At 32.4% G+C, this 72,089-nt stretch overlaps 4 protein-coding genes, 1 long non-coding RNA gene and 2 pseudogenes across 6 annotated transcripts; 3 read left to right on the top strand and 4 right to left on the bottom strand.

Moving 5' to 3' along the window:
• The window catches only part of LOC100252660 (kinesin-like protein KIN-10B), a 15,089-nt pseudogene extending 5,228 nt beyond the window's left edge, over positions 1–9,861 (top strand).
• A 21,678-nt stretch (positions 9,862–31,539) lies between these two features.
• LOC132253566 (uncharacterized) lies at positions 31,540–40,653 on the top strand. Its single transcript, XR_009465418.1, has 2 exons — positions 31,540–31,593; positions 40,515–40,653. It is a non-coding gene; the product is annotated as an uncharacterized LOC132253566 (long non-coding RNA).
• Positions 36,446–39,559, top strand: LOC100855361 (auxin response factor 12). 2 transcript variants are annotated; one of them, XM_019218138.2, is made up of 5 exons: positions 36,446–36,551; positions 36,639–36,794; positions 36,892–36,976; positions 37,890–37,919; positions 39,197–39,559. In XM_019218138.2, exons 1-5 carry the CDS (start codon positions 36,528–36,530, stop codon positions 39,259–39,261), a joined length of 360 nt encoding a protein of 119 aa, XP_019073683.1. In that variant the 5' UTR covers positions 36,446–36,527; the 3' UTR covers positions 39,262–39,559. The 2 variants fall into 2 exon arrangements, with proteins under 2 accessions (XP_019073683.1, XP_019073684.1); XM_019218139.2 differs by lacking the exon at positions 37,890–37,919.
• Positions 40,654–42,928: 2,275 nt separating the features above from the next.
• LOC104878889 (wall-associated receptor kinase-like 1) lies at positions 42,929–45,848 on the bottom strand. Its single transcript, XM_010649799.1, has 3 exons — positions 44,996–45,848; positions 43,966–44,073; positions 42,929–42,945 (listed from the first exon to the last, which is right to left on the bottom strand). Exons 1-3 carry the CDS (start codon positions 45,846–45,848, stop codon positions 42,929–42,931), a joined length of 978 nt encoding a protein of 325 aa, XP_010648101.1.
• A 1,335-nt stretch (positions 45,849–47,183) lies between these two features.
• LOC100241899 (L-type lectin-domain containing receptor kinase IX.1) lies at positions 47,184–49,322 on the bottom strand. The gene is given in 1 exon segment (XM_059735515.1): positions 47,184–49,322. A coding segment is annotated over 1 exon segment (2,139 nt).
• Positions 49,323–52,112: 2,790 nt separating this feature from the next.
• On the bottom strand, positions 52,113–54,251 carry LOC100264188 (L-type lectin-domain containing receptor kinase IX.1-like; annotated as a pseudogene).
• Positions 54,252–56,679: 2,428 nt separating this feature from the next.
• Positions 56,680–59,009, bottom strand: LOC100259008 (L-type lectin-domain containing receptor kinase IX.1). The gene has a single exon (XM_002262712.4). The coding sequence runs from the start codon at positions 58,919–58,921 to the stop codon at positions 56,855–56,857; it is 2,067 nt and encodes a 688-aa protein (XP_002262748.2). The 5' UTR covers positions 58,922–59,009; the 3' UTR covers positions 56,680–56,854.
• Positions 59,010–72,089: the final 13,080 nt, after the last annotated feature.

Here is a 72,089-nt window from a genome sequence, read left to right as displayed (position 1 = left end):
TCCATGCAAAGTTTGGGTGGTTCCTCCAGCTAGAGTTGTACGTGTTGCCATAGGGAGCATTTGAATTTGGCTTCCATTGGCCAATCAAGTTAGCTTGTTCCCCAAACATTTCTCTTACTGCCGGAATGGTGGGACATTCTTCCACCATATGTTCAAACGACTGACATATGGAGCAAGGATTGGCTGGTTGTTGAGGTTCTGAAATAGCTTGGACTTCGTGAACTTTTCTCAACTCCATTTCCTCTATTTTCTAGCCATGGCAGCTACCTTGGCTTTCATCTCCATGTCTTCACTCAGATTGTACATCCCCCCTTTTGACATTTGCTGAACTGGTCTCTTCCCTATTTCCCTGTTAGTGGGCTCATCCCATCCACGGGAAACCTCTGAGACGTAACTTAGGAAATCCATAGCCTCCTCAGGGTTCTTGCTCATGAAATCGCCCCCACACATTGTCTCCAATATCTGCTTCATTGAAGATGACATGCCATCATAAAAATAACCCACCAAAAGCCATGTATCAAAGCCGTGGTGAGGGCATGCATTGATGGCTTCCATGTACCTCTCCCAGCATTCATAAAATTTTTCATTCTCACGTGCTGAGAAGTTGGAGATTTGTCTCTTCAATCCATTTGTTCTGTGAGTAGGGAAAAACTTCTTCAAAAAATCAGCTTGAAGTTCTGTCCATGTTCTTATGCTTCTCGGCCTCAAGGAATTGAGCCATATCTTGGCTTTGTCCTTTAATGTGAATGGAAAGAGCTTCAACCTCATAAGCTCAATAGCTGTTCCCCCTTCTTGAAAAGTATTGCACACATCTTCGAATTCCTTTATGTGTGCATATGGATTTTCACTTTCCATCCCATGGAAAGTAGGAAGCAGAGGCACGATGTGTGGCCTGATAATCAATTGCTCTGTAGGAGGAATGATGCAAGATGGTGCACTCATCCTCGGAGGGTGCATCCTGTCCCTCATGGACCTATACAAGTTCGGATCATTCCCCTGCCCGTGTTGTGAATGTTGATCCTCTGGCTGATTCTCCATGACTTCTAAAATAATCTCCAATTCAATAGCTCGTGGAGTCTCTATCCGCACTAACCTTCCCTCTTGGTCTCTAATCCAATAGGGCATGCACGGATTCAGATGGAACAAAGTAAACAAACAAAACAAAGAGAAAGAAGAAAAAACAGAGCACGCGGAAGGAAAAACAGAGTATGAAAAATAAACTAAAAATGAAAGTTAAAAGCTAAAAGAAACTTATCTAAACTAAGTTAAAAATGTTCTAAAACTAAAATAAAAGGTTAATAAATGAAAAATGAGATAGAATTCACCTTACTCATGAGAAGTCTCACAAGTTACCTCCGGCTGATATATTCATAGTGAAGTAGCACCTTCCCCGGCAACGGCGCCATTTGATAACCCTGGCTCTTGGTAGCTTGGCATGTAAGGGTATCAACAAAATTTATACCTAACGTCCTTACACTAAAGTAGCAAAGCTACTATAGCATAGTGGCTCTAGGATCGAACACTGGGAAGGGTTTTTACTTTAACTGATGAAGTTCGGAGGATGGAGTGAACTTTTCTTAATAAAGATTAGGTTAAGATGAAAACATAAAAAGATGAAGGTGTTGTAAACTAAACTAACATGCAAATAGGTTAAAAGATGGAAAAAGAAGTTTCTCAAAGCTTTGGATAGCCATGCTTAACTCACTGTGTAAAAATGGAGATTTTGGAACTTTTCACCTCGAGTTGGGGAAGCAACTAAGGTGATGCTTACTTCCCGAACCGGTATGTGTTTAACAACTGAGTTTTAGTCCTTCAAAACTTACAAAAAGGGTAGCTGAACCTCATAAATGCTCTTTTAATGATATAGGTCATCTCCTCGACTTGCAATACAATGGCTCGTAGGAGATAACTAATGAACGTCAGTGGATCTAACAATAAGAATCCACTGAGACCAAAAGGTTATCAAGTATTGGCCGTTCAAAGCAAGTCAGAGGGATTAAAAGCTTTACTTTGAATGAAAACATTTATGACGCTCAGCTACTTACATTCATGGCTTGGAAATCTCCATCCTGACACGGGAGCTTCACATGGCATCCATTACTTCAAGAAACAAAAAGGTTTTAGCCTCTCATCCTTGGGGATTTCATCCTCCAAGGATGTTTGGCTACTAAGAAAATAGAAAATAGTAGAGAGAAAAAGAAAGCAAAAGATATTTTCTATTTCACTAAGTGTAAAATTTACATAAGTTTTTTTTTCCGGAGAAAGTTCCCCGACGTTTTTAAAGTGAAAATTACAAAACAATACATATCAGGTTGTTTACCCCTGCATCCTTGCTCAACAACTAAGGAATCATCTAATTGGTGGATTACAAGGAGAGAATTGGCATTTAGACAACAAATATCTGAGGCAAAATAACAAAAAACGATGGTCGCAAATATCTGGAAGCACTCGGGAGAATTTCGCAGGCGCACAAAATGGCTGCGAAATTTCGCAGATGAACAAGATGGCTGCGAAATCATTTCGCAGCCGAAGGCTGATTTCGCAGCCCTGCGAAATTGGCCTTCAGCTTGGAGTGATCTGCTTCCATTGGCTCTAACTTCTTCATTTCAACTCCGATTTGCGAACCGTTTCAAGCATTGGATTGTTGACTTCCCGATCTTCGAAACGACATAAAGTATGCATAAATTGGACTTCAGGAAGTACTCCAAAAGTGGCTGAAATGACTGTCATCAAGAATGCTTCAAGGTGGATTCTCTCTTTACTTCTCCTCCTTGCAATCCGGATTGGTTATGGCAAAGGACTTTAAGGCTTCAAATCTCTGATTCTTCATGTTCCTGAGCTTTCTATTGCTTTACCATGGATTCCAAATAACTCTCCTCCATCTTGGATTGCTTTGGTGATCAAATTACTAACAAAAACACCAAAACTTACACAAAGTGATTAGAAGTGATTGCAAAGGTCCTTAATATGTTAATTGGGTTAAAGGGCAATAATTACTACTCAAAAGTGTTTAAAAGAGTTAATTACAAGCTATCAAATAGCCCTTTTTGAGTAGTAATCAGAGCACCAACTGGACATGAATCAGCTGAGACACCAAGTGGGCACGAATCAGAGGTACCACTTCCTCTCTATTCTTCAATCGCTTTTGTCACATTGAAGACAATGTTTAGCTTGGTTGGGGGGAGAGTTGAGAAAGGAAGTTTTGTTATTAATGCTAAGTTATTTTGGTAATTTAGTTGCTTTTTGCTTAATTTTAAAAAATTTTAAAGTTTTTATTCTACTCTCCATGGTTATTAAGGAAAAATTCACAAAATGAAAAGGGAGAAATTGAATTTTTGTCTTTTTACTTGACTTGAGTTTGTATTATGCTTACTAAAGTTCATGAATTGTTGAAACTTCTATTGAATTCAACCTTAGTTCTTCCACTTTAAGCTATTCACACACTGTGCACAATAGGTTCCGATTATAAGATGAAAAACTATTTCCCTCTTGACTTAGGAAAATTTTAGACTTGGTACCTTTGACCTCATTTAATAGTGTTGGGACACCTTGTAAAAGGCCAATGAGTCTTTGAAAAAGAAAGAAAGAAAGACAGAAAGAAAAAATGTTTTACTTGCCTTGAAACCCGAGCAAGGTCTGAGGGGTATATGGGGAAAATCTTTAAAACCTGGTGCCCTAAGCCTTCATTGGTTGGGAGTCACCGACCTCAATGCTCGTTACAAGGGTGAATAGGTGGAGTTTAACATACTGTAGGTGCTTGGGTATTAAAATTTCATTCTCAAAAGTCCGGGGTAAAATCCGAGGTAAAATCCGAGGAGTTAGTGGTTGAAAGATCCTTAAAACTTGATGCCCTAAACCTTAATTAGTTGGGAGTCATCGATGGACCCCCGTTACATGGACAATTTAGAAAAGAATACCTTTAGCCTTGTACTCTTACAATGAAAAGAATAAAAAATTGTGAAAAAAGAGGTGCATTCTTAGTCTATTGGAGGTTGATCAGTTTGCTAAGCTTTGAAAAAGAACTAGGTTGAGGGGAAAGATTAGTTCAACATACTATATTCGGAAGCTAATAAATAACACTTAGATTTTTGTGGAAGAGTAAGGTTTGACCCTTTGGGAGTGGAAACTCTTTTAAAAGCTTAAATTTGCATAATGCCTTATCTTTAAGAATTGTGATTAGACAAGTTATTTGATAACTCTTGTTGAAGTTTGAGTTTTATTTCTTTAATGTTCCATGTGAGAGTTAGATCATCATCCCACTTGAAAATTGTTTTTTGATCAGCATGATGTTGTAAATTATAGTACTGTTTATTTTCATTTTTCTCTCCTTCATTGCTAAGGGACTAGCAATATGTCGGTTGGGGGGAGTGATTACTACTCAAAAAGTGCTATTTGATAGCTTGTAATTAAATCTTTTAAACACTTTTGAGTAGTAGTTATTACCTTTTAACTCATTTGGCATGTTAAGGACCCTTGCAATCAATTTTAATAAAATTGTGTTAAGTTTTGGTGTTTTGATAGCTTTTTTATCACCAAAGCAATCCGAGATTGAGGAGAGTTATTTGGAATCCATGGCAAAGCAATAGAAAGCTCAGAAACATGAAGAACCAAAGCTTTAAAGTCCTTTGCCATAAGCAAATCCGGAATGCAAGGAGGGGAAGCAAAGAGAAATCTGCCATGAAGCATTCTTGATGACAGTCATCTCAGCCACTTTTGGAGCACTTCCTGGAGTCCAATTTATGCATGCTATATGTCTTTTCTAAGCTCAGGAAGTTAACAATCCAATGCTTTAAACGGTGCACGATTCAGAGTTGAAATGAAGGGGTTACAGCCATTGGAAGCCGATCACTCCAAGTTGAAGGCAGAATGTTGCACGACTGCGAAATCAACCTTTGGCTACGAAAATGTTGTCCTTTTGCTGCGAAAATTTCACAGCCATTTTGCACAGTGCCACGGTGTTCTCCTAAAGCTTCCCGACCGACATTTTGAGATATTTTTCTTTAGATATTTGATGTCTAAATCCCCAAACTCTCCTTGTGACCCACCTATCATAGGATTCCTTAGTCTTTAAGTAAGAACAAAGGGTGAATAACCTCTTATATATAGTTTGTAATTTTCTTTATATAATCGACTGGGGGAGCTTGTTCTCAAAGACGCATCCTTTGTACAGTTTTGCAAGGAAGTAAAATATAGAGTCTTTGCTCTGCCTTACCTTCTCGTTTTGATTATATTGTATATTATTTACTTTTTATTTCTAGCCAATCAAACTGTGAGGATTTTTCCTCAAAGGATGAGGGGCTAGGCTCTTCGTCTCTTGGAGTGAAGAAAGCCGGGTAAGTTTCCTCATGCATAAATTGGAAGTTTTGTTGTTTTAGTTTTTAATGAAGAGAAAGTGTGACCCGTTAATGGTTTTTATCTTTATAGTTAACTTAAAACGCCTTTAAATCACCTGGGCCATACTTGGTAAGGCAAGTGATCTCCGTCCATTGAGATGCACTAGTTTACCTCTTGCGAGCCTTTGGGAGGTGGTTTAAAGATAGGATTTTCTAGAATAGCCAACACTTGGTAAGATTTTGGACTCTAAGGAGACATCCATTAGTTATCTCTTGTGAGCTTTTGACGGGTAATCCAAGGTTAAGGATCACCTTGAATGGCAAATGCTAGGTGAGAGGCACGAGCCATTGCAAGATGCATTAGTGAGAGGGATTTAGTGTTTGAACTCATTAAGGGGAAGCATTTGTACCACACCGGTTAGAGAATTAACTATATGTTAATTCTCTAATGCAAGGAAAAGAAACAAGTGACCGGAATTTCCTTTTTGTATGAGGAACCTGAGCCTAGTGATCTGAAACTCCAAGAAACACTTTTCTTTGTAAGTAAAATCAGTTACTATTTTTGGTTAGTTTAAAACCAAACCTTTTTGTAGACCCTCCATTTTGTCCCTTTAGCACATGTCTTTAAAATTCGTTTTCAATGCTCCACAATAGTTCCTTAGTGGCCTATAGCTACTCATACCACTTACCTTTTTTTGAGTCACCTCGGAGACTTTGGTTGAGGGATTATTTGATCCCTTATTGTGACCCTTGGCAGCCCTAATTTATACTTAGGCTTTTCTTGTTTTTTTTTAGGATAGCTTTTAGATACACTTGGCCCTTTAGGCACCACCTTAGGCCCACTTAGTCTCACCTTAGGCCCGTTTAGGTACTAGGTCTATTAAGATTTTTTTTAGCGTGACTTATATGACTTGCGTGTTTGCATGGCTCGTAGGGCCCATTTTTTTTTTGTTAATTTGTTTGTTTTTATTTTATTTTATTTTATTTTCCTCTTTATATTATTTTCCTTAACTTATTTATTTATTTATTATTTTTACCATTTTCTAATTTATTTACTTATTTATCTATTCATGCAATTATTTAACTTCTAAAATTTCATGTTTTTGCAAGGAAACTTACCATTGGAGTTTAAGGAAAGTGGGACTCTCCTTGGAAGGTTTTGGAGGAGAATTTGAAATTGAGAAGATTGCTTTTGATTGGAAGATTTAAAAAAAAAAAAAGATAAGAAGAAAGGAAATAGGAAAATTCTCCTTTTTGGAAACAAATTTAGGTCTTGAGGGATGATATATATAGGTGAGAAAAGGAAAAGAAGAGGAGGGGGGCAGCACGCATTGGAGTCTGAGAGTGAGAAGAAGAGAGAGAGCAAAAAAAGGATTTTTCTTGAGGGAAAAGACACGCATGAGAGGAAGGAGAGGAAGATAAGAGTATATTTTTGAAGATTTTTGGAGATCGTCTTGAGGGGAAGTACTGAGAGAGGGACTGACAGCACGCATCCTTCTCGTTTGAAGCTGAGCAATTCTCCTCAAAGATTGGCTCTTCCAGGTATGGTCACGTGAAATTCGCATTCTCTCATCTCTATATGATCCTAAATATTATTTTTCAAGTCCCGATGTCATCTTATTGATTGTTGTGGAGAATTAGGACTGATTTTTCTCTTCGAATATATTTAAGCGTGAGCATGCTCTGTTTTGGTTTTTGATTTTTAGTCTTTTTAATCTCTATTGTTAATGGTTGATGTATGGGATTATCATTGATATTGATATTCAAGAACCATTCTCTTTTCCTCTGATATCCTCACCTGTTCTTTTTTTTAGCCCATTGACAAAACAATGGAATGTGGCTTTTCTTGATGGCTTACTCTATGCCTACCTTTCCTCTGTTTTGTTTTGTTTCTTTGTTTCTTTTCGCATCTTTTTCTATTTCTTTGTCACCCATCCCTTGCCGCACGATAGTTTGCACACCTACTGGGTATTCCCCCGGGTCAGTTGTGATTGGTCCTTGGATAGCAAAGAAAGCCAAGTTCTTAGTAACTTCAGAGAATTTGAGAATCAGAAATAAATTCAGAGAAGAGAGTTTGAGTCTGCTTCTGTGGCTACAGTCAGAAAGTTCTCAGACACGATAAGGGATGATTCTGAGTCCTGTGTTTTTACCTCCATCTCCAAGGTCAGGGTCATCGTGAGGGTGCGCCCCTTTCTTCCCCATGAAATCGCCGCTGCCAAAAAACGGTAACCCGATTTCGTGCACCTCGATCCTTGATCAAGACTGTGAATCCGGCGAAGAAGTTATTGTTCATCTTAATGATCAAGAAACCAGTCGCAGAGAGTGATACAAGTTGGACTCGTTTCTTGGCCCACATGACAACAATGTGAGTCTGATTTTTTTACAGAGAGGTAAGCCCTTTGATTCCAGGTATCTTTCATGGCTGCAATGCCACTGTCTTCGCTTATGAGGCAACTGGCAGTGGGAAAACCTACACCATGCAAGGCACTGATGAACTTCCAGGTCTAATGCCACTTACCATGTTAGCAGTTCTAACTATGTGTTGGAGCACAACCAGCACTGCAGAGATGTCATATTATGAGGTCTATATGGACGGATGTTATGATCTGTTGGAAGTCAAAGCAAAGGAAATTGCAATATTGGATGACAAAGGTGGGCAGATTCATCTAAAGGGCTTATCTCGTGTCCCAATAAGTTCCATGTCTGAATTTTATGAGGTCTTCTCTTGTGGAATTCAACGCAGAAAAGTTGCACACACAGGGCTTAATGATGTCTCTAGCAGAAGCCATGGAGTCCTTGTGATATCTGTTTCCACTCCTTGTGATGATGGCTCCAGTGCTGTTGTTACTTGGAAGTTGAACCTCATCGATTTAGCAGGTAATGAAGACAACAGAAGAACCTGCAATAAAGGGATACGTCTCCAAGAGAGTGCTAAGATCAACCAGTCCTTATTTGTCTTATCAAATGTGATTTATGCCTTTAACAATAACAGGCCCCGAGTACCATACAGAGAAAACAAACTGACCCGGATACTGCAAGATTCCCTTGGAGGAACCAGCCGTGCATTGATGGTTGCTTGTCTAAATCCAGGAGAGTACCAAGAACCTGTTCATACGGTCAGCTTGGCTGCACGGTCGCGCCACATATCTAACTCTGTTCCATCAGCTCAAAAACAAGATACTCCAAATGTTAAAGTTGACATGGAGGCGAAATTGCGTGCCTGGCTTGAATCAAAAGGAAAGACAAAGAGTGCACAAAGAATGAAGGCATTTGGTTCACCTCTTATGAGCAAAGCTTCTAGTTCTTTGAGCTCTTTGAAGAAGCCCTGTCCATGTCACAGCTCCACAAAAGCAAAGGCTATTACAAACCAAGGTGCTTCTAATGCTAAGGAAAGGGTTCTTTCTGTGCAGCACAGAAATTTATTCTACAATGGAGATTCAGTTGATTCTGGCACAGAGCGTTTCAACTTTGCTGCTGAGAACAATACCAATAATACAGAAGAAGAGTTCAAGGCTGGTGGGGATGGGAGTGCCTCAGAAACAAATACAATTTTACCTGATGATGCATTGGCAAATGACAAGAAGATTCTGAAGTTGTATACTTGGAAGGTTTAGTTTTTTAAGGCTCTGTTTCATTTCATATACTGGGATCCATTACCTAGCATAGAAGAGTTCTTCTACTTTGAGAGGCTTAGTATCTGCTCAACAGATTGGTACAGTCCAGGTAGGTTCAGGCAGCTATGCGAGTCTAATCTCCGTGAAGATGATGCTGTAAATATTGTAGCAACTACCTTAGCTTGTGATCAGAATAGTACCACTGTTCCCAGCTAAAAGTTGGATATCACAGATTTGTTGAAATCTTTGAAAAATAAGAGCTGAAGCTCCTTCACAATCCATTGTAGTCACAAGGCAGTGCACATGAGGGACTAAATGCAGAACAGCTTGCTCGGGGTCTCAAGTCTTTTGAGTTGAAGACAACATTTGAGGATGCTTTGCTTGGGCATACAAGCGACAGAGATTGCAAAAGACATTCGCTCTGATCCTATTCAAGATTGGACTCTTGTGGTCAAATCACCACTGTCAATAACCAATTTCCTTCTCATGGCAGCAGAATTTTCTGTTTTTGAAATGCAAGCAAGTGGACATTATATTGCATGCTCCAGATGAATATTTGGCCCGAAAAAAAAACTGTAAGAGTTTATGATGCTGACATTAGAAATCCCTTGTACTTTTCACTGTTTCCACAAAGAGGATGGCTGCCAATACATGAAGTCGTTCTTATATCCCATCCTAGCAGAGCTCCAAGTAAAACGATGCGCTTAAGAAGTTCAATTTCTAGAAGGATTGTTCAAATCATTATAGAACAAAACCATGAAAAAGAGCAATCGCTTCTAGAGGAAATCATTAGAGTGTACGCTCCTTATTGGTTCGCGATTGCTAGGTGTCCCCCACTCACGTTGAGGCTTTTAGATATAACAGGGAGAAGACAAGCATGGAAGAGTTCTCTCCCGTTTCACTCAAAAAGAATAATGAAGTGATTTTTGAAGAAATAAGTGAAGAGGAGAAAGTAGGGATCTCTATGAAGCTTTGCAAGAGCTGTACGGGCAGCTTCTCGATGAATTAAGGGTTCACATAAGCGCCAAACCCACACCAGAAACTGGAGAGAAAATTTAGCTACAGCAGCTTCAAGAAACACTCTGCGCAATCAACACCTTTTTAAACTCCATATTGAAATCCCATTCAAAGGACATATCATTAAATATTGCAAGATCACTCAATAAAGCAGGGGATGCTCTTGATGCTGTTCAAGAATGAGAAAATTTGAATAAAGAAGGTCTAACTAAGGGCTATTAAAGTAAAGTGGGGTAGAGTCTCTATATTGATTTGAATCTTGATACCATGTCCGATGAGCATGTAACTGGGTTGCAGCAAGTATCTTATAGCTGTGGTAGTAAAGCAACTGGAAATGTGGATGAGACCTTTTGTCAGTTTACAAGGAAGAAAAAGGTTAATTCCCCGGATGTCCCAAAGCAACCAGATACGGTACAACTCGGTGGTAATTATAATTTATCAGTTTCATATGTTCTTTTAAATAAACATCACTTTCCTTATCCAGTAGATAATGGAAATCCTTGTGTATCTGATGGTAGCAAGTTGTTTGGGGCTGATATATTAGTTTCACTCCCACATTCAAGTACTCCACCAAGCAGCTCGCCAAAAGCTGAAATCTTAGACAGCTCAAATGTGAAGGCACATACGACTGATCAAATCCATCTCGTACCGAAGATGAATTTTTGTGTTGAGCCTATGCATTTTGGCACTGTATTGTTTGGTAAGCCATGGTGCAGTAAGCAGGCTATATACTCAAAAGGATTTACAAGTTGTGTTAAATTCTTTAGCGTACATGATCCAACACAAGTGCATTACTATATTTAAGAGGTGCTGGATGTAGGGCTCCTTGAACCTCTATTTAAGGTTACTTCAGAAAGGTGCCCAAGTGGGACCTTTGCAAGTGTCTCTCCAGAAAAGTACTGGAAAAGGATGCAAAAGCCCAGAATTTCATTGCTTGCTAACTTCACCAGTGAAGACAAGAGCATTAACAACAATGAGCAACGGGGAGCTTATATGTTCAAGAAAATGGCCCTGAGAAGTCAGATTTGGAGATTCCAGAAATAAGGAGAATTCATAAGGATGCAACAAGCTAAAAATATTGAAAAGGCAGAAAAGGCAACAGCAAGGGTATGTATTCCAGAGGAGCTGCCAAATCAAGCCTTGATGATGAGGAAAATAACACAGAATGTAGGAAATATAACAATGCAGAAAAGTAGGAATTTCAAGCTTCATGTTCAGTGTTTGACCAAGGTTGGAGGGGGGAACCCATTTGAGCTTATGAACTGAGTTATCTTATAAATGGAAATGCTTCTAATCGTTGAATATTTTGGCAACAAATTGGGTCCTTCCATCCCGAATTCCCAAACCCCACTCCATTATGGCTACCTTGCTACACACCTTTTCCTCTACTTGCTTCTTTGATTGGGAATTTACTGTTTTAAATTAAATTTCTGAACCGTCATTCAACTAAACATCCCCAACTTTGAAAAATCTATCTTTAGATCTTTTTAGGCATAAAATCCAGATTCTGACACACTCTTTGTTGCAATTTTCCTTCCGGCACAGGTTTCAACTATTTTCTTTGTTTTCAACCATTTTCTTGATTTTCTTCTATTTTCCCAAGCATGAACAAACTTCATAATTCCAAACAATGGAATTCATTGAATCAATTCGTGCAAAAGTAATATGGACTTTGGTGAGGGGTCTTACATTCTTGATATCTTCTCCGATATTGACTCTAAAGGTGATTGTTTGGTATTTGATTGATTTTAATTCTTCTTGGAGATATGTTTGAATTTGTTTTATATTTATTGTTGAGCTAACCTTGCTTCCCAATAAAGTGCTCAAGTTACTATCCAGGTATGCTCTCCATCACCCTATTTTCAAAATTCCATGAATATCTATGTCCTCGTGTACTATGTCCATGTTAGATGCATGCTTGACTTGCTTGGATAAAATGCATGTTGAGTGTTATACCTCTACACTAACTCTGATGTTTTATGATAGCTCTTGAGAAGCGGTTCGGGTACGCATCCTAACCTTCCTTTATTATGATTTAATCTTGTTTGGCATGCTATTTTTTGGAACCACCTAGCCTACTTAGGTATCCATAATTAACTGACTAATGGCCACACTTCCCTTAACTTTGTCAGTAGAGACCTTTATAGGGCTTAGAGGGGTGCTACCTTCTAAAGGTACCTTCCTAATAGATAACCTGATCCCCGGACTTAGACTCGGGTTTTTCAAAGACATGCTTTTTCCAAAAATTATGGAGTCACATTTTAGGGTTTTTATTTCTTGTTTTATTTTCCCTTCAAAAATAAAATAAAATAAGTGGCGGCTCCAACTTTTTCAAAAAAAATCAATTTTTCACAAATAAAAAGCGAGTCTCGCCGATCGAGTGGGGACGCACGTGAAAAATGCGGGTCCACACTTTTTCACTCAAATATCTTTATGTTTTCTTTTAAAGCTAACCTTGAAATGAAAAAGCACCAATTCATCTTTGAAGTAATATCAATTGTGGAGTGAAAACTCATCCCAGTGAACGACCCTAGAGCCACTATGCTATGCTAGCTAAGGCTATCCTAGTACATGGTGTAATAGGTTATAAATTTTGTTGATTACTCCCTTCTGAGAACCACAATCAAGGGACACCAGCTAGACACAAATCAAATGGCACCACTGTCAGGGACCATTGAGAGGACATGAATCAGCTGAGACACCAATTGGGAACGTATCAGTAGGCTTGTCTACAACATGATCTTAAACACACAGCAAGCTAACATGTATGCATCTCATTGCTTTCAATGGGAAAATAAATTAGTCTAACACTTGATCAATTAAATCTAATCCCTTACCTTTGGTCCATAATTGTCATGCCTAAAGTTGTATTTCATTATCAATTATGTACTTTGAAGGACCAAATAGCCAATAAAAACTACTAAAGTCTACTAAAGATAATTTTTCTAACTTTTGTATTGTTATATTTGCATGTTTGACATACTTGCATACCTAAGTTTTTTAATATGAAACTTAGCTTTAGAGTGGAAGTAGAGGACAAAACACAAAAACTAGCAATCTCATGTGCTATAGTCAAACATTACCCCAAAATTTCCATCAACTTCTAATCAACAACTTCATGGTCCTCTAATGTATCTTGATGCATGGCAGCCATATCAGGTGACCTATTTCGAACAACAAATTATAACTTATAAATTGATCGATATACTTATTTTTATATATAATACACACTTTCTTCCTTTGGTATCCATGCGTTGAACCTACCATATAATTCTAATATACTTTATTTTCTAAGATCATAAAGGAACAAAATATGATCCAATAGATTAGAAAGCATTCTTCAAAGTTAAAAATTGTTTTTAGACCTTACAAAGTATGAAGTTCTAGGTTTTAAAAGCACATCCTCCCCAAATAGAGTTGTTTCCTCGACCATCTTTAATGACTCTTCGCACAATTTCTTCTAAATACATTCCTAAAATAATATTTTAAAAATTTTGAGATAAAGGAAGATTTAGATGTAACAAATGCAAATGTGTTAAAGGAGAGCACTTGAAAAACTAAAGTTCCCATACTTGACCACCAAGATTTGAGATTTCAACATCTAAACAAGTGTCAAACTCGGTAATTGGAAGATGATAAGAATTGAAGTTTCCCCAGTCTATGTTAATAACCTACAAAAATAAGCATACATAAACCATTCTTTAATTGACTAGGCAAACCAACACCCAATAGTTGCCTACCATCTAACAGAATGTTGTTGACCTTCAAATCTTGATGAATAATCCTTAAACAAGAATCACGATAGAGATAAAGAAGTCCTTTAGTAATACCTTGAATAATGTTGAAGTGTTTAACCCAATGAAGTTGTAATCTTTTTGTTGGATCTAGACAATGCAACCATAGGAAAATAAATATTATAATCAATACAAAATGTTAATTCTAGTTCTGACATTTTCTTTTCAAAATATGCCTTTCAATTAGTTTTAAATTTAGAAAGAGTATTACAGGTTCAGAAATATGTCCTTCCCTTCTATATTCAAGTTTAAATATAGGTAGATTGTTGAATTGTTGTAATGTTTCTTGGTTGCTGGGAGTGCTTATCAATAGCCTAAGTGCATCTCCATGGCAAAGAACATATAGCTCCAAATCATATTGCTAGAGCCTCAGAGAAAGTTGGTATTGGTATATGTAACAATACTTAGATAAATGAATTTCTAAATGTGATCCAAATTTAGTGAGACATAGTAGTTCTCAATGAGAGTTATTGATCAAGACAATATAGGTTACTAAGTAGAAAATACAATGTAGAAGTGTGAGGAAAACCAACCAAACAAAAATGTATCCAAGCTCTTGTTAGGCATGTATTCATAAATCAACTTCTCTTTTTCTTCAATACAACAACCTAAGAACCTAACAAGATTCTTATGTTAGAGCTTGGAAATTCATACATTTTCTTTCTTAAACTTTTCTATTCCTCACTCTTAGTTGCTAGAAAGTCTTTTCACTACTATTTCATGTCCGTCTTATAGCTTTCCCTATACATGTTCCATAAATTTAGTAATAAATACATGCGTACTCAGTCATTTGCTCAAACAAGAATAAATTCACCTTAAAAATAGGACTAAATGCTCATTTTCTAAGTTTGTTTGTTAGGCTCAAGTTGTTGGTTGCAACTAGTGTCATCAAAGTAATATCAAGAATTGATTTTTTTGTAAATAAAAAGAAAAGTTATTGGATTTCATTAAAGTAGTATCAAAAGAAAGCAAATTTATCTACGAGCATTGCACTAAGCAAAGTGAAGCTTCATGAACCTTAAATAGTTTTGAATTAAATAAGAACAACCAGAATCTAGAACCATGATGCCATCCAAAGTTTCTTAAAATTTCATCATGCATTCACACAAGTTAAAAAACTCATATAACTCAAAACCTAAAATATGTTAAGGGGAAAAAGAATATAAAATTGAGACATCCAAGTCATCCACAATTAGCTCAATTTCCTTTTCAATGTTAGTCAAGTAAATAATATTTTTTAACATAACATATATAATATAGATAAGAAGAAAACAGAAAACCTCAATAATGAAGAACAAGAAAATAGCGCAAAAACTACCAAGACCATCAGTCGATGAACACTTGGTGAGCAAGTAGAAAATATGTCATGAATTAGATTAAACCTTAATACCAAAACAAAAATCATCCTCAACACTTTGAAATAAATGTTAAAATTAGTATTAATACCCTAAACCCCAAAATTCTTGCCTTAACTCCATTTTAAATTCACTAAACACAAGCAGATAATCAACAAATTTGAAGAAGCAGAAAAAAAATGAAGGATTAAAATTTGAGAAGCGGTTATAGTCTTTCCAAACTTTAAATGAGATTCAATGATCTCAAAACTTTAGAAAAAAAATATAAGAGGTTTCGAGTCAATCTGATACCCTAAGCAAGGAGATGATGGGTGGGAGTGAGGGGTATTGAGAGAGAAAAGTAAGTGTTCATGTTACATTCTCGACTAGATTCTCCTAAACCACACCAACTAGTGAAGCATCAATATAAATAAACACCACAACAAACCTTCCAAAAAAACCATAGATATCATTAGTTCACTCCTTGTTACTTCATGAAGGAGAAGGTCAAACCACTCTTCAATGGTCTCTCATTTCACTTCTAATTTCAAGAACCGATCAGATCTATGAAATTCCATTGCTGATGGGTCTTGATGTTGCTGCTAATGATGATGTGAGCTCATAGAAAACCTAAAAATTGGTCGATAATTAACAATGAGACTGAAGATTTCGGGTTTTCGATGCTCACCATTGGTGTGAGTGTAAGCATATGTTTTTGTGGATGTGAAATCATTTGGAAGGTATGGAAATTTAGGCATATATATTGTTATAGTTATTATTCATTAATATCTAGTAGCTTTATTTAGTTACTATTTTTCTTTCTTATTTAGTCACTATATTAGGATTATTGTAATTACAATTATTTTCTTTCTTTTTTAGGTTTTACTAGGCACATTTGAATCCTAATAGTGTTGTATTTTTTTTCAAAAGAATTCATAAGGAGAAATCCTAGATTTTCTTTTCTCTATATTTTTTCTTTGACTTGTTTTTTTATTTTTTATTTCAACATAGTATCAAAGTAAGATTGATCATTTAATGAGACATTTTTATTTGTATTCTATTTTACGTGAAATTCATTTTTGTCGTGTTTAATTGTGGGATATCGTAGTAGGTGGTTATTGCATCGTTCTTTTCCTATTTAATCCTGGTATTTGATTTTGTATTTGTTTGCTTTTTTTTGTTGGTTATTTGTATTCATTCATCATGGCTAGTGAAAGAGATGATTCCCTTCAATCTATTTGTGTGAGATTGGATAGAAAAAATTATCCATATTGGAGTTATGTAATGAAAAGTTTTCTAAAAGATAAAAAGATGTGGGGTTATATTATTAACACTCTACACAAACTTATGAATGAAAATGATGAAAAATATGCAAAACTATTAGATGTTTGGGAAGTAAGAAATTCTAAAATTATTACTTAGATTAACAACTCTACTGAAACTTCAAAAGGTACGCAGTAGGCAAAATATGAAATTGCCAAGGAAATCTGGAACATTTGGAAAGATTGTATACACAATCCAATTTTGCAAAACAACATTAGTTAAAGATTGATATTCAAGCCCTTGAACAAAAAGAAAAGGGTATTTAAGAGTTTTATTCCATGATGCTTAATTTCTAAGACTAGTTGACTCTCACGAAATCAAAAGAGCTTCGAACCTTTGCACCTTATATTGCCCATAGAAAGGAACAATGTCTTGTTCAATTTTTATGGCCTTTTGTAGTAATTTTGAAGCATTGCGTGGGACAATTTTGTATCACATCCCATTTTCCTCTCATGAATAAGTGGTTGGTGAATTGTTTGCTAAGAAGATATGTCTTAAGTTTCAAGCAAGAAAAGGTATTCTCTCTACATCTCATACATTTATTTTGACAATCCCTTCTAGGCCACTTTCCAACAATTAAAACAAGCCTTACTCAATGGTTGCTATATATCAATGTAGCTACTATAAGCAAAAGGGTTACTGGAAGGCTTAATGTCTGATGATCCCCCAAGAATAGTGCAACACCTGCCTTCTCAATAGTGTCATTAAAGTTAGTTTAATACTAACCAATAACATTTTTATAGGCCTCCACAATCTAATACCGTAGTAGTTGTTCCTTTATTTGACTTGTTTGGATCTGGATCCACATTATCCTCTAATCCCACAGTAGCTTCCCTTGTTGAATAGTTCCAAAAGTTCCTCACCGCAAAACTACAACTATATCTACCTCTTCAAGTTTGCTAGCCACTTGTTCTTCAAGTATGTCTTCCTCTATATGGGTCTTAAACATTGAAGCTTCTCACCATGTCCCTTGATTCCTTATCTTTTGCTTCTTTATCTCCTACATTTTTTATATCTATCCTAACTGTTGATGACACTTCTTTACCCTTAGCTAGTATTAGTTTTGTTATTACACCATATTTGTCTCTTTCTCATGCCTATCATATTCCTAATCTTACATTGAATCTTGTCTCTATTGCTAAATTATGCAACTTTGGTTAGTTTTTTTTTTTTCTTTTATTTCATGTTTTATGCAGGATTTTCTTAGTTTTTGTTCTTTTATTTCATGTTTTAAGCAGGATCCTAAATCTCAGAAGCTGATTGGGACAGCTTATAGGAGAGGGGGGTTATATATTCTAGATGAGCTAAAAGTCCCAATAGTTGCAGTTCCTAGTCTTGATTTGTTTGTTTTTTTTTTCTTTAAGTTCTTCTTTATCTAGTTTTTATTTATGACATTCTCATTTAGGCAATGTTTCGGTTTCTCATTTAAAGTATTTAGTTTCCATAAGAGCATTAAGAAATTTGCAAATACAAGATATTTCTGATTGTAGTGGTTGTAAATTGCAAAAGTTTTTGCCTTATTTTTTAATAAAAGTGTTTCCTCTTCTCTTGCCCCATTTGATTTAGTTCATTCTAATGTGTGGGTACCTTCAAAAGAAGGGTCTCAATATTATGTTTCCTTTATTGATGATTATACTCGTTATTGTTGGGTTTATCTTATGAAACATCATTTTGATTTTTTGAATATTTATAAAGCATTTCAAGCTTATGTCAAAACTTAACATTCTATTGTTATCAAGTGCTTTAGATGTGATTTGGGTGAGAAATATACTTCCAATGCGTTTTTTGAATTACTTGTTTTACATGGTCCCCTTTCCTAGTGTTTCTTATAACCTTGGAGAAGTTTACAGGCTCAAGAAAACTTTATATGGTCTCAAACAAGCACTCATGCTTGGTTTGTGAAGTTCTCTGATGTGCTCACTTCTCTTAGCTTTAACCTTCGTCATCACAATCCTATATTTTTTCTAAAGTGCGCCTCTACTAGCGTATTCTTCTTTCTTTTATATGTTAATGATATGATTATTATAGGTGATGATGTTGATAGGATTGTAGTGTTGAAATTTGATTTGGCTTCCTATTTTGAAATGAAGGATTTAGGTGCTCTATGGTAATTTTTAGGTATTGAGGTAGCCTCTTCTTCGAAAGGTTATCTTCTCTCATGGTCTAAGTACATAGTTGATATTCTCAATCAAGCTTGCCTTACTAATACTAAGACTATTGATACTCCTCTTGAGGTTAATGTTTGATATTCTTCTTTTGATGGTAACCTCTTACAATACCCTACTTTGTATCATACTATTATTGGTAGCTTGATCAATCTCACTATTGCATGTCCGAATATTAGTTATGTTGTTCACATTATTAGTTAATTTATTGCTTCTCCTACTACAGTTCATTGGGTTGTTGTTCTTTGTATTCTACGATATCTTTAAGGCACTATATTTCAAAGTCTTTTTTTTCCATTCACTTTTTCTTTAGAGTTGGGTGCCTATTCTGATGTTGATTAGACCAATTATCCTAAAGATCGCAAGTCTACCACTGGATTTTGTTTATTTTTAGGAGATTTTCTTATTTCTTAGAAAAAACAAGAAACAAACTATTGATTTTTGATCTTCCATAGAAGCTAAGTATCGTGTTATGGCGTCTACCACTAGTAAGATAGTTTGGTTACATTGGTCACTTGTTGATATAGGTGTTTATCTTTTTTGTCCTACTCCGATGTATTGTGACAACAAGAATGATATTCAGATTGCTCACAAATCCATTTTTCATGAAATGACTAAGCATATTGAGATTGATTGTCATCTCACTCATCATCACCTTCATCATAACACTCTTACTTTGTCATTTGTCCCTTTCTTCTCCACATATTGTAAATATGTTTACCAAGTCACACATTTCCTTGTTTTCAGTTTTTAGTTGGCAAACTCTCAATGCTTCGTGCAGCCATATCATGAGTTTGTGGGAGGAGAGAGGTGTTAGAGTTTTTTTATTTAGTAATATCTAGTAGCTTTATTTAGTTGATATTTAGTTTTATTTAGTTACTATTTTTCTTTCTTATTTATTTACTATATTATAATTATTGTATTTAGAGTTTTTTTTTATTAGGTGTATTTAAATCCCATAGCGTTGTATCTTTTTTTCAAAAGAATTCATAAGGAGAAATCCTAGATTTTTTTATTTTTTTTATTTTGTTTTGTGGATTTTAATATATATATCATGTAAGCATATAACACTTTTCAGAAGCATTAATGATGCTTAAAAATAAGCGCTAATGTTTCCAAGCCCATGTTGTTCAATGACAATTTTAAAAGTGCCATAGTAAACAAGCGCCTATGTTTGTTCACATTAAACTAAATCATGATGCTCTTTTGAAAGCACCAAGGAAGTGAGATGATTGGAGCCAAAATATGTGCTCAATGGCACCTATTCGATATAATTTGTGCACCAAAGAACACTCAAATCACCGAACTTGACCTAAATCGATGATAAGGCCCTATCCATGAGTTTAACTTGGATTTTGGAGATTTATCTCAGGTTCAAGGGAAGAAAAAGGGTGCAAGTTTAATTACTTTAGATTTTGAAAGTCCAAGAAAGGGTTAAATGAGGAAATAAGCATGTCAAGATTCATGGACCACGAGGAAAGACAAGATGAGGATATCATGAGTTTGGAAGATGATAAATTACCATTATGGAGTAAGAAAGAAGGCAAGAAAACATGAGAAATGAGACATGAAGCAAGATTCAATTGCATGGAAATTTAGAACTCAAAATCTGGTGACAACATATACTATGACTTTGAGGATAAATTTGGAGCACTTATTGAAGTCCATTTTAGATATGCTATATATATTTTCAAAGCTTGGGAAGTTGGAAGTCCAATACTTCAAATGGTGTGCAAATCAGAGTTGAAATGAAGAAGTTATGGCCATTTGAAGACAACTATGCAAAGTTGAAGGACTATTTCGAAATTCAACTTATGAATTTGAAATCTAACTTATGAATTTGAAATCCAATTTGAAATGACCCCAATTTTGAATTCACTTACTGCCACTTTGATGTTTTACCTCCTCGACCTTGGGAATTGTATATAGGGCACTCCATTTGCCCTAAGTGGACTCCACATGACTAGAAATCACCATTTTATTTTATTTTTTAATCATTTTTAGGTAATTATTTTGTAATATGTGGCCAATGAGAGTGTACCACGTGTTAGATAATTGATGATATTATATAAATTCTCTTAGTTCTAGGGTTTAGATATCTTGGATATTTTTTTGGAGAGTTTGACATTAGAGGTGGAAGAAGACGAGAACTTTGGTTTGTTTTCTTTTCTTCTTTATATAATATATTGTTTTTAGTTTCTTTTGATTCAAATTATGAATTTTTACCCTATATGGATGTTGAATGTGACATCAGCTCCATGAGAGGCTAAGAAGCCAACATAAGGTTTGAAGCATGAAAACCTAAGGGCTAGGAAACCTATGGGGACAATGGGTAATTATTATAACAATGAGATTAATTATTGGTTGGGTGACAATTTATCAATTTTTTTTTTACTATCCTTGTGAGGGTATAGGGAATGATATAGTAGGTTATTACCCGATACTAGTGATTCTTGGTAACTCTTGATCATTAGTTATCCTCATCTTCCCTATTGTTGTTTGCCCCAAAATCAAGCTATAAGAAGTAGGGAAGGTTAAAAAGTCAAATCTTAAACTAGTATTCAATCTCATTCATTTGATGGTTTTAGGAATCTATTTTAAAAAGGAAAAAATAGGCTTTGGATGGAATTTTGAGTTATAGAATTCAAGTTGATCGCGAGCAGCTAAGGATCCCAAAACCCGAAGATCATATTACTTAAAAGACCCTTGTTTTCTCTAATTTCTATACCCTAAGTTGGATGGTGGAAGGCCCCAAACTTGAATCAATCAAATTTAAAATCAATATTCATTTTGTTATTAATTTAATTTTTTTTACTTAGTTTCACATTAGTCACATATTGTTTTCCACTTTAGGATTCAAACAAAAGCAATTCATTTACCCTATTATTGACAAATCCCATAAGATAGTCCTTGAGGATAATACCTAGAATACTACAAAAGTCGTAGTAGCTTTTTCTCTAATCTTTCTTGGCCAAAGCTACTACATATTAGGGTTAAGTATTTTGGTACAACAGAGAAGTTCGGTCATGAGTGTCATTATTTTCACTTTTTATAGTAGTGCATATTGTTCCTTGTTGTAAAAGAATGCAAAGATTTGTTGCAATGATGATTACCAAAAAGCTTTCCACATTTTAAAGAAGCTTTCTTCAACACTAACTATAAGACTAGTACCGAATCAATGACTTTTCAAAAATTGCTCAACCAATTTGTACCTTGTTATAAATGCAAAGAAGATTTATCAAAGACTTTCCAAAAATTGCTCAACCACTTTGTTCTTTGTTTTTAAAGAACGCAGAGATTTGTTTGAATGATAATTGCCAAAAAGTTTTCCACATTTTGAAGGAGAAGCTTTCTTAAACACCAACTATAAGGTCAATACCTAATTGGAGCTTTTCATTTGAATTAATGTGTGATGCAAATGACAATGCATAACATGTTGTTCTACCTAGCTTACTTGTTGGGGTTTTCCATAGTAGTTTTCCCTTATCACTTAAATTAAATATCTACCTAGCAAAAAGGATGCTAAAGATAGGTTGATAAGGTGGATTTTACTTCTTTAAGATTTTATAATTGGCAATTTTGTTATTCATAAACAAAAATACTCCCAAGAAAATGATAGTAGTGGGTTTGAATTTGGCTTTGGTGAACTATTTTAAAGTCGATGACTAGTATTCTCCCAAAAAGAAACTATTGATATAGTGACTCGATTGCATAAAGATTGCAAAAGTGGTTTCTAATGATGCAAAGATTTAAGATAACGAATTTAATTTCCATGCAATTTAACTTAACTTTTGAATTAAAAAAAAAAAAATTGGTGATTCTAAACATTAGATAAATTAATTATAACTAGACATTGATTGACTAATGGTGAAAATCATCCTCAAATGGATTTAATCCAAAGTTCAAATCTCAAGGAAATTAGGATCCACTCTTTCATATTCACTTCTCAAATTATTAAGCACTATACTCATTGCAAATACTAACTAGAAGGTGCTGCCTATAAGAGATCACTAAATAAATCAATCCTTATAAGAAAGCACCCTTATAAGAAAGCATTTACGGTATCTAGTAAGAATCAATCAAACTTTACTCTAGTTTAAAGAGAGTTATCTACCTTTTAAAAATTACGAGAAATCGAATCTTAGAGTAAGGACAAAGATGCTTATCACTTTGAAATAAAACCTTAGGAGATCCACCTTTCTAGATGAAAGAGGTTCTTAGCTACACCTTGTTATTCTAACATAACACATTGAATCAAGGAAAAACAAAAAAGATTGTATTGCATTAATAATCAATAGTAGAATATATATTTGGTTTTCATTCACTCCTACTATAAAAATCTATAAGGTAGGTATTTATATCTTAAACCTAACCCTAAAAACATTAATAAAATATCTAAAATTTCTATTAAAAAAAATATAACCAATAAAATTAAAAGGAGAAAGTCTTAAAAATAAAATAAGAAATCTACAAGTGTCAAGACTCTTGGCACATCAACATTGTGGTACCAAAATTCCAATAGAGACTATCATATCATATTGTTATTAAAATCTAGGGTTGTTTATTGAACTTAGTGTCGAAATCCTTTACTCCTTGTGTCAAACTTTGTTACTTAAAAAACTTCCTCTCTTTTGGTCTTCTCTAATTGTTTTTATGCTTGAACGCACCCAAATAATAAAAATGCTCCCCACAAATAGCCTCTACATGGATTGAAGCTCAAAAATAAAAAATGTGGGTGTTTATGAAAATCTTAAGGCTTCTGTTGAACTAGTGTTAAAGTGATTTGATAAAGAATCTTCAAAAACTAATGCTTCCTATCTTCCTTAATTTGGTATCAAACTTGGGCAAATTAAACCCTTGAGCCAAAAATGGTATTGAATTGAGCTACCTTTCATTTATATCTTGTATTAAGTTTTGCAAGAGGTGTCAAAGTTGTATCGACTATGTTCAACAAATGTTATCAAGACATTATTATATTTCAATACCATGTTTTGCTTATATCAAACTAACTTTAACAATGGGTATCGAGGTGAGAATTTACATTGTTCATTTGCCTAGAAATGTATTGAAATTTCGAACTAGAATTTTGATATCTCCAACTTCTTATATCAAAATACTCTAATCATCTTTCCTTTATCAAAATGGCTATTGAAATCTTCAACTTTTTGTATTGAAATTGCTCTGGCATTTTGACAATGCCTCATTTTCTTACCTTTTCCATATATATTTTTTTTTTCATCTCCAATCTTTCTTTGCCTTTTTTATCTTTGATTTGCCTTAATACTCTCATAATTTATGCCTTTTACCCTTATTTTATTGTATTCTACACTAGATTAACACATTAGTATGCAAATAAGGACCTAACATATACTTAAAGTTAAAAGATAATGATTCATTCAAAATATATGAAAAATCTATCTTTTAAGCATATGAAAATAGTAATTTTGAGAACTAATCAATAGCCAAAAAAGTAAAGAATAAAAAAAAATTCAAAAAAATTATATTAATGTAACTTTATTACCAAATTGAAGAAGAGTGTGTACCAATGCCCAATGCTGCAAATTCAACCTTAGATGATGTTTGTAGGCAATATTAGAGATCAAATTTCAAAGAAATATTTGGTTAAAATGGATTAAATAATCCCCAAATTTTAAATCTAACCTTCCCCATGTTTTTTTTTGGAAAAGTAACCCATTTTTGACATAAATGCCCTTTTCCATTTCTAGTATTTACATGTAGGTTTTAAAAGAAAATGTTATTTTTACAAGAAAATAATGAAGACATTTTTGTCCAAATAAGGACAAAAAGGGTAGGAGGTTAGATTTCAAAAATTGAGTTTTCAAAGACCCTTTTGATCAAATAACCCAATTTCAAAAGTTGTTATCACATGGACATTAATACTAAAAGTAAATAACTCACAAAATGAAACTTCTTTTCATATAAACCTAGGGTAAAATCAATGAATTAAGAGGCCACAAATTTTATTAGTAGAAGTTTCCTATAATATATATATATATATATATGAATTTATTAATATAGTCATGTTAGAATGAACCTAAACATAAACTATATATATGACTATATTAATATAATTCAGAATCATAACATACAAGAACTACCTATTGAAAATATATAACATATGAGAACAATACCTTTGTTCTTCGAAATCAGTAGACATGAAAATATTTCAAAAGTCTTCCTCATACAACCAGATGAAAGAATCATTTTTAGTCCAAGCATCTAATCTCTAAGAAAAATCAATTCTACAAACATTTGAACTCACTTGTATCAAATACAAAGCAAAGTAGGACAACATATTACTCTAAACCAATAATGAAATGGATTTGTGCAAAATTATAATCCATTGTAGAAAAATTTAAAATACATACTAGTGTAATTGAATGCAAATTCTTATATATTTAAGTGTGTTTGATAAGCATGTTAGTTCATCTTCTTGTATATTGAAGATTTAAATGCTACAATTTCAGTACCTAATATATTCAAAACCAAATTTATATTGATAAGAACTTTAATAAAGTTGACAACCATTTAAACTTAGCATATTAGGAATGAAATAACTAGTTAGAACAAACTTAATTACTAATCTTGAGAAGAAAAAAAGAGATTAAAATGAATTACTAGTTAAGAAAAATTAGGATAGGAGGTGCTATATAACCTCTCATGTAATAATATAGGAACTTATATGTATACAAGACAAGAAATAACTTTACGATTAATTCATTAGAAGAAAAAAGAATCATGAAACAATGTTGTCTTTGTAAGAAGAAGAAGTATATGGTACCCATGTAGTTAGTACTGAAGTTTGATTTCTCGTTGTTGGATTTATAGATATAATCATGATTTTCTATTTGAACTTTAAAAATAAATAAATAACTTTTTAATTGTTTCTTCTTGGAGGCTTTTTCTTTCATCAACAAAAAGGGGTTTGAAATGAGGGATTCTCAACTATGACTTTTATGGGTTATGCTTCTTTTGACTTTATTGAGGGAATCATCACCCTTTAGAAGTTGAAGTTTGCAGGTTTTATGTTGCCATGTATTTTTCCCCATGTCAAGCCAATGAGATCATTTAGCATCACTTTTTCGTATTACGGGCATCCAGTGCTCTAGTGTTTTGTCTAGATTTATCCTATTGAAAATGGTATATGAAGATTCAAATCTGGAAACTTTTTGTAGAATGCTAATGTAATTACACTCTTAGGCTTTTGTTTCCATTATGCTAGGTGATTGTAATGCATTTTATTTTTTATGTTGACTTTTCTACATGCATCAGGCATCTCTGCATTATATCCCATTTGATAGCATCCTTTCATAATGGTTTATCCCATTTGATAGCAATGTAAACCTAATTATTAATTGCTATGTGGTTGATTGGATTTTAGAATTATTGATTCACTTGGAGAAAGGTTTTAGCTATATATGAAAAAGAATGTTCTGCTTTTGATCTTTGATTCACTTGGAAGGACAAATAGGAACTGGGATTTTGTCTTCCAAGTTCTTTGTTGTACTCCACTAGTAAAAAGAAAGGACATAATTGGAAACACCAGATACCAGTACTCTTATTTTTCACAGGCAATGGATCAAATGGAACTTAAGGCAAGGCAAGACCCTTCTTTATTCAAGAGTGTAATCCGTATCATTGTACCCCAAAAGTAATTGCAAAGTGAAGTCAGATGAAAAAAAAATTGTGATAAAAATAAATGAAAGCAAAAAAATTCTCCTCAACTCTCTGTTAGTGTATTTAATATACAATGGTTTCAATTATATATATATATATAACCTCTCAATTTCGTTTGTGAAAGTGAAAAGTGAAAAGATGGTATTCATGTTTAAGATTAGGTATTTGCATGTTAATGGAGATGATGCTTGTCATCCGGGTGTCTCGATAGTTGTCAACTTCTGGTTGATGTTTAGTTGCTCCCAAAATTGATACTTTTCTTAATCCTTGATTTAGATTTAACTATTACCGATTTTGCTATTTTGGAGTTTTCCAATTAGTACAAATTTGAATGCACTTGCAGTTTGCTAGTTTAAATGCTTGGGATCAAGGTTTGTGCCTCTTCTATCCATATCTAATACCAAAAGTTATGTGGCCTTATGGTTGTTTACAACAATTCTTGCACTTCAAGTAGGCTCTTATACTTTGTCGTTCTAACTAGTTGCATTTTCAAAAACTGAACTTAATCCCGGTGTTTTACGTTGTTCATGATGGTTAACATTATACTAGTTGTATTTCTAAATTGTTTGTACTTCTGAACTCTTTTGTAAATTTACCTTTGTCTCTCATCCAATATCAACTAATTGGATGGAGAAAATTCACAGTTATACTTTCTTATTTAGAAAAAATGCTTAATTTTTTTGGTTTTTATTTGGATATTACAATAAAGAATTTTTTTAATCAAGGTGAAAGAAATATACCTAGGCTTGAACAAAGAAAAATAAAAAAAACAAAAATCGTACTTGACAATATTTATAAAAGTTATAAACACTTGCCCACAAAATGAATTGCATGTGAAAAAGAAATGCCAAACCACAATTTTCTTGAAGTCAAAAGGCAAGATGAAGTGGTACTATTTCTTCTAATTAAATAAGAAGCATCATACAACAACATTAGGTTCAACTAAAAATCATTCCCATATAAAAAGTATCATCGTACAATACTGCTTTAAAGAAAAATTACACAAAGTAGTAGCTAAAGTAGTCTCATATTTCTACATGAATGCATATATAATATGATAAGAAAAATTATGCTTATAAACTTAAAATGACCTTTGAAACAATAGACGTTAAACATCCGATGAAGAAGATGCATTGGTATTCAAGCAAGAATCTATTGAAGTGGTGGTAACATCTCAAGGCCCAATCAATTCAGTGGTGTTGTATTCAATCTCCTTAGAATTCTCTTGAGCTCTAAAATCTCCTTGACACTTTCTAATTCTTTCCAACTCCATTGCAACTTCCATCATTGTAGGCCTTTTCTTCCCATTCAAGTTTATGCATCGTCTTGCAAGAAAAGCTATCTCATTGATATCTTCTTTCATACCCTCTTTTACAACTCGAGCATCAAGAAGATCTGATAAATGATCTTCTTTCATGGATATTTTGAAATATAAGGCTAAACTTTTCCTTTCTTCCGATCTAGTTGACAAGATTGGCTTTTTCCCAGTTAAAAGCTCAATAAGAACTACTCCAAAACTGTAGACATCACTTTTTTCAGTAAATTGGCTTGATTGGAAGTACTCTGGATCCAAGTATCCAAAAGTACCTTGTACTTGGGTGGTCAAATGCGTTTGATCAATGGAAAAAAATTTTGAAGTTCCAAAGTCTGCCACTTTTGCTCGATATTTATCATCTAAAAGTATGTTAGTTGATTTGATATCTCGATGATAGATTGGTATAGAAGCTGCTGAATGCAAGTAAGAAAGAGCTTTAGCAACTTCAGTAGCAATTTGAAGACGCATTTCCCATGTAATTGGGAATTCTTCATTTTGGCCATGGATATGTTCAGAAAGGGTTCCATTAGGAATGAACTCATAGACCAACAAAGGTACTTCTGTCTCCAAACAACATCCTAATAGCTTAACCACATTTCTGTGATTAATTTGGCATAGAATGACAACCTCATTAATGAATTGTTCAAGTTTGCTATCACTCATTATCTTCAACTTTTTAACTGCAACAATTCTTCCATCCATCAACATTCCTTTGTAAACAGTACCTTGGCCTCCTTGTCCAATGACTCGGTTTTCATTATAACGATCAGTGGCTTTCTCCAACTCTTTGGAAGTGAACAATTTGGTTTTATCAACATTTCCTTTACTTGAAGATAATTGTTGTTCCAAGAGTAAACCACCATTTCTATTAAAGCATTTCTTCTTGTACTTAATTTTCTTTCTCCTTTTTAGTACTTTGTACAACCACCATGCACAAATTACTAGAAGTAATGTTCCAAGCTCTCCTATTGCTATGACTGCACAACTCACAACAAAAGAAAATTGTTACTATCTAGCAAGCTAAAAATATACTAGTTGAATTCAAAATATGCTACTAATTAAACTTTATATCACCCCCTTACCACATTTATGAACCTTAGATTTCCAAGTTGAGAAATGTGGTCTTACTATAGGTTAATTAAAATTTATAGAATAAATTCCTCTTTCCATAGAATATAGTAAACCTATATTCTTATATAAATAGGTTAAGTTTGACTAAACCATGCAAAGTTGGGTCAATTTTCTTTTCTCTTAATTATTTTCTTTTCTTTTGCTTTTGCCACTACAAGAAAAAAGGTCATTGTTGACATGTATTATCCTGACTTAAGGTGATATGTGTCAATATTGCCTATTTAAATGAAGAACTATGACATATACAACTTGTTTAAACCAATGATGACATATATAAAATTTTGTTGAATTCTTTCATGACTTATATAATAGAATCTTGACAGATAATTTATAAGTCAATGTATAGTTAGTATGTTCATATGTCAAGGTACTTATATAATGTGGCTAGCTTGACATAAAATCAAAAGTCAAGGTATGATTTTAAACATATATGCCATTTTAATTCTAGTAAAATGATCTTAAAGGACCTATGGATTATAAGTCAAGATATCATGTTATAATTACCTATCAAGGTTCCCTATGGTATTTACAAAGAATACTCCTCATTTTCTCAAAACCCGATATTCATTTTGAGAGCTTAGGGTTTGAAACTTTTTGCTATAAACCAAGAATAAAAATATCGGTAATTACGAATATATCAGTACTTCGATTTTACAAATATATCAGAAATATTGAAAAAATATCGATGGATATTTTTTCACAAATATTGGTGGAGCGAAAATTATTTAAAATTTATAGGAATGCTTGGAAAAACTCCAAAAAATGATAAAATAAGTAAGAATTCATATTTTAAAGTTATTTTGTAAATATAATTGATATAAATATGATTAAAAAAAAAACATCGGTAGACAGAGAGATATATCAATAAATTTGATATTTGAATTTTAAGATTAATAAATATGAATTTTGGAAGTGTATAAAGTTAGAATTGAGTTAAGAAATATTTGATTTTATTGAATAAAAATAATTTATACATAAATATAATACATATGACATTGCAATAGTCTTAGCATCAAAATGAAGATTGATGTAGTTCTACTATATTGTTAGATGAAGGGAGACCATCTTGTTGAAGATAATATTTATTTTAAAATTTTTAAAATATTTTTATTAAAACACGTTTTATTATATTTTAAATGAAAAATTAAATTAATTTATATAAAATATTTTATTTGAGATTTAATTTCTAAAATTTTATTAAAAATATGTGGTAACAACTTTTTCTATTAATATTAATTTATTTAAATAATTAAGATTATTAATAATTTATTTTATCAAATTAATTTTAATTCATAAAATATCGTCCATAAAAACGGAAATTTCAATGTGATTTAATCAAAATAAAGATGGGTAATTAATAATTATTTATATAGAGAGAGGAAAATTGTTCTCATGATTTGTTTCATTTTTTATTATTGTGTTATTTTTTTTTTATCTCTACTAACTATAAAAATCAAAAGGGCCACTACTTCTCTCACTTGGGGCATCAGGCATCAAGAAGGCCTTTTCTAAAGTTGCTCTCCAGACGAGAGAATTCGCCCTTCTCTACGACTCTCAATCCTAGTAGGTACTAATCTAATCATGTTATTATTGTTTTTTTTTTTTTGCAGCCCCCTGTTTGATTCCCAAGAAAATCCATTCTCCATTCGATTTCTGAGAAAATTCATCATTGTTTGATTTCCAAGAAAATCCATGCAAAACCCCCAAGGAAAACAAAAAAAAATTGTTTTTTTTTTTTTTTTGCTTCTTGTGTTTTCTGTTTGCAAAACCCCCGTTTGATTCCCAAGAAAATCCATTCCCCATTTGATTTTTGGGAAAATTCATCCTCGTTTGATTTCCGAGAAAATCCGTGTAAAACCCCCAAGGAAAACCAAAAAAATTGTTTTTTTTTTTTTGCTCCCTGTGTTTTCTCTTTGCAAAACCCTTGTTTATTCCCAAGAAAATCCATCCCCTATTCGATTTCTAGGGAAATTCATCCTCTTTTGATTTCCGAGAAAATCCATGCAAAACCCCCAAGGAAAACCAAAAAAATTGCTTTTTTTTTTGCTCCCAGTGTTTTCTGGAACTGTTCTAGGGGTTTTTTTTTGCTTTTATGCCATTGGATTTAAATTTCACGAACCCTAAATCCACGATTTTTGAGCCAGACTGAAAAACACAATCTTGGCTTGCAAATCATGATCAGATTACGAAATAGCATCTTATGTTTTTTTATAAAAAAAATTGGACAGATTTTATATCTTGTGCACGGGCTAGAATGGTAGGAAATGTTGGGAAATTTCCCGAAAAATCGGTAAAAATACTGATAAATACCGAAATATCAGCGATATTTTCGATAAATTACCAAAATTTCCGTAAACTGGTAATTGATGACGAATATTGTGTCAAAGTCGGCCGATAAGCGATATTTCTCTGAAATATCACCGAAATTTTTCAACATTTCAATCCTTGATTCCATTGTGAGGTGTATTTGTATATCTATCATGATTGTGCATGGTTTGGAGTCAAACATTTGCTTCTCTATTAATTTTAGAATGAATATGTTAATTAGGCCTTTAATTTACTCCCTTTCAGTAATGTGTATACCTGTTTTTTTAAAGGATATTAAGGCAAGTATAGATCACGCATGGCTGAAGTAAGCCTTGGTGTGCTTATGGATATTATGGATGAGGAATGGATGAGAGACACTCTACCTGTTGATGGTAAATTTTGTCCCTCTTCCAAATTTCACATGGTACACATAGACACAGGAAATAAATTTTCCTATATTCTTTTCATAGTCCACTTGTTTTAAGTTGTCATTCCTTTACCTTCACATATCTTCCATTGCCACCTATATTGGTTGCTCGAACTAAAGATACGGAAGACTCAAGTATGTCTTTACATATAACGCTTTATTAAATTGATGATATTTGGAAAATAGTTGGTTTTTGTTTTTGGATGCATATGTTAATACTCTTTTAATGCTTCATTTGCTATGGGTGTCTTTATCCATCAATAATCGTGATGATCAGATTACCAAATCATGATCAGATTAGATTACCAAATAGCATCTTATGTATTTTTTTAAAAAAAAAAAAAAAAATTGGACATATTTTGTATCTTGTGTGCAAGCTGGACTAGTAGGAAATATTGGGAAATTTCTTGAAAAATCGGTAAAAATACCGATAAACGCATGTTGTTGTGTTTCAAATCAAATGGGTTCTTCTTCCCTAGGCACTTAATTTTGTGGCTTTGAATGGGTCTTTGCCTCTTTCAATCGATTAAATGAAGGTGTGGAAATGGTAATATTTCATTTTTCTATTTGTTCTTGTTAGTTAAATTCTAATAATCTATTTTCCTCTTTTGGTCATGTAGAACATCATTGAATCAAGATTATGTTGATTTTGGTTTCACCTACATCAAACTTGAGATCCAAAACCTCAAAATTTCTACATATTAGATCTTTAATTATTGGGTACATTCTAGTTTGCTTTGTGATTTATTGAAGAAAAAGTGTGGATTGTGTGATGGTTGAAATATTTAGTTATTGGGTTTTTTGATTTTGAGTCTCAAAGGGACTTGTCAAGTTGTAAGCATTTGAAATTCTTTGGTTTCCATTTGAATTCTAGACATGTAAATGTGTTGCTCTGGTTTTTAGAGTTGTTTTGCTTCCCACATTCTTTGGCTTTGGTGAGATTGTTCAGAACAACTTTTTGGTGGTCAACAACATTTCATTGTCCTCAAATTCCAAGCTCCAAATGTGGAAAGACAAGTTCCTCAAATTTTATAAGGATAAGTTCTTTTTGTATGGAAAAATAATTTTAAAAAAATACCTTATATGAGCAGTTTTAGATGAAACCAGGTATAGTTTGCATTTACATAAATTTGGAGTTGTTTTAGTTCTTGCTAAATTTGTTCATTTATTTTTCCTATCCTCATTCAATATGATGTCATATTTATTTTTTTCCTGTACCTTTCTGTAGAGCTTGGTAATTCACTACAAGAAATAGGAGAATTAGCGACGAAGTTTTAATGTGGGGAAAAAAATTTGTCACTAAATGTTATTATTAGTGACAAAATTTAAAAATCGTCTCAAAATTTATTAGGTGCAACAAATTTAGTGACAAAAATGTAATTTTTGTCACAAAAAAATATTAACAATGAGAAAGTCATGCTAGTAAGTTATTCCTGAAATTTTTTTGCGACAAAAATGAATATTTAGTGACAATTATTTTGTCGTAAAATATATTTTTGCACAACAAAATATTTTATTGAAATTTTTGTTCCTAAAGAATATATAAAATTTTAGGGACAAAATTTTTTTGCCGCCTATTGTTATTTTGCAACATGGTATAAAATATTATTTTTAAATTTATTTCATATGATATATTAATAATTAAGATTAGATAATACTGTATAATATTCAAACATATTTTATTTTAATATCTTACAATCTACATATTTATTGAAAATATAAATTTTTTATTTTTATAATTATATATTGATTTAGGTCACACACATATGACTCTTAGTTGTTGGATTACATAAAATGAGTTGAATAATTTGATATAATACTTTTGTTTGTGAAATCCTTTTATATAAATTAGAATCTACATTTTATTACACATTAAATATATTTTTCAAATAATGTTACATTCGAGGATTAAAATGTTGTCAAATATCAAAAGCTTTCAATATTTCGCCATTTTTTCCAACCCCAAAATTCACTCCAAAATTTTGGAGTTGGGGATTCGAACCTCGATAAAAGTTTAAATATTCACCCACCCACCATCAAGATAACTTAATATTTGTTATATAGTATGACACCTATTAAATATAAAGACTTATAAATATAAAAAAATGAAAAATTTACATATGTATTAAAAAGAAATATTTTAATAAATAATTAATAATTATTTTATAATTAAATTAAAATATTCCAACATGAAAATAATCATAATAATTTTCTTTACAAATCTTTTTTTCTACATCATTAATATATTAATTAAATATTAAAAAAATTATATGTAATCATCATTTATTTTGTATTATTAAATACAATTGAATCAAATAAATTTTAATTTAATATTAAATATATTTTTTTCATTCAATTTAAAATTTGAATTCAATTTTTTTTAAATTATATCTTTTTATATTTATATTATTACTTATATTATATTAAATATATATATATATATAAAATATTAATAGGATTAAAAAGGACTAAAAATTTAAAAATTATTAAATATTAAATTAAAAATATTTATATATTTTTTATTAATAATATATAATATATTTTTTGCCATATGACTGCCCCAAAATTTGGGGCCAAATTTTTGGAGTTGAGGGGATTCGAACCCCCAACCAAAAAGTAAAAATGTTCACCCACCCACCATCAAGCTAACTTATCTTTGGATATTAAGAAATGATACCTATTAAGTATAAACACTTATAAACGAAAAAATGAAAAATTTATTTATGTATTAAAAAGAATTATTTTAATAAATAATTAATAATTATTCTATAATTAAATAAAAATATTCCAACATGAAAATAATCATAATAATTTTCTTCCCAAATCTTTTTTTCTAGATCATTAATATATTAATTAAATGTTAAAAAAATTACATATAATCATCATTTTATTTTGTATTATTAAATACAATTGAATCAAATGAATCTTAATTTAATATTAAAAATATTTTTTTAATTCAATTTAAAATTTGAATTCAATTTTTTTTATATTATATATTTTTATATTTATATTATATTAAATATATATTATATTTATAAAATATATAATATATAATATTAATTAATTTAATAGGATTAAAAGGACTAAAAATTTAAAAATTTAAAAATTATTAAATTAAAAATATATATATTAATATTTTGTTAATAATATATAATATAGTTTTCTTGCCAATTTAGAGTTGGGGGGATTCGATCCCCAACCAAAATGTTCATTTATTCACCCACCCATCAACAGGCTATCTTAACTTTTGCTATAAGGTATGACACCTATTAAATCTAAAGACTTATAAACAAAAAAATGAAAAAATTATGTATGAATTAAAAAGAATTATTTTAATAAATAATTAATAATTATTTTATAATTAAATAAAAATATTCCAACATGAAAATAATTATAATAATTTTCTTCACAAATTTTTTTTCTATATCATTAATATATTAATTAAATGTTAAAAATTATATATAATTATTATTTATTTTCTATTATTAAATATAATTGAATCAAATGAATCTTAATTTAATATTAAATATATTTTTTTAATTCAATTTGAAATTTGAATTCAATTTTTTTATATTACATATTTTTATATTTATATTATAGTAAATTTATATTATATGTATAAAATATATAATATTGATTAATTTAATAGGATTAAAAAGGACTAAAAATTTAAAAATGATTAAATATTAAATTTAAAATATTAATAAATTGTTTTTATATATTAATATTTTATATGCATATTTTATTAACAATATATAATATATTTTTTGCCATATGGTTGTCCCAAAATTTGGCTCCAAATTTTTGAAGTTGGGGGATTCGATCCCCCAACCAAAAAGTTTAAATGTTTAAACACCCACTCATCAAGCCAAGTTAACCTTTGTTAGATGATATTACACCTATTAAATATAAAGACTTATAAAATGAATCTTAATTTAATATTAAATATTTTAAAACTAAACATAATATAATCAAATGTAATAATATCGGAAAAAAAAATATTCTAGCACAAATGTTTGGGTTATAAATGTCTAGCTAGTCATATATAAGGTGAAAGATGAAAATAATTTATTACTAATATTATGTAAATCTTCTATCATAATATTCATTATTGATCCACTTTCAGAAAGTTTAATCTATCACTGATAAAATCTCCAACAATGCTACAATGAGACTAAAACAAAAATGGTTATATTATATTTAAAATTAATAAATTATTTTTATATACTATTAACAAAAATGACATATATTCCATGTATTCTCTACCTATACTTTCCTCCACATTAGCACTTGTAATCTTGAAATTTTTTTTCCTTCTCCTAATCCTTCCTAAGACTCGATTCCCTCCCTTAGTAGTATAAATTATTATTCTTAATAATTATTATTAATTAAAATTATATTATTTAATTATTTTATTGTGTAAAAAACTATAAGGTATTTAAAATCAAGGATAAATTTGTAAAACTATTAATAAAAGATAAAGATGTTACATATGAATGACAAATATATTTGTAGACTCTAAAATTTGTCATAATTTTATTTTGTATTGATTTTGAGTCCAATTTTATACTTAGTTTTCAATTTTAAGATTTTTTTATTGTTTTGGCCCACTCATCCTTTTAAATCTGCCAAATTTTATACTTAGTTTTTAATTTTAAGACTTTTAATTATTTTGATCCACTCATCCCTTTAAATTATTATTATTATTATTATTTGTAAACTCCAAAATTTGTCTTAATTTTATTTTGTATTGATTTTGAACTCATTTTTTTTATCTTTGTATTTCAATTTTAAATATATTTGATTTTTTTTTGCCCCCTCGTCCATTTTTAATTTTATTTTTTTGTTATTATTATTATTAGTTATTTTATTTTATTATTATTTTATTTTTCTCATTTTTCTTTATTTTATTATTATTATTTTATTATTTTTTCTCTCTCCTCACTTTCTCCCCCAAAACCCTAAATTCCCGCCGCCCCCCTTTCCCTTCTCTTCTTCCCTCCCTTCTTTCTTCTTTTTCCCTCCATTCTTCTTTTTTCAATTTTGAGACAGATGAAGTATATGCGCAGATGACGTTACAACCATTGAGTCCAGTAAGCTGCTTATTATTGATTCAATTAGATTTCTAATTTTTTGATTTTCAATTCTGCTTCAATTGTTTAAAATGGGCTTTTCTGTAGCAAGAGCAAAAGGATGCGTACCTCCCAGCAGAGTTGGGTGTGCCCAGCAAACAACCATCGAATTATTTCTGTAAAACATTGATAGCTAGTGACACAAGTACACATGGAGGCTTCTCTGTTCCTCGCCGAGCAGCTGAAAAAGTGTTTCCTTCTTTGGTAAATCTTTATTACAACTATATAATTTGATCATCCAGCTTTAGGTCTCTTGATTTTAAATGCCTTGCATTTCTAAGTTCACACTTTTGGCCTGCAGGACTTTTCACAACAGCCTCCAGCCCAAGAGTTAATTGCAAGGGATCTTCATGATAATGAATGGAAATTTAGGCATATATTTCGAGGTTAGTTTATTCGAAGTGTCTTTTTAAAAACTTAGGTTAATTCTCTATAGAATGGTTTATTTATTGTCTTTTTCTAATCTATTCCTATGGGCAGTAGGATAAGAATATCTAAGTTTGAACAACAAAATGAATGTCTCCACGGCATGAATTTGAAAATTTGGTATCATATATGGGTTGCAAGTTTTGGGTTATGTAGATGTCTATTGAATTCTTTGCCTTATTACTTACAAAGAAAATTTTCAGTCCCTCCCAAGTTCTACCTTCACAGCCATGTATCATTATTTCTTCTGGAAGTATTTGAGTTTAATAGATTTGTCCAAGTTTCTAAAACAGTATATGATCTAGCAGTCCTATATCTTCCTTTTTTGTTGCATTTTGGGTTTTTATCATTTGTTAGTTTTGCCTTAGGTTGGAGTGATCTCTTTGCTGCTGCCATCCTACACTTTTCCTCGATCTAGGAAAATCTATAAACGAATAGTAAAATGTAGAGAAGTTATGTAGTTAAGTTCACTACCATCAAATTGAGTGGGAACCCTGGTTGGTCATTAAGGGCTCATAAATTTCCATGTATCATTGGAGGGTAAAAATTTGATCACCCATTTCTTACAGAAGCACTACATATCTTCTAATATTTTTAAAAGAAGTCTTGTTGTCAACTGTGAATTGACCTAAAGAATTTAACTTTTTAAAGAAAATTTTGTTATCAGCTTTTAGAGTTGATGTAACGAATTTGAGTCTAGATGCATGGGTTGCTTGCTTAGATCAATAAAATTGCTTTATAAGGGAGTTGGGCTTCTTGTTTGTTCATAATATGTAGTCAAAGATGGTGCTCTACTTGTATTAAATATAAAATGCAGCAGTTAATTTCAAATCATGAACACTCTTTAGCAATGATGGATTTTTCTTCACACAGGTCAGCCCAAAAGGCATCTTCTTACAACAGGTTAGTGATTAATTTGGATATTATGTATAAATTTTGGGTTGAAATTTGGATAATTTTGGGATGTTATTTTGGATGGTTTAATTAAGTTAGTATATGTTTATTTTGTATTAATTAATTATTGTGTATTGAATTTGTATTTTAATTTTGGATATTAAATTTGGCCTTAATTAGATTTATTTTGATTTATTTCATTTTTTATTAAATATTAAGCTTAGATATTTATATTGGATAGTGGGCTTGGTTATTATTATTATTTCATTTGGGCTTAAATGTTTATATTGGGCTTGGGTTGTTATTATTATTTTATTTGGATTTGGATATTGGACTTAGTATTGTTGTTATTATTTCAGTTGGGCTTTAAGATATGCATTGGTTTGGGCCTTGGATATTTAACTTATTGATTTTGGGCTTTTGGTTATTTTTGGGTATTATTAGTGTTAAATTTGCATTTATTTGATTTGAATATTGTGTAAATTTTGGGTTGTTTTGATAATTGTATTTAGACTTTGGGTTAATTTGGACATTGGGTATATTTGGTTAATTTAAATATTGTGTGTGAATTTTGGGGTTAATTTGAATGTTAATTTGAATACTGTGTTTAAGTTTTTGGTCAATTTGAATATTGTGTGTAAAGGGGTTGGATTTAGATGATTTTGGGGTTTTATTTTGAATGATTTAATTTTAAGTTAACATGTTTTTAATTTGTATTGATTAATTATTGTGTATTGAATTTGTATTTTAATTTGAAATATTAAATTTGGGCCTAATTATTTTCATTTTTTGGATTTGGGCTTTGAATAATTGTATGGACTTTTGGGCTTGGACAGTTTTATTGAATATTGGGTTGAGATATTTATGTTGGATGTTGGGCTTGGATATTGTTATTATTATTTGATTTGGACTTTGGGTATTTATATTGGATAGTGGGTTTGGGTGTTGTTATTATTATTTGATTTGGGCTTGAACATTTGTATTGTATATTGGGCTTGTTGGGTTTGGATATTTATATTGGTTTTTTGGGCTTGGAACTCATTATTATTTCATGTGGGCTTTGGATATTTGTATGGAATTTTGGATTTGGGCTTGAACATTTATATTAGATATTGGGCTTGGGTTATTATTATAGCTTTTGGACTTTGGACATTTGCATTGGGCCTTAGGCATTTAATAAAAATAGGATGAGAGTTAGACATTTAAATTTTATTTGAATGTATTCATGGAACTTTTATTTATTCAATTAATTGTATCTCACACAATTTGACTTTCCTTGTTTGTAGAAAAAGAGTTGGAATTACAAAGGCAAACTAATGCTAGAAAGTGCTCAAGCCTTCATAGAGGTTGAAATATGAAAATAGCTGCGAGACTCAAGATTTGGATATATTAAGAGTCAAAGATCATGAACCTTGATTACCACATCCTTATCAAGATCTAGATGGATTGCATCAAATAAACCTCGAGAGTTTATGTATATTTTAGTTTTTTTACTTGTGTTTTTTTAATTTTATAAAATTTTGCACATGTAAATATTTTTAGTTTGTTATTTTTCTTTTTGTTTTGGAACTTATCATATTTTTCAAATATGGATTGTAATGTTTGGTACCTTTATTTGTATATGTGGATATAACAAATATTCTTTTGTATTGGTGGCAATATCATCAATTATGTATTTGACCTATCTTATCACATAATTTAATTATTAAATCAGGTGTTATAATTTTATAAAACTTAATCAATATAATATTAATTGAATAAGATATGATTTAATTTTAAATTATATATATATATATATATATATATATATATATATATAATTTTAACCATTGGTAACAAAATAAGGTTTTGTATCAAAATCTATTTAGTAACAAAAATATCAATTTTGTTGTTTTTTTTTTTACCAATTGGCGACAACTTAATTTTCACTTAGTATATTTAGCAACAAAGTTTTTCATCATAAAAAATTATTAGACACAATTTTTTTTGCCTCTATATAATTTTCGAGACGAAATATTTAATTCGTTGCTAAAACTTTTCGCGACGAGGAATTGGCGACGTCCATGAAACAAAAGAATTTTCATCGCAAAATCTATTTGGCGACAATATTATTATCTTCTGCGACAAAATTTATTGTCACTAATAATCAATTTTATTGTAGTGATAAACTATAGCTGGTTGTGTTGTCATTTTTTTCTTGGTCTTTCTAAGCAATCAAATGAAGCTATCTTTGACTTGTATAGTCTGATGGAAACCTTGGACATTTCAGGGAAAGTGTTAGGTTAAAAAATCATAATAATGATCTAAATAGTTAAATATCTTGGTTGAGGTTGGATCAAAACAATAACTTCATTAGGTTAAAATGATTTATGTTTTAGGTTTTGCTCCTAGGTTTAGCCTTCATATGTTTTTTCTATATCAATATTTTAATATTTGAGAGTTGGTTTGTTTATCTGTGTTATTAAGAAATAATCTATTATTGTCTAATAAAGGTGTAGTGGCTAGCTTGCTATTAAAATTCTTCATAAAGCTTGATATTTGATTGCTCCTCATTATACATTTTTCTTTTTAATTTGTTAATATGCTCTATATTTTTTGCTACAGATTCGAAGTTTGGGTGTTGGAAATTTAAGGCTTTCCTATAAAGTAATGCTTCAAGATGGAGGCAAGAGACTTGGTTGTAGATATATACATGAGCAACTTAATTTAAGTTTATGTATATTGTCTTATAGTGTGTTTTTAATTTCGTTGTATATCATATGAGTTTCTTCTATATAGAGAAATTGGGGATAACTTTAAACAAGTTCATTGATTTGTGCTTTAATTAATAATTAAATGTATATTAAATATGTTTTGATTATATATAAAATCATGATAATTTGATTTTCATTATCATTCTTAAATAATATCAAATTGATTATACATGGCAACAGGTTCAATTTTTCATATTAAAAAATAATTTTAAAATTTTTCGAGGGGAACCTTCACAGTTTTACTTTTTCCCTACATTGACATATATAAGCCAATTATGATATATATAAAATCTAACCTTGACATATGTATCTAAAAGCCTTGATATATAATACCTAACCTTGATATTCGTTGGACTAATCTTAACAAAAGAGTGAGTTAACATTGACATAAGATTAAGTAATCTTGATATAAGTTGAATCCAACCTTAACATATATGAAATAAACATTGACATATCATATACTAATAAGATTTCATCATTTGTAAAAATAAAGAAATCTTAACATATGTATATGTTAAGTTACCTTTAAACTTTTCTTGTCACTGGTGTAGATAACATATATGAACAATAACCTACCTTCATAGATATACCTTACATTGACAGTGAAAAACTATCAACAAAGGCTTCTTTTCTTGTAGTGTGCCAACATTAATCCTATTAGGAAGTGTCCAAAATTCCTAATTAGTATAGAATTTTTTTTTTTTTGTAAAGAATATTTCTAGGTTGATATATTATTATAATATTAGATTTTCTTATAGAATAAGGAAGGTTGTTGGAAATATCTCCATAAATATTCTAGGTCATGAGGGGAAAAAGTTATGAGATAGATATGGGCTTGTAAAGACTATACGAAGTGGATAGAGATGTGAGGAAGAACGGAAGGTACCCGGTGGAGTGAGAGGGCTTGTGGTAGGGTAGGGATACGAAGAGTGGGGAAACATGGGATGTTTCGGAAACCCAACAATTGTATCTGGTTACGTCCTCTATAATGTTTTGGTTCTATCCTCTATAATGTTCTCTATTGTATAGTGGAATGATCCTTTCTCATTCGTGGACATAAGCATGGTTGGTCAAAGCATATTAAAACCTTGTGTACCGTATGTGTTATTGTTTTATTTTTGTGTTCTTGATTAACGATGTTTGCATGAAAGCTTCCATCATCGTAACAAATCCAAAATTGCTAAAATAGTTGATCTTAGGAGTACTGGCATTTCACTTGTTCCTTTTGTAAAAGAAACACCAATGTTGATACTACAACTATCATTTTTGCTTCTATATTTTTATGGGAATACTACATCTATAGTTCTATGTAGGTTCTCTTTCAAACTTGGTTATTGGATTCTATGTGCTATCATTTATAGAACATAGGATGAGTGCGAACTGGTTGGTCTGAGTTCAAACTTGACTTGAAAATCATAGGCTAATCTAGCCTTTTGACCCAGCTCAAGCTAACCTAGCCAAGGATTGAAAATATTTGATTTGTCAAAATTAGAAACTTGCCAAAAGGAGAATAAAAGGTTATGGTTTAGATTTTGCCAACCTTGGGGTTAAGGTTTAAACTTTGGTTGTGCTTAATTGAGCTTGTGAGCTAAAAGATTGTGGTTGAGATGGTCAATTTGTTAGACATGACTAAAGTTTCAAATCTTTGACTCAACTTATATAAGGAATTTTACAATAGAGCTTTTGTATTGAGAAACTACAAAACATTTGCCACGAGCTTTAAGCTATGTCTCATTCCTAGAAATTTTAAGGAAAAGAAAATATAACATTTTTTATTTTATTCATGTTTCTTGTATTAAAAAGACCTAGATAGAAAATTTAATTGTAGAGGATTGCAATTTGTTTGAACTTTTCTCATTTTTATAAAAATAAGAAGGCAATCTTTTTTAGTACTTTTTCTCTATCAATCATTTCCTTTTTTTTCCTCACTTTTTTTGGGGTAACATTAGATATGAAGAAAAAAAATTATTTTCCTTCCTTTACTACTTTCCATGAATGAAATATATCCTTATAAAAAAAAATATTCTTAATATAATTTTTAACCAAATTTATGAAAGTATAAAGTAATAATTTTATCTATGTTGAGGAGTGTTTTTGAAAGCCCTCACAAAAATTAGTTTTGAAAAACTATCATTGAAAACTGTTTTTTTTAGACTAAAAGTTCTTGAAATTGTCTTCACTTATTTTCTATGTTTTTAAGTACTTTTTTAAAATAACTTTTATATATAGTACTTTACTTTCAATCATTCTCCATATTTTGTATAATTATTTGTTTAAACAGCCTTCAAAAAACAAGTAGGAGTAATTGAAAGTAATTAAAATATATTTTCAAAAAACATTTTGTTTTATGGTTGTCGAAAATGTTTTCCTATTTTTTATGTTTATTTTTGTTATTAAAAGTAGCAAACTATTTTTTTAAATAGCTTCCAAACATACCCTTTAATTATTATTATTTTAAAAAAATAGAAAGCTTGCTATTTTGTGTATGTTAAATAACTCATTAAATAATAATACTCGTCTTCTTTTAATTTTCAATAAGATAGTCAGAGTATTTTAATTTTTATTCCCTTTCAAACTTGTAGACGTATGGTTAAGTTAATCTTAATTTAATTCTCTTTCTAATACATTTCCTCTTTTTTTTTTTTTAACAGAAAAAATAATGATATCTTCTATATAAAATATATAGAAACTCTTATAAAAAAAAGTATGAAATTTAGGTGAAGTTTGTTTTGTTACTTAATTTTAAATAAAACTTAAAATTAAATAGTGTTTGATAGTATTAAGTATTAGATTATTTGTTTTTATAATATTTTATTTCTATTAAGCATTAAAATATAAAGAAAAATCAACACGTTATTTTTTCCATTAAAAAAGAAATAAAATATTTTGACATTTTTTATTCAATAAAAAATTTATAATAAGTTATGTAAAAGTAAAAAAATCAAATAACTTAAAATCTGAAAGCATATTTGCTTTCATAAGAAAAACTAAAAAAATAAGCACCCTCTTAGTTTATGTTTTCAAATAATTATTTAAAATTTTAAAATTTTGAATCATTAATTTTTTAATAAAATACTTCAATAACACCTTAATAATAATAAATAATGAAAAATATGGTTTAAAATTTAATTAATGATTCTAGTCGTACTTATGGCAAAATTTCAAAACTATGGTTCATAGGTATCCTATGATAATAGTATGGATTCTAAAATTTGATTTTGATTTTTATTTTTTCTAATGTGTAGTTTTAAGAGTAGAGGAAAGAGAGAAAAAGATAGAAAAAGATAGAAGATGGAACATACCTGGTAACACCATTATGTGACGTTGTTCGCTTTCATCTAAATAGATAGGATGAGTTGCATTCATTATGGCCCTCGTCCTATTAGCCAATAGCTTATCAAGAGTTTCACCTTCATGTTCAAATTAAGAAATGATTCAACAACCTTAGCTCTTACTCTATCAAGTGATTAAAAAACAATTAAATAGAAAGAACTACTCAGATAAAAATAAAAATAAAAAGGAAAATTATGTTTAAGAGAGCATGGGAGGACTATTTGAAAACAAAAAAAAACTTACTTTTACAAATTTATCAAAATAATATTTTTATATTTCCAAGACTCCTCGTAGGCTCTTTCACTGAAGAATAGGAAGTAAGTCTCAACCTCGGGTAATAACACACGTACGAGAAGAAACACTTTTTATAACATCTACTAAAAAAATGTTATACCCTTTAAATATTCCTTATTGATGTCATAAACTTTGAATATTCCTTATCGTTATGATTTTTGAATACATTGGAAAAATGGGTATGAAAAAAATTATAAAAATTTGATTTTTATTTGTATAGAAATGAAGAACATTGTTTAAAATTAATGAGATTGTAAGTGAAAAAATATTTAGCTTTGAAGGGAGAAGAAAGAACATGAAGGAAAGATTGGCCCTTGATCAACTCCTTTATCCCTCATTTTTTATTTTATTTCATAATATTTAAATTATTTTTATAAATATTAATAATTTTAAAGAGTCTTTGATACATATTTTTTTATTTTTAGGATTTTTATTTTATAATTTTTTTAAAAAATAATTTAACTTTGAAAGTCTTCAAAGTATGAAATTTTATTTATAAAAGAAATATAAAATATTTTCATTGAGGGTAATTTTGGTGTTTTTTTAAAAAAAAAAATTGTAAAGAATCTTATTTTAATAAGATTGTAAAAGTGAGATTTAAAAAAATAAAATAAAATAAAATAAAACTCCCTTGTTCTCCTAAACATAATTTTTCCAAAAAAATAATAAATAAAATAAAATAGCACTCCTCTGTAGATTGTGTACCTTCACATCCTTGGGGAAGATAAGGGTTGCCTTCATATACCGGGGGACAGCTGCAGGTGAGACTTGAGGTTTGAGTGTCAGTTGAACAAATGGTATTCTCGCCACAAAAACTTGTGGATGTGTTGAGGTTTGAGGTGGAGGCATCGCACGTTGCGTTGTATATCCGCCAGTCCAGCACTGCTGGAACGTATTCCATATCTTTCATCGTATGTGGATCTGGTACATTTGAGATGAACCATTCTTGGTCCACCATGAACGCGTATTTGCATGGTTCTTGCTCATCAGCACTACCTTCAGGAAAGGTGTCTAAATTTGCAGTGAAGGACAGGAGGCCTGGAGGGACTTGGGTTTGGCAACACTCCAAGCCATAGCAGCTGGCATTCTTTGCCGCAGTTGGGACGTCCTTTTTGCAGAGGGTCATGCATCCCCCGATTACTGTATCATCCTGCATAAAGTAGGCCATGGCGCTGCAGCCCACAGCAGTGAATCTAGTGTAGGTGTTGGAGAATGAAAAGGGGCCTCCCTCCCACCACTGCGTGTCATTTGATGGTTTGCCGGAACAATTCTGAGAAAGGAGTACTGGGTTGTTGACCCGGACGGTGCCATGTAATGAAACATTGAGCACCTCCAGATTTACTCCTTTCAGGAAAGGCTTAGGAGGGTCGGTAGAGTTGTTGCAAGTTACTTCGAACCATTCATCGAAGTAGCAACCAGAAGATCCAATTCCGAAGGGGTATGGAATGTCAACGTCTCCACACCACTCTTGACAACCAGGCTTCGCTTGAGTTGCTGCTAATCCTTTGCTTAGCCATAGTAACAAGGAGATCTGAAGCAGCCACTGAACGGTTCTCATCATTCTTAGGTTGTTTGTTGAATTGCGATTCATACACAGCAAAGTAAAATATCCTCAAAAAAATTTACTCCATGTATCTCTTACTAGTCAACTGAGGAAATCAAACCTGGTCGTCCTTTTCTATGCTTTTTGTTCTTGTACCACATAGAAATTCCCGGAGAAAAAGGATGAATTGGTTGGATAAAATACTTTGCATCACCCAACTGGGACTACACGACGAATAGTGAGTTCGAACAATGTCCTTGTAATTGATGGATGCTTGGTAGCAACTTTCTATGTAGGGAGTCCTTTGCAAGGAAGTGGCGAAGATATCTCCTAGGTTAATATTGCTGATAATTTGGATGCAGGCCCAGTCTTTTGATGGACCAGCTCTTTGGTTGAGATCTTCAGAAAGTGATTGGAAATTGAGCGCAACAATAGGAATTAATAATAGATATTTATGTTCATATTTGAATTTACTAATTAAAAAAAATACATATTAATAAAAATAAATATAGGAAATAAATAATAAATTTATTAAATTATTGTAAGGGTTGATTACAATTTTAAAATTTGCTAATTTGATATATTGTTATGGTCAATCCTTTTACATTATTTATAATGTATTTATACTGTCCTATTATAATTAGTTCAATACAATGAACTCTATTTTATTTTATTTTCTTTTTATGATAGAAAATTTGAAGTATATAATTAAAATGTATGTCATTCAATTACAATTTTAAGCATTATTCTTTTTTAAAGCCGTGAATGAAATTTGTATCAAATATATAAGATTGAGATATAAACTTTTCTAATTTAAAGTATGATATTTATTTTAAAATAATATAGATATGTAATGTAATAAAATTTGTACACACGAATTTTAATTAATAAAATTCAAAAATAAGGAATTATCAACAAATTTACACTTTTCTCCTTCTTTTGTTTTTTTTTTCTTATAGAAAAGGATAGATTAAATTTAAAATTCAAATAATTATATGAATTTAAATTTTTTTATTTTTTTATTTTTATAAATTTAAGACTTAATTATTTTGTAGTTATGACATATATCATAAAATTGGAGCCTCCCCTTCTTTGGTGTTTATAAATGCCCCACTTCCATACTTAGCTTTTTTACATCTTTATACAGGATTGTGATTGATATAAGAACCCCATTTGAATATGATTATTATTTTTAAAAAAATTTATGAAATCAAATTTTAAAAAATTTTAAATTAATTTTGTAAGTTTATATTGTTTATATCAGATTTACCATAAATTATATGGAAGATACTACTAGTTTCAGAAAACAGAAATCCATCCATACACGGTGACGAGCACTACACATTGCTTTCAGAAGTAAACTAAACACTTCAAATGCATAGCAAACTGAAACCAGACAAACTTATGAAGAACTGAGTGATTGTGCAGCAGAGATGCAGATGGAGAAGAAGTTGAAGAAGATGTGAAGTTAGATGAGTTTGTGCCAGCAGAAAAGCTTGGAAGCCGGGATTAGCCTCTCTCAGAAATGGTAACAGTGTAGGATGCTTGAAGTGAAAAGGCATATGTATTTTCTGGAGGAGCATAATACATTGGCACAGGCATGTTTGAAGGGAGAACAGGCAATGAAGCTTCATAATTAAGGACATTAACTGCTTGCCTTATTGCAGGCCGAATATTGCAGTCTGGGTGAGCACACCAAAGCCCCACAATCATCAGGCGTTCAATTTGTTTCTCGTCAAAGTCTGCACATAATCTTGGGTCAGCTGCTTCAAGAAGCTTTCCTACTCCATAAAGGGTCCAAACCCACTCCACCAATTTGATCTGATTTTCCTTGGCTTTTGGCTCCACAGATTTTCTTCCACAGCAAATTTCCAAAGCAACAACTCCAAAACTGTAGACATCGGATTCCTTGCTAGCATTGCCTTTCATAAGACATTCAGGAGCCATGTACCCCATAGTCCCTGCCAAAACTGTGGTTTGTGACCTTTTCCCATGATCAACAAGTCTGGCTAGCCCAAAATCACTAAGCTTCGCGTTGAAATCTGTATCCAGCATCACGTTACTCGATTTTACATCTCTGTGCACAACACATTGTTCCCATTCTTCATGCAGGTAGAGCAACGCTGAGGCCAATCCGGTAGCAATTTTGTACCTCATTGCCCATGTCAACAAGGTTTTTCCTTCAAATAAACAAGAGGCCAAACTACCATTTGGCATGAAGTCGTATACCAATAGAAGCTCTCTTTTTTTATGGCTCCAGCCCATTAGCTGCACCAGGTTCCGATGCCTCAATCTACTGATGATCTTTACTTCAGATGCATACTCTTTTACCCCTTGTTCAGACCCTCTTGAGACCCTCTTAACAGCAATGTAGGAGCTTGGATTCCGCAAGAAACCTTTATAAACCCCACCAAACCCTCCCTCTCCAAGCTTCTCTGCCTCTGCAAAGTTATTTGTGGCAAGAACCAACTCTTGACGCGTAAACTTCCGAGGCCCAGTACCCGTTGCAAAATCTTCAACCATGGACAGGTCAAAATCAGGATCTTCTACCCCTTTCTCACTTATCCCTTTCTTCCACAAGCAAAAGAAAACCATTCCCAACCCGGCCACCAGGGCACAAACGCCAAAACTCAATCCCACCACTACTCTATCAGAGATTTGTAAATCTGATGAACGGAAACTCCATGAGTAAATGACGTTTATCTCGTACGAATTTTTTCTTGCACTTGAGAAGCCAATAGTAACGAATTCGGGCAAGTAATTGCTCAGATTAACTTTGTAATAGAGGCTTTGTGGAGTGGTGTTATCATACAAATCATCAGTGCCAAAGATAACACTCAGATTTTTTGAACTAGAAGCGTAACTGATGGAAACATGATTTATTTTTCCTCCCAGAGTATGACTCCATGTCATGTTTTCCACAGATTTCATGGAGTTAATATTGATACCAACATGATCATGTTTTGGATCCCAATCATTTGGATAAGTATCAAACTCCACTGCAAAAAAGTGATTTTCTGTTGAGTTTAGTGCCTGCTGGTTGTTAGACACGAGACCCAGGCCGCTGCCTCCTGTCACAACTGAAGGCAGTTGGGTACCGTATGGAGCAAGAAAGAATGCGAGTCCCTCACCATGAAAATAACCTAGGGAATCAATTCCAAATGAGAAATTGGTAGAGAAATCAACCATCCTTGTCGAGGCCTTATCCCAAAGGTGAAACGGCTCACGATATGTAGCTCGACCCCAACTATCATTCATCTTTTTCTCCTGCTGGTTTCTGGTGAGGTAGATGGCTTTATCACCAGAATAAGAAGCCTGCCCCTCAAAATGAATTTGATTACCATTAGGATCAAAATCATTAAAACTGAAAGATAATGATGAATTCGTAGAAGGGATCTTTAGAGACAATAAAAAGGAGACCACGAAGATATGGAGTAAAGGAAGTGTACTTGAATGGACTTGGGCAATACCAGCGTTGCAGACAGCCATGGTTGGAAGGATGGTTGAGTTTGAGAGTTGCAGATTGCTAAATAATTTATAGTCGCAAGAGGCTTCCAAAATTGTCTAAATCCATTAACAATTTATTTTTACTAAAATATATCATTGCATTCAAAAAATCTGCTTGTACCTTCCCAAAAGTCAATCCAAATAGCAACCCAGTAAAAGTTTCCAAAAAATTCTTTTTAGTCTTCAAAAAGTTAAAGAAATATTTTTAGTTTCCAAAAAGTGAATTCATTTTTGAAGACAAATAAAGGCAAGAATATTAATTAAAAAAAAGAAAAGAAAAGAAAGAAAAGGATCCAACAACAAAGGAGAATGCAAACAAACATAAGGCCAAACTTTTAACCCTTCAATATCAAACAAAATTAATGTTACAAGAACCCCTTATTATAAGAGAAACCAGCTTTACTATTAGTTGATCTTTAGTTTTTTTTTATGGAGATAATTTGTCGTCATAGCTTGAATTGACGACGCATGTCTTCTTCATTATAGATTGCTTCTATGATGAATTTTGCTAACATTATAGAAGAAATCTAAAAAATCAACCCTCTATAAAGCATATCATTATTGCCTTCTAGAAATACAAAATCGATCAAGTTAGATAGGAGAAGTTTTTCCTTTTTATTTTATTTATTTATTTTATTTTTATTTTTTGTAATTTTTTAGAAGATCAAAACATTGCACCTATTATAGGACACCAAGTGACATTTTCATCAGTATCAAATAAGGTTAAAGTAGCATTGTGAGTTTTATCAACACTTGTAAGTCTTGACATATACATGTATTAATACGATGAACCGTGAAAGTGAATAAAAAATGATGAATTATTTATTAAAATACAAAATGTAAGAATATAACTAGCTCATGGATATTTTCTTCCATGATTAATAAACAAAATCACTCTTATTGCCTCTCTCTCTCTCTCTTAATTCAAAGAAAATAAATTAAAGGAATATTTTGAAATGGACCAAAAAAATCGATTTCTTGACAACATTTAACCATGTGATCACGAGTTAGAAGAGTTAACATGGCAATGGTGGCTTTTAGGGTTAGGTGCACGAGAATGAAATTATGAATTTTAAGATTTTCCTTAGCATTGTATTTTTTTAACTTTGTTTTTTTTAGAAGTTATCTCTTATGCATTAAGGATATTCCAGGTAATAATTAAGAATATTCAATAAGTCAAATATCCTTTAAATGAACTTCTAATATTTACCAGGTAATAATTAAGAATATTCAATAAGTCAAATATCCTTTAAATGAACTTCTAATATTTACGGAGAAAAATGATAAATTAGTCCGATAAGATACTTTACAGCACCGAACTGGGACTACACGACGAATAGTGAGCTCGAAAAATGTCTTTGAAATTGATGGACGCTTGGTAGCAACTTTCTATGTAGGGAGTCCTTTACAAGGAAGTGGCGAAGATACTTCCTAGGTTATGTTATTAAGAATTCTGATAATTTGGATGCATGCCTAGTCTTTTGATGGGAAATTGCACGCAATAACAGGAATTAATACTAGATGAGATGATTTAATAATCAAATAATTGAATGACAATTTGTTTTATAGACTTAAAAAGAAACCTTTTATCTGATTCTGGTAACACAATTATGCAATGAATAGAAACCGAGTGGAAGAGTTCTACACACAGCAGCCAAGTTGAAACTGAGATTCAGTCTCTCCTCATATGTTCAAATTTCACATACCCAGAAAGAGAAATGTTATTAGTTATTGATTCAGTAACATAAAATCAAAATTCTATGATGAGTATATTTTCAGAACTGGTGGAAAAGGTTATGGAGGCTTTCATGGATGTGTGTATGGAGCTAATTATTAAGAATATTTGAAAATTTTAGAAGCAGTTTTGTTGAGATGCACAGAGGAAGGACTATTTCTAAATTGGTGAAAGTGTCACTTTATGATGAACAAAGAAATTGTCCTTGGGCACATTGTTATGGTCAATCCTTTTACATTATTTATAATGTATTCATACTGTCCTTTTATAATTAGTTCAATAGAATGATAAAAAATTTGAGATATAATTAAAATATATATCATTCAATTACAATTTTAAGCATTGTTCTTTTTCAAAGCCATGAATGAAAATTGTATTTATATTTATCAAATATATAAGATTGAGATATAAACTTTTTCTAATCTAAAGTATGATATTTAATTTAAAATAATACAGACATGTAATGTAATAAAATTTGTACACACAAATTTTAATAAAATAATTCAAAATTAAGGAATTATCAACAAATTTACACTTTTCTCCTTCTTTTGTTTTTGTTTTTGTTTTTGTTTTTGGTTCCGTTTTTTTTTTTTTTTTTTTTCCTTATAGAAAAGGATAGATTAAATTTAAAATTCAAATAATAAATATGAATCTAATTGTTTATATTTTTTTTATAAATTTAAGATTTAATTATTTTGTAGTTATGACATATATTATAAAATTGGAGCCTCCCTATTTTTTCGGTGTTTATAAATGCCCCACTTCCATACTTAGCTTTAATACATCTTTATAGAGGATTGTGATTGATATAAGAACCCCATTTTAACATAATTATTATTTTAATTTCCTAAAAGTTTAAAAAATATTATGTTTATGAAATCCTAAAAGTTATTAAAAAAATTTATTAAATCAAATTTTAGAAAATTTGTAAGTTTATATTGATTTTATCAGATTTACTATAAATAATATGGAAGATACTACTAGTTTCAGGAAACAGAAATCCATCCATACACGGTGACGAGCACTACACATTGATTTCAGAAGTAAACTAAACACTTCAAATGCATAGCAAACTGAAACCAGACAAACTTATGAAGAACTGAGCGATTGTGCAGCAGAGATGCAGATGGAGAAGAAGTTGCAGAAGATGTGAAGTTAGATGAGTTTGTGCCAGCAGAAATGCTTGGAAGCTGTGACTAGCCTCTTTCAGAAATGGTAGCAGTGTAGCATGCTTGCAGTGAGAAGGCATATGTATTTGCTCGAGGAGCATAATACATTGGCATAGTCATGTTTGAAGGGAGAATAGGCAATGAAGCTTGATAATTAAGGCCATTAACTGCTTGCCTTATTGCAGGGCGAAGATTGCAGTCTGGGTGAGCGCACCAAAGCCCCACAATCATCAGGCGTTCCATTTGTTTCTCGTCAAAGTCTGCAGATAGTCTTGGGTCAGCTGCTTCAAGAAGCTTTCCTACTCCATAAAGGGCCCAAACCCACTCCACCAATTTGATCTGATTTTCCTTGGCTTTTGGTTCCACAGATTTTCTTCCAGAGCAAATTTCCAAAGCAACAACTCCAAAACTGTAGACACCGGATTCCTTGCTAGCATTGCCTGCCATAAGACATTCAGGAGCCATGTACCCCATAGTCCCTGCCAAAATTGTGGTTTGTGACTTTTTCCCATGATCAACAAGCCTGGCTAGCCCAAAATCACCAAGCTTCGCGTTGAAATCTGCATCCAGAATCACGTTACTCGATTTTACATCTCTGTGCACAACACATTGTTCCCATTCTTCATGTAGGTAGAGCAACGCTGAGGCCAATCCGGTAGCAATTTTGTACCTCATTGCCCATGTCAACAAGGTTTTTCCTTCAAACAAATGAGAGGCCAAACAACCGTTTGGCATGAAGTCGTATACCAATAGAAGCTCTCTTTTTTATGGCACCAGCCCATGAGTTGCACCAGGTTCCGATGCCTCAATCTACTGATGATCTTTACTTCAGATGCATACTCTTTTACCCCTTGTTCAGACCCTCTTGAGACCCTCTTAACAGCAATGTAGGAGCTTGGATTCCGCAAGAAACCTTTATAAACCCCACCAAACCCTCCCTCTCCAAGCTTCTCTGCCTCTGCAAAGTTATTTGTGGCAAGAACCAACTCATGACGCGTAAACTTCCGAGGCCCAGTACCCGTTGCAAAATCTTCAACCATGGACAGGTCAAAATCAGGATCTTCTACCCCTTTCTCACTTATCCCTTTCTTCCACAAGCAAAAGAAAACCAATCCCAACCCGGCCACCAGGGCACAAACGCCAAAACTCAATCCCACCACTACTCTATCAGAGATTTGTAAATCTGATGAACTGAAACTCCATGAGTAAATGATGTTTACCTCGTACAAATCTCCTGTTGCACTTGAGAAGCCAATAGTAACGAATTCGGGCAAGTAATTGCTCAGATTAACTTTGTAATAGAGGCTTTGTGGAGTGTTATCATACAAATCATGAGTGACAGATAATACTCAGATCTTTGGAAATAGAAGCGCAACTGATGGAAACATGATTTATTTTTCCTTCCAGAATATGAATGAACCATGGTTGGGTTTCCACAGATTTCATGGAGTTAATATTGATACCAACATGATCATATTTTGGATCCCAATCATTTGGATAAGTATCAAACTCCACTGCAAAAAAGTGATTTGCTTCTGAGTTCAGCGCCTGCTGGTTGTTAGACACAAGACCCAGGCCGCTGCCTCCTCTCACATCTGAAGGCAATTGGGTACCGTATGGAGCAAGAAAGAATGCGAGTCCCTCACCATAAGAAAATTTTCCTTGGGAATCAATTCCAAATGAGAAATTGGTAGAGAAATCAGCCATCCTTTTCGAGGCCTTGTCCCAAAGGTGAAACGGCTCACGATATGTAGCTCGACCCCAACTATCATTCATCTTTTTCTCCTGCTGGCTTCTGGTGAGGTAGATGGCTTTGTCACCAGAATAAGAAGCCTGCCCCTCAAAATGAATTTGATTACAATTCGGATCAAAATCATTAAAACTGAAAGATAATGATGAATTCGCTGAAGGGATCATTAGAGACAAGAAAAAGGAGACCATGAAGATATGGAGTAAAGGAAGTGTATTTGAATGGAGTAGGGCAATACCAGCGTTGCAGACAGCCATGGTTGGAAGGATGGTTGAGTTTGAGAGTTGCAGATTGCTAAATAATTTATAGTCGCAAGAGGCTTCCAAAATTGTCTAAAGCCCTTAACAACTTATTTTTTCCTAAAAGGGATAATTATATAATACTAGTAAGTGCCCATGTGCTTGTAAACCGAGCATGATATACAAATAATTTTGGACAAAGAAGAAATAGTGAGAATAGGAGATATCTACATTTCTTGACAAGATTTGTCGACTGCTGTCAAACTTTGATTCTCAAACCAGAACCTTTGAAGGTCTTCAAAGCCTATTACAGATTTGCAACTAATCAAGCTCTATCTTGTGGAGAAAGCCAGAAGATGTTTCTAGAAATTCAACTTTCTGAAACTAAAACTTTCTTTAAGAATGCTTCTCAAGAACAACTTCAAAGCAAGGTTAAAACATTTTAAGGACTTGCATGGAAACTGTTCAGCATATCTCATAGACAAAGCAGCTGAATGGAACTCTATTCTAGAAAAATTGACTGGGGAGCTGAGTAGCTATAGGTAAAATCCGGAGAGTAAAGATGCAATTATGGAATATGTCTTCAGTGGTCAGTGATTTTAACCGGAGAGTAGAGTAGCATTGCTTTCTTGTTCTCTAGTGTTCGATGTCCTGGATGTGATGGGCATTTTTCAGATGAAGCAATAGCACTAATGAGACCAAAGCAATAACTTGTTGACTGGTTTATTTCCCTTGGATGTTAAGTCAGTTCTTTGTTATGCAAATTGAAGTGGAAACTGTTTATAGAATCAGAACTTTCTTGGGATCTCTATGGGAGTCAAAAACCAACATGGTAGTGAGACTTCTTGAATCTGGACTACCAAAGCTTCAAACTTCCTTTGGCATTGGCAGAATCCCCCATGCTCACTTCCTGAACAGGCTGAGAAGTTTGCAAAACATCAAAAACTAAAAGCAACAGATATATCGTATTACAACCATCTTCCTCTGTCAGTTATGCTGATCGACATCTGTTGCAGATATGGGGAAACTATGTTGAAGGAGAAGAAGTTTCCATTGGTCAGCTACCGAGAGCCAACAGAAAGAAGTGGTTGGATGCAACTATATTATACGGATAACCTTCTACATGTGTTAAAAGGAAATAATGGCTTGTCTTGCTGATCTTTATTCTCAGGTAGTGGTTACTTCATCATACAACTGCAGCTGTCCTTGTTTATTTTCATCCCAATGCAAATGCTATCAATAATCTTGGACCTGATACTTGATGATTCAAACTCATGTTTTACAAAAAATATTCTAAAATTATGTTTGGTTCCAGGAAAAGTACTAAGAAAAAAAAATTAAAGAAAATGATTTTATCATATTTAATTATTCTATAAAAAAATATCAAAGAAAATAAACTATAATTAAAATTAATTAGAAACTCATGTATTTTCAAATTATTTAATTTTTAAATCAAAGAATTAAAATAAGTGAAATAATTTTAAAGTAACATATACAAATAATTTATAGACTTTAAATCTTTTTTTTTTCTTTTTTTTTCACACTTTCCCTCAAATTTTCTGAACCAAAAATAACCAAAGGAATTTAGCGGGCTCTCTCTCATGTTCCATTATCTCTCCTATAGTTGTCTAGCTGCCTTTGAGATTGGAAATACAAATAATTGTCTCCTGGATAAATGTCACATCCCATACTACTATGTCATGTCTGATATTATTTTCAAAATCAATAACTTATTTGATTAAATAATAGCAGTAAGTCTATTTCACCTACATTATCATTTGTATTCTTGTTTGCTATTTTGGATCTTTCTTATTTGACATGTTCAGATTCTCAATGCACCTCTAGGACTCTTGAATCCCCAGAAGACAAATTTGAATTGTTCTACACTAACTATGGAATTTAAGAAATTATTCCATACAGTTGGTTGAGGTGTCTTGACCCTTCAATGACCTCTGCACATGGCCTTGCTGAGCTTGGCAGCATTGCATTCGTAAAGTTCCCAATCTTGGATGGGGATTTGGATTTTGGTTAAGATGCAGCTAAGTGTTTTGATTATATGACATTAAACAGCTCAAAAGAGCTCAGGTCTGTGATTAGGATAAGGATACTTCAGGAGGAAACGTGAAGGGACAAGGAACTGGGGCAGTCCCTAATGCAACTATAGTTTTGTAATTAACACATGTCTACTTAGATATATATGGATGGCTGTAAGTGCTGCACCGGTACGACTGAGATTGAATCTTGAGAGGGTTCAAGAAAGCCTTTTTTTTTTTTTTTTTATGCTGAGAAAGGTGAATGAAAAAGTCAGACAAAACTCCAGATTCGATCCTCTCTCTCTCCCCTGTTTTATGCTCTGTTTTGAGCAGATTTTGTGCGTCTTTTCCCCTGAAACAACAGCCAACAGAAGCGTTAAAGAGTTTACCTATAAACTAGTATGCGAAAAGCATAAAAAATTAAGGCTGAATTTTCTTGGTGAGTACGTAAAAGATACAAAGGAACTACTGACAGGCATTCTGAGGTGTGGCGATGGATATCCAAAGCTTATACATCGACTTATAATTACATGTAATAAACATATAATACACAAAGAAAAGAAACTACCAAATGCACTCTACACCAACTTAACGTGTTATAGAAATAAGTGTCGCAGATGGAGAAGAAGCTGCAGAAGATGTTGTTATCTTTGATGAATCTGTACAATAGATGGAAAGCTGGGTTTGACTTCTCTCAGAAGCGGTGGTACTGGATGAGGCTGGAAGCAAGACTGTAGACATCGCTCCAGGGATAGAGTACGTTGGGACGGGCATCTTTGGAGGGAGAATGGGCAATGGCGCTTCAAAATTAAGGACATGGATTACTTCCCTTACTGAAGGCCGGAGATTTCTATCTGGGTGAGCACACCAAAGCCCAACAGTCATCAAACATTGCATCTGTTGCGCATCAAATTCTGCACATAGCCTAGGATCGGCTGCCTCTAAAATATTTCCTTTCCCATAGAGATCCCAGACCCATTCCAGCATCATTATTTGATCTTCTTTGGCCTTTAGGTTAATGGGTTTTCTTCCACAAGCTATTTCTAAAGCAACCACCCCAAAGCTGTAGATATCAGACTGCTTGCTGGCCTTGCCTGTTGTGGCACATTCTGGAGCCATGTAGCCCATGGTTCCAGCTAAAACTGTGGTTTGTGATCCCTTTCCGTGGTCAACAAGCCTAGCTAGTCCAAAATCCCCAAGTTTAGCGTTAAAACCTGAATCCAGCATGATGTTGCTAGATTTTATATCCCTGTGCAGTACACATTGCTCCCATCCTTCATGAAGATAAAGCAATGCTGATGCCAACCCTTGAGCGATTTTGTACCTCATCTCCCAAGTCAGCAAGCTTCTTTCACTAAAAATATGAGACTCTAAGCTGCCATTGGGCATGAACTCATAAACAAGTAGTAGGTCTCTTTTCTCATGACACCAACCAATCAGTTGGACCAAGTTCCTATGTCTCAATCGACTAATGATCTTTACTTCTGATACATACTCCTTTATCCCTTGTTTAGACCCACTTGATACCCTCTTAACAGCAATATAAGAGTCCAATTCCTTCAAGAAACCTTTGTAAACCCCTCCAAACCCTCCTTCCCCAAGCTTCCCTTCCTCTGCAAAGTTATTGGTTGAACTAGCCAATTCATTGTACCGAAACTTCTTGGGTCCAGTACCTTTTTCAAAGTCATCCTCCATGGACAGCTGATCAATGACTGGATTATCAACTTTTCCCCTTCTACTTTTCAAGAACAAAAACAAAACCAAACTCAAACCACCAACGAAAGCACATCCACCGACAGTCAATCCCACCACTAGTTTAACCTTGATTTTTCTTGAAGGATTAGAGTTGGGATTGGAAGTTGGCGTTTCTGCTTCTGGCGATGTTGGATTTGTTTTATTTTCATCAGTCTGTAAACTTGAGCTGAAACTCCATGAATAAATGGCATGTATGGCTGATGCATTTCCTGTTGCACCTGAGAAGCCAAAACTAACCCATTCTGGGAGGTAAAGCCTCAGATCAACTTCATAATAAAGGTTATCCTGCAGAATAGTACTATCATTCCTAAAACCAGTGAAGACGACACTTAGATTTTTAGAACTAGAGTTATAACTGATCCATGCATCATTTCTCCTCCCATTTATAATACTATCCCACCATTTCACATTACGGATTGATTGAACAGAGTTGATGTCAATACCTGCGTGGGTGTCGTTTGGATCCCAACGGTTCTTATAAATATCAAATTCCACCGCAACAAAATGATTCACGGTTGTGTTCAGTGGCTGGGTGTCACTTGCAAGACCAAGACCCCCACCCTTTGTGACATTAGGCTTCTGTGAATCAGCAGGCATAAGGAAGAAGGCAATCCCATCACCATGACTACCAGAGCGGTTCTGTGTGTCTATGACGAAGGAGAAATGGGTGGTGAAGTCAGTGAGATTTCCTGAGGCCTTGTCCCATAGGTGCAAGGGTTGAACATATGTGGCCCAACCGATGCTCGCTGATTGAGCTTGTGTTAGTTGGATGATTTGGTTTCTGGGAAAAGCAGATCCCTCATAGGTTATGTTATCATTATAGGGACTGAAACTGGTGAAGTTGAAGTCTAATGAAGTTGCAGAAGGGATCATTAATAGAATGAAGAAAATAGAGATCATGGTGAAGAGAGAAGGGAAAGGGAACTGTGGCGATCGGAGGCAATACTTCCACTCTTCAAGGTAGCCATGGTTGGGGGGGATTGAGACATTAAGCATATATTCACTGTTACCAGTCAAATACTCAAGCAATTGATTCTATTGAATTTTGGAATACGCCAATGTGATTGATATAATAGATATATAATAGTTGGAAGGTGGTTTCCGGGTCATTTCCATCCTTTACATCACCCGTCCCACCTGGATTAAGTAGTTTCTTAAGGAGAGGAACATATATAAATAAATGGGACAGATGGAATAGGATGACCCATTCGGAATCTTTCCCTTTCATTCCTAGTCACACTTTTGACATATTCCAACCAGTTTTCTTCCTTAATAATAAAAGTCGATCGATAGAGTAATATACCAAACAAAGACTTCACGAATACCTAATCTAACCATGTCAACTCTTTTCTTTCTTCTACAAACCTAACATGCTACGGATTTTCTTCCTAGTTCCAATTTTTCAAAACCCTGATGGCAGCTTTTCACAATTTGTCTTGGTTTTATATATAATGCTGCTTCATTGCTCACGTATCTGCATCCTTTTTTATTGGTATATATGTTAGGTGTACAAGTGGTAAAGAAAACAACAAATATAGCAGCCTATATTACTTAATTTAGCCTTAAGCAATCTGAGACCTTTACTTCTTGGATACGTATCCTCTTATCAATAAAGAAGTACACCTTTGAATGTTTAGAAACAAGCAAATGAAGACAAACCGTTGTTGACATTTTATACATATGGTCGTGGAATGTGCCAAATTCCTTTTATATAAACCGTTGTTGACGACTTAGCTTCATTGTATTCTAAGTTTTTGTGGACCCTAGAATTCGTGGGGTTAAATGCGACTTGAAGCACTGTAGTTTCAATTTTAATATTTGTATCATTTGCTTTGTGTCCACACTTTGTATTACTTTAACTTCAATATTATTGTACCCATATTTTCTTCATGAGTTTGCTATTGATTTGATGATGCTAACTTCAAGCGTTTAGCAGAAGAGGTTGCATTTTCTACTGACAAACCGTAATATGGTTTATGTGCTTATTATCAGACAGATACATCCTAAATTGACTTGTTCTCTACAGCTGTTGTACAACTGTTATAACAAACTTTATCTTTTTATATATTCTCTTTTCCAGCTTAATATTTCCATGTATATGGCTTAAAACTAGGCAACTTTGTTATGATTTTAGCTGTATATATTGCATCGATTCCTTCAATAAAATATTTTAGAATTTCCAATCTTTTATTCTGTTACGTATTACACCAAAGCCATAAGAACGAGAAAATGCAAATTTCACAAAAACTCTTGCACATGAAATATAAGAGCAAGATGAATGAATACATTTGCTTTTCCATGAAAATCTCTCTATTTGATCAATATCATATAATAAAACAAATGCATGCCAAAGAGATGAAATTCTTTAGAAGATAAATATATGAGGATGCTACACGTAAGAAATTCTTAGCTCCTAAATTTTTTCATTCTAAAATTGTTAATCATAGGCTTGGTAGAACAATTTCACCAGACCAAGGATATGTAGGTGGGTGCACTACTACAAAATTCATTCCTTAGTACTTTCATAAATCGTTAATATTAATGAAAAAAATATGTTTGTCTTGACGATCATAATTAAAGGGTCGATATACCTTATTTCACTACAAGAAAAGAAGGGTATTGTCACATAGTTTTAATAGTGGTCAACAAATCTGAATGAAATATAATATATAGTTGTGCACATACTCCACTCACTGTTAAAGATGTTGTTACATGGAGGGAAAATTTCCTAGAAAGGCATATAGTTGCGATAGTTCATCAGCCCACTACTATAAAAGGTATTACCCTTTTTGGCCCACTACCATAGTAGGGCCCACAAATGCAACTCCTTTTAGGCCATGGATATAGGATTTTAAAGTCACTGCTGCCATATAGGCCTATATGAAAGCTAGCCTTATGGATTCAAATCCTCTTCACCTTCAAGTGATTCAAACCCTAATAGCAAGAGCTGCTTTAGGATTCTAAATCCATAATCAACTTTCATTTACTATAGGTTCAACTTAGATTGTTGGTCTTAATTAGGCAACCTTTCATACCATTCTTTGGAACCCTAACTTTCGTGTTTTCTTTTCTAGAGATTTCCTTTCTAAATGGCAAAGCAAGTGGATTTCTACATTTTGTATAGTTCCATGGTCTCGACAACAACTCCCAAGGTTTTTTTTTTCTCTCTCTCCCTATAAATTTCTACTTCTTCTTCAACCTCAAATTTTCAGGCATTGATATGAAATTCAATTACATTCGACTATTTGAATCTCTGTAGCTACTATCTGAATCATTTCTAGGATTTTTTGCGTGACTTGTTCATTTTTCTAACATTGTCATTGGAAATCCGTGGCTTGTTTCATGAAGGTCTTATTTGTGGTGATTTATGGAACCAGAGTCTTCTTAGTAAGAACTGGAATGCATGTGTTTTGGGACATTGGAGTTATTTGATTATGCCCTGTTTAGTTGCTGAGAAAAAGGGGAGGAGGATGGAGAATAAAATAATATTCAATTTAATGAGAAATTAGATTTGTGTAACTCATTTTAGTTTTTAAGAAAGTGCAGGGCAAGCATGGAGAAAAATATTTTTTAAATTAAATAAAGGAAATGAAATGTTTGTTGTCGAGCAAGTTTGGAAAACAAGAAAAAATAAATGATTTTTTAAATTTAATTAACAAGAAATGGAATGTACGTATTTACCTATTTGGGGAATTAGAGTTATTAGCTTTTTTTTTGCTTATAAAAAATCATAGGAAAATAATGATCTTTTTATCTAGAAAAAGAGTTTAATAAATTGCTTATTAGAAACCACTATTAAATGTCTAATTGTTTGGAATGTTTTATCCCCTATGTGGACATTCAATTCTCCTAGGAGCCCAAGTTAAGAACTCTAACAAAATTGATTGGTTGTAGAGGGCTACTGAACATATCTTTCTTCTAGTTTCTCTTATAAATTCATTGCTTATGTTACACCTTGATGAAGTTAAATTTGCTTCTTAAGATTTTTGCATTCTTCAAAGTCCCTTCCTTAAGCTTATATGGATTAATAACTTTTGTTGAAAAAAATCCATAATTTAGGAAATAAAAAAACAGAGGCAAAATTACATGGAATTCATGAAACACAAGGTTTGTCTTTCTTGAGGTACATACCTATAAATTATTTAATTTATGATAAGGGGAGTTGATGTCTTTGAATTTGGTTAAAGATACTAAATGAAACCAGCATTGTGCTTAGGGATAGAAAATGGGATATGACATTCTAAGTCTCCTAGTTGCATGTGTTTTTTGAATCCTGGAGTATTGAATCTACTTGATAGAAGTGATTGTCTCTACCAGTAAGTTCAAGATTTAAGATGGTTAGTTGATGTTGATGTGTTGTTATCTTGGATTAAACTTTTATTAAACTATTGTGACTTCATAATGCTCGATTTGTTTTGAATCTTGTGATATTTCTTTGTTTTTCTTGTTGTTTTCCATTTTTCATTTGTTATTTGTCAAATACATTGTATATTATTTTGTGGCTTGACACATCAATTAGGCTTGTCTAATGCAAAGCTGAATGTCGTTCATCATAAAATAAAAAGTTTGAAAAGTGAATTACCATATTTAAATTAAGGGCTTGATTTATGTTGTGGCTAAATTATGAGGTAAATATATGAACAATGATGCAACTAAATTTGATGAATATAATTCTAGTTTATCCTTCCACTTCTTTCAATTTCTTATGTTTCTTTAATGTGTATATATATATATATATATTTTATTATTATTATTATTATTATAATCATTTTCTTGAACACATTTTAAACTTAAATTATAAAATACTATCCAAAAAGGTAGAAGCAAAAGAACTTGGTTCCTTCATTGCAATTCTATGCTACTTCTATATTGAATCCCTACAGTGCTTCTCATTTTTGTTCTTGGCATCATGTGGTCTTATTGCACCACCATTATCTCTAGGAACATTGTTCACTTATGCATGTCTTTTTGAAGGCTTAACAACCTCTATTGCCTCTCTGCTATAACCCAATCTAATTTTGAAATCCCAGTTTTTGTCATCCACGATATTATTAGTGGTACCAATACTTTTTTCTCTAGAGATAGTTGATGTTGTTACTGAAAACCTACCTCCAATTGGGAGCAATGGAAATGAAAGAGATGACGAGATTGTCAATGCTATTAAGATAGTTAAAGAGTAGCTTCGGGCATATCGATCTTGGACAATAAATAGGAATGATGGTGACAATAATGGGAGGGGGTTGTTTATGTATGATCTGCCACCAAAGTTCAATCAAGAGTTGATGGGTCAGTGTTATGATATGATTCCGTAGATGGACTTCTATAAATATTTAAGCAACAAGGTGTTAAGAGAGTTGATACTGAAGGTTGGGAAGGGATGACGCAAAACTCATTAGTACTTTTTGGAACCAATATTTCAATTTAGGGTTTTGAAGCATTCTCGTAGGATCTACAATTAGAATGAAGCAAAGCTTTTGTATATCCCATTCTATGGTGGACAGGACATCTTGAGATGATATTTCAAGAATGTTTCCAATGATGTTAAGGACACCTTAGGGTTAGAACTCATACAGTGGCTTGAGTCTCAACAACCATGGATTTAAAATTCAGTTAAGAAACCATGTGTTTCTTTCAGGTAAAATCTTTTGGGATTTCAGGAGGAAGAACAACACTTCATGGAGGACTAGACTACTGGAGCTTGATCAAATGTAGAACCCAATAAAAATCTTCATAGATAAATAACCATGGCATATCAACGACGTTGGCATCCTACATACAACTCATTTCCACCCCTATTCAAATGACAATATCATTACATTGTAGCTCAAATTCATGTTTGAAACAAACGGTTATTGCTTTGAATACCACCGAAATAATCGAAAGTCCAATAGGGAACTCCTAGAAGGGGGATGAATGGGTGATTTTAAAATTTTAAATAAATATTTGTGAATTGTAATCACTTTTCTTATCCCCAAACATTATAGGGACAACCTAGATATGATACAATCCACACCATGAAACTAAGAAACTTGTGGATCAAGAATGACTCCAAGATTGTCTAGAAATAAATTTGTATGAAACCGCAACCTATTGCTTATATGGAAGCAAAAACCTTGGCATAATGAAGATGTCACAATCAATTATGGATGGATTGATTGATAAGTCGAAGAAAAACTCCACGGAAATTTTTTCGATAATTCAAAGAGTTCTAAAAGAACCAAAGAGAATTTGCTCTCACAAAATTATGAATGAAATATGTTTCTAGACAATCTTGGAGTCATTCTTAATCCACAAGTTTCTCAGTTTCGTGGTGTGGATTATATTATTTGGTATTAGAGCTTGGCACTAGTTACAGGTTTGCTTATTTTTTTTATTTGAAAAAAAAACGAAATTGAAAAAGAAGTGATATTGCGATTCAACTCTTGTGATTCTTGTTTCAATTTTACATCTTTATGTTTCTTTTTTATTCCACAAATCTGAATTTCGTTCTCCAAACAAACCCTAAATACGTAGGCTCAAAAAAACTAATTCTTTTGTGCGAATTCTGAAACCCTTAAATCCATGACACAACCTTGTTTTTCTAAGACCTTAAATTTGAATTTCTCTAGGTGAGTTCTTAGTGATTTTTTGCTGGAAATCTTGATATTGTTTGAATAGTTTTATAAGAACCTATAGAGGATCACTATGAGTGGAAAAAAGCAAGAGTAGTGAGCATATAAAAGGGTTTAGCCAATTTGATTTTGTGTGAAAACAAGAGTGAAAGTTAAGTAAATCATTCTTTGAGTGAAACATGTGAGAGAGTGTGCGATGTTCTTTTTTTTCTTTTTTTCTTTCTTTATAACTTTTTTTTGCGGCAAACATGTTAGATAACATGGACAAAAATAATTCTGAAAATGCATTGGAAGAGGTTGACCTGAAGTTTCTCTTGGAAGCTTTAATAGGTGAGATGAAGAGAGTGTTGAGAGCGAAGATGGAGTAGGTTCATGAACAGATAGATTGAGTAGAGAATGCACATGTGGAGCAGCCACAAAACGCTCCTAATGTGCGTAAGAGAGAAAGAGTTCAAACTAGGGAAGTGAGAGTTGAAGATGAAGAGTATTGTGGGGGCAGTTTTGATGAAGAAGATGATCGGGATTCAATTATTGGCAATAGGAGATATGGTGGGCGGTTTAGAGAAGCTAGGAATTGGGAAGATAATAACTTGGGTAGTATTAAGATGGAGATTCCGTCATTTCAAGGAAAAAATAATCTTGAAGCTTACCTTGAGTTGGAGAAGAATATAGAATTAGTATTTGATTGTCATAATTATTTTGAGCTTAAAAAGGTAAAACTTGCAGCCATTGAATTTTCCAATTATGCGATTATTTGGTGGGATCAACTAGTGTTAAATAGGAGGAGAAATAGAGAGCATCCAATAGAGACATGGGAGCAGATGAAAACCGTGATGAGAAGACGGTTTGTTCCAAGCCATTATTATTGTGAGTTGTACCAAAAATTACAAGGTCTTACACAAGGTAATCGAAGTGTGGATCGTATCAAGATATTCAAATAGGATTACACCCTAATAAAAATATGATTTTTATCGTTAATTTACATCTAAAGATTAACAATATATATTGAAGTATGTTAGGGATAATAATAACCACAAGAACAACCAACCTAACAAACTTAACAATAATTACAACGAATCAATAATTCGTTATAGGTATAACCACTACAAGATAACCAATTCAACAAACTCAATAACCAATTAACCAATCAATCCAATTTATTCAATATCTTTAACCAGAATATATGCAAAAATAAATATAAACCTTTTAAAACGGCCCTGCAAAATATTGGGTTAAAACAAACTAACCTATTCTAGGCAATTCAAATGAAATATCAAATATAAAGAGAGAGATAATGAGGTACAAGATTTTTACGTAGAAAGCCCTCATAAACTGTGAAGATAAAAAAACCATGAGGCCTAATACCTATCAATCGAAATCCACTATTCAAAATCAAGTCACACAGATTTACCTGGTCGTTTTACCCTAAAGACTTACTCTCTAGTACTTACAACTTGATCCACGTCCGCAACATAACAACTACTTGTTGCTATTTAGTAGATCCTTCAATCCCTATAAAGGGATTACAGTCTTCAACCATCAAATCAAATAATCGAATCCTTGAATGAGAGAACATAAATGGTATGACAATAAGGTTTTTCTCACCAAAGAGTACCTCTAAAGAATGAGTGGTCTACAACAAACTCAAAGATCTCTATGATCTTTCTAATCTCCAATCTCTTAGATCTCTTACCCCAAATCTCTAAGCCTCAAAGGGTTACAAAGGATGTATTTATAAGAAAAAGTCATAAGAATTTCGGTATCACAAGTTTCCAAATCAAAGTTAGATTGAAATTCATTCAAAATACGTTTCTAAACTCAACTGAACTATCACGACCATTTAAGCAGACTTATGCTGCTTGAGCGGTCTTGCTTTTCTAAAAAACATTTTAAAAAAACTTTTAAGCTCAAGAATGATACCAAACCTTTTATAACTCAAATAAGCCTTTATATGCCACGAGCCAAACCTTTTTAAATGTACTTGTGACTTCTCTGTTGAATGAACAACAAGCCTTGATCTCCAATGGAGAGTAAGTCACTATCTAAAAAGACTTCTATGGAAAACATAAATTGATACAAAATTATTAACATATGGACAAGACTCAATTTTTTAACAATGTCATCCAAACGCACGACCTAGTGAGTTTTGTAGGCGCTATAAGACCAGGTGCATAAGAGAACATAAGGTTAATAGTGATCAAATTGTGTACTTCAATAAAGAACAAAAAATGACAGTTTTTTAACTGCAATTTAGGTGATTATTGTCAAGTTAAATCTATCATTGAGCTTTTCATGGAGTCAAAATTCTACTTATAGCCCCTTGGAGATAGCCTCACATGAAAATCAATGTTTGGTTCTTTGGTATCAGCTTGTACCGATTTGTATATGATTTTTGTTTAAGAAAATTTTTAAATCAAATTAAAAAATGATTTGATTTGTGAATAAATGTTTTGTAATTGTATTTTAATTATTTATCTTAATATTTTAAGTTATAGAAACATGAGAATTCCAATAAAAAATCATTTATTAAAAAATTAAAATTATTTATTAAAAGATTATTATATATAATATGATCTATAGTTACGGCTAAAATATGTATGCTCCCATATCGCCCCTTTTGGTAGCAATCAGGAGATGGCTCTAGCTAAAAGTCTTTCAATCTACAAGGTTTTTAAGATATGGTCATTAACCCATCCTCATCTATTAAACCCCTTTAGTTATGGAAGAGATGTGGTTGCAAGTATTACATTTATGATTTATCATGATATTCCTTACGGTTGTAACTATAGGATTTATCTACACCACCTATGGTCATACTTCATCATGGTCATTTATATCAGCTCCCATATCTTATAATCATGGTTCTTTAACCTTTAGCTATGGTTTTTGGTTGTGACTATAAAACTTATTCTCTTGTAGTGTTTATTTTTGGCATCTTAACACTTAAACAACGATGCTTAAGAAAAAAAATACCATAGTTTTTCTCTCATATAAACACCCCTTCATTCTCAATCTTTATTTAAAAATATTCTCATAGCCTAACAAACACCTCTCATCTCTAAACAACCCCAAAATCCTTGGAAGTCAAGACTTAGCAACCCACAAACAATCACCAACAACTTTAATCACCATTTGTGATAAGCAAACATTGTCGATAAATATTGATAACCTTGACATTGACATCCTCATGGTTAAACAAAAACCATCGATAAGTCAAATCCTTCGACTAGCTACTAGAGAGCAACTACCCTTAACAATATGTATCTTGCTTCTCATCACTAAAATCCAGCATGATAAAGCTATAACCCATCACTTATCAATGGAACCCACTATCAACTTGCCTTAACCGACTTGCTACCATTAGAGATGTCAAGTCCATGAAGATAAATCTGTGGGTGGGTGGGTGGGTGGGTCTAGGGTGTTTTTTTTTTCCATGGTTTCTTTGGTTTTAAAGGTTTGAGATTATTTTGTTTCAATTCATAGTGCAAAAGGTATTATTTCATGTTTTCTATGCATCAAGCAGAGATTTTATTTTAGTGTTGATGGATATAGTGGCTTCCTTGACCTTTCCTTAACCCTAAAACTTTTAGAAACTTGGTTAAGATGCAACATATAGATAAGAAGGTTTGTTTGTTCTTATCCTTTTTATATTTCCTTTATTGTTTGCAAATTCAAGCCCATGTTTTCAAGGTTGAAGAAGCTAGATTTCACTAGATGTGAACTTGATTTTGTTACCTTGATAGTTGTCTTGATAAATCAAAAGAAAGGAAAACATATCCAAAAAACAAATGTTTTGGTTGGAATATCCAAGAAAAAAAGAAATCTCAAAATATTATAAAGTTACTTTTTATTACAAGTGTATGAAACTCTACAAAAGTTTTGAGACATTGATATTATGATGTGAATCACTCATGGTAGAAGTAATGAATTAGGATTCAAGAACAAAGTATAGTTGGAGACCATAAAATGATTCTAGCTTGGATTTTCTACATCTAGATTTCATTTTCTAAACTCAAAAGCATGCACCGATCAATAATGCTCTAACATGAAACATCATAAGGCCATTAACAAAGTATAAACATGAGCAACACTCATTGATTTGTACTCAAGTCGACCAAAATGATTTTCCATGATTATTTGTTATGCTTTAATAGAAAGGAGAGCAAAAATCACTATGTTTCTCTTGAGTTTTTGTTCAAGTCTTATGTTAGTGTATAAAGTTAATTTTCAAGTATTTTATTGAAAATAAGAGGTGGAAAGATTGATCTAGAAAATGGACAAGGACCAGTGCAAAAGTAGAGGAACTAAGATGGGATGAACTGAGGATGTATGCAGAAAAGGAAGTTGATGTTGTTGGGAAACCCCAGATTGCTCCGTTCTCATGCCTTGGATCATTAGGGTGTAAGAAAATCTATCTTGTGCTCTTTCAATCTATTGTAATGGAAAACTTGGTATTTAAAAACAATCAAAATACCATAAAAACATAGATTTAGAGAAAAATGTTATATAATTGCATTATGGATGTTTTCAAATCGATTCTAATCAGTGTAGAATACTCCAAAGTCGTAGTAGATCTCATAAACATAGTCGTTTTTCACCCGATGACTTCTCCTTGAGTCTAGACACTAAGATGGGGAAAATCTCAAGGCTAGAGGCTAGGGTTTCTTCTTTAGGGACTTAAAGGAGAGATAGGAAGATTGAAGCCCTAACCCCTAAGGAGGTATTTATAGGCTTCCCACTAGGCTTAAGTAGCTCTAGACCATTATAGGCTTAGGTAACTTAATCTAACCCAAACAAACTACTAATTGATTAATTAACCCAATAAGGCTCCAATTCATTAATTAGCTCAATCCAAAGTATCGTTCACTTACCCTTGTGCTAACCTTATGTAATTACCAAAATGCTCTTATGCACATAAGTAAACTAGAAACCCATCCAACCCTTATAAACTGTGCAATCAAAGAATATGAGCTAAAACTAGGATCATTGAGACCCATGGGATAGTACTAGCTCCCTCATAATCTAATTGTGAAGTTGACTCAACATCCCACTATAGAGAGTCAACTGCACTCTAGTACCCTATGTATATTACAACGGAACATCAAGTGCTTAGATTCATGACCTGCTATCCACTATATATAGTCTCCCCATAAACTAGTCGTCTATAGTCTAACAAGGTGAAAACCATCAACTTTTCAAGACTATCTTTATCATCCTTGAGTTACTAATCCTCTTATTATATGATCAAATAACATAATCTAACTCACTAAGAACACATGTCAAATTTCACTAAAAGAATTACTATGAGCCCACAGATTTCATGATCACACATTCTTACTTTACCCAAGAGGGCACATTGTCTTAAAGTCTATGAGATATCATGGTGCTCTATTGAGATACTTGTTGCTACCAACTTCCATTAACAATAACCCAATCCATAGGGAATATATAACCAGCTTATGATCTCACCTATAGGTCAAAGCCACTGTTAACTTCTACACAAGCGCAATATTTTCTTAGATTGAGAGACTTTATAGTATAGTAGCTTGGTAAAGTCATGACCACCTAATAGTCTTATATCATGACTCACTATAAGTCATGTCCAATGTGTAATCATACACACTAGTGCACTTACCATGGGAACCCCATCCTAACGGCCAAGACCAACCATCCCTCTGATTAGGAGGTGGTCGAATACAACCTTAAACAAATTACTTAATTTCACGAATCGTCTGTGAACAAATTATTTACTTGCAAGGAACTCATGACTTAGATCTTTCATGTAACTTCTAATGTATTCAAGTCATATACAATGCAAGAAATGTTAGGCTAGAATGCTCATAAAGTATAATGGATGAATTAAGGGTAGATAAAAGTGAAGTTGAAATATCATTAAATGAATCATGCATTCTAAGTTTGTTACATCATGTCATGTCATGCTTTCAAGGGCTTTATCTTAACATTCTCCCACTAGACCTTAAAGCATTATGGTATCAAAGCGTACTAGATACTCAACTAAAACCTATGTTATCCTTATGACCAACAAAGACTCTCCCAATTAATGTTTGAATGAAGGGATCTACCAAGTTCTCCACAGAAAGTATCTACCTAACCATCACATCTCCCCTTTGAACTATCTCAACACTCTAGAACACAAGCACATATTCCCATCTTCAAGATTGGTCACTCCCACTACTAACATATATAGTCTCGTCCATAAAGGATAGTTCATATACCTTGATTCCTTAGGCCACCCCATCTTTAGGATGGTGATACACCTAAAATTAAGATGTGTTCAATCTTGGAGGCTATGGGCTTGCCTTTGGCCCTCTCTCACTAACTCTTTTGATTTAATTAAGAGCAATTTAAAACTTTAGTAATTATCTTGATGAATAAATTATCTTCTTTGAGAATTTCCAAAAATAGTTATTTCTTAATTGGAAAGCTAGTGTTATAGGAGAATGTCTATATGAAAATTTAAAAATTTTTATGAATATTTTATCCAAAACAAAAGTTGATAAATTCAATTTCATAAAATTCTCCTTGTTCACACAATTCTAATTAATAAATATTTTATCTACAAAACATTTTTAAAGAAATTTATTTCCATCAAATTACAAAACCTCTTTGGTAATAAACTTTAATGATAAATTATTTCTAATGAAAATTTTCAAAAGATATTTATTTTCCAAATTGGAAACTCTAATGTAATAAGGAAACTTTCAATTTATGAAATTTTGAAACTTTGAGAACACCTTATCAAAATAGAGGAACTTTGGTTCTCATATTCAAAATTCCTCATAAATTTTCTTTCCTTATTCCTACACTTTTCCAATTTAATAAATATTCTTAGACATGGAAACCAATTTTCATAATAATTTGCTCCATTGAAGTTACCAAAAGCAAACCTTTAGTAATGTCTTAACGACTAAAAATATTATCTATGAAAAACTTCCAAAAATGTTTGTTTCCTCAAGGAAATTAAATAATCCATTTTGGAAAGTGTTTTTCAATATAATTTATTTCCATTAAATTACTAAAATATCCAAAATATTTTGGTAACCACTCTTAAAATAAACTCTCTATCATGAGATCTCCAAATCTGTTATTTATTTTTTAAACTAGGACTCCTATGCTAAAATAATTATTCTCTTATTCTTTTCCTTGAACTATTCATATTCAAACTAAGTGATTTCCTCCTTTTCTCAGGGGGGTAGACCCTAGAGAACCACCTATCCAAAACCAAGAGGATAGCTCCATAAGGAACAACAATTTATTTAGCAACAACCAATTTCAATACATAACTTTGGAAAAAATCTTCTCATGAAAATCTATTAACTATAAGAAATTCAAAATATTTTATTTCTTGTCAAACATGCAATAAACAAACAATGCATACAATAATAGATAAAGAAATTAATAATAACATACATAATTTCCCATGGCCTTTAGAGATC

Source organism: Vitis vinifera, chromosome 3, assembly GCF_030704535.1.
Source record: "Vitis vinifera cultivar Pinot Noir 40024 chromosome 3, ASM3070453v1".
NCBI classification, from domain to species: Eukaryota; Viridiplantae; Streptophyta; class Magnoliopsida; order Vitales; family Vitaceae; genus Vitis; species Vitis vinifera.
The sequence above is the reverse complement of the archived record's forward strand: the minus strand, read 5'-3'. Positions and strand labels throughout refer to the sequence as shown.

Coding starts and splice junctions, on each gene's coding strand:
- LOC100855361 (XM_019218138.2), top strand. CDS start 36,528: ATGACGTTACAACCATTGAGTCCA. Junction 36,552..36,638: donor CGTTACAACCATTGAGTCCA/GTAAGCTGCTTA, acceptor GCTTTTCTGTAG/CAAGAGCAAAAGGATGCGTA. Junction 36,977..37,889: donor ATTTAGGCATATATTTCGAG/GTTAGTTTATTC, acceptor TTCTTCACACAG/GTCAGCCCAAAAGGCATCTT.
- LOC104878889 (XM_010649799.1), bottom strand. CDS start 45,848: ATGAGAACCGTTCAGTGGCTGCTTCAGATCTCCTTGTTACTATGGCTA. Junction 44,074..44,995: donor TCTTCCCCAAGGATGTGAAG/GTACACAATCTA, acceptor TTGAACATGAAG/GTGAAACTCTTGATAAGCTA.
- LOC100259008 (XM_002262712.4), bottom strand. CDS start 58,921: ATGATCTCTATTTTCTTCATTCTATTAATGATCCCTTCTGCAACTTCA.